At 41.2% G+C, this 66,758-nt stretch overlaps 3 protein-coding genes across 3 annotated transcripts in view; all 3 read right to left on the bottom strand.

Moving 5' to 3' along the window:
- Nucleotides 1-3,551, bottom strand: part of cyyr1 (cysteine/tyrosine-rich 1) — a 32,088-nt gene extending 28,537 nt beyond the window's left edge. The window contains exon 1 of the mRNA XM_055166253.1: nt 3,219-3,551. Coding sequence (XP_055022228.1) covers nt 3,219-3,297 — 79 coding nt within the window. The 5' untranslated portion in view covers nt 3,298-3,551. The remainder of the gene's footprint in view (nt 1-3,218) is intronic.
- Nucleotides 3,552-8,472: 4,921 nt separating this feature from the next.
- adamts1 (ADAM metallopeptidase with thrombospondin type 1 motif, 1) lies at nt 8,473-30,527 on the bottom strand. The gene is made up of 9 exons (XM_055164186.1): nt 29,712-30,527; nt 26,372-26,712; nt 24,609-24,741; nt 22,960-23,215; nt 21,391-21,592; nt 17,734-17,920; nt 15,046-15,224; nt 14,058-14,233; nt 8,473-11,638 (listed from the first exon to the last, which is right to left on the bottom strand). The coding sequence occupies exons 1-9, from the start codon at nt 30,250-30,252 to the stop codon at nt 10,912-10,914; spliced, it is 2,742 nt and encodes a 913-aa protein (XP_055020161.1). The 5' UTR covers nt 30,253-30,527; the 3' UTR covers nt 8,473-10,911.
- Nucleotides 30,528-44,090: 13,563 nt separating this feature from the next.
- The window catches only part of LOC110165852 (A disintegrin and metalloproteinase with thrombospondin motifs 5), a gene marked incomplete at its 5' end in the record, with an annotated part of 51,384 nt that continues 28,716 nt past the window's right edge, over nt 44,091-66,758 (bottom strand). Inside the window, 7 exons of the mRNA XM_055163667.1 lie at nt 44,091-44,190; nt 47,119-47,294; nt 49,298-49,473; nt 51,366-51,549; nt 59,058-59,341; nt 62,684-62,851; nt 66,006-66,138. Of these exons, the coding sequence (XP_055019642.1) occupies nt 44,091-44,190; nt 47,119-47,294; nt 49,298-49,473; nt 51,366-51,549; nt 59,058-59,341; nt 62,684-62,851; nt 66,006-66,138 (1,221 nt within the window). The remainder of the gene's footprint in view (nt 44,191-47,118; nt 47,295-49,297; nt 49,474-51,365; nt 51,550-59,057; nt 59,342-62,683; nt 62,852-66,005; nt 66,139-66,758) is intronic.

The following is a 66,758-nucleotide window of genomic DNA, read 5'->3' as shown; positions in this document are numbered from 1 at the left end:
CCAGGAGGCATCAGGAACAGATGTCTGAGTCTCAGCTGCTCCTCTCGACGTGGAGGAGCAGCGGCTCTACTCCGAGCTCCTCCCGTGTGATTGAGCTCCTCACCTTGTCTCTAAGGGAGACGCCCAGACGCCTCTGGGTTATTCAATGATGAATGGACTTTAAAAACACACTGAGGTGTCCTGGATTTGTACTTGATGATGTCACAAGGTGGATGGACCAAATGTGCATTAAAGCGTCACTGTAGTTAAAGACTCTGTGCCTGAAAATACTGTATGTCTTCCCCAGTACAAATATTTTATATAAGAAGCTCTTGGGGTCAAAATAAACCCACTGGTGTCTGCCTGGTCGTCTCTGGGTTCACCGGTCGCTGCACCAGGTCAGGACGCGCCCACTGACCGGTAATTACAAGACAGAATGTTTACAAACCCAGACCTGGTGTTGTCATTAGCTCTGGTTCTCACAGAGTTTAAGTATCGGATCAGTTTTACAAACCAGGTCAGGGAGCAGTCAGGTTTAACCACAGTTTGGTCCAGTTTTGGTACTTTGAGTTTTTGAAGTGAGCCGTGACCTTGTACTTTTACTTTTACTTGAGTAACAGATTGTACAGTGTAACAGTACTCTTACTGTAGCCCTGGATTAGACCTGGTTTAGTCCTTATTTAGACCCTGTTTAGCCGTGTTCAGACATGTTTTAGTCCTGGTTTAGTCCCCGTTATTAGACCTGGTTTAGCCAAGTCTAGACCTGATTTAGTCCTTGTTTAGTTCTTGTTTAGTCTCTGATTTAGTCTTGGTTCAGGCTTTGTTTTTGTCCTAGTTTAGTCCTGGTGTAGACCAAGTTTAGTTCTAGTTTAGTCCTGATTTAGCTCTGTTTAGACCCAGTTTTTAGACCTGGTTTAGACCTGGTTTAGACCTGGTTTAGTCCTGCTTTAGTCCTGTTTTCACCCTATTTTTTTTTCATAATAAATAAATGTCTTAAATCAGATGTTACTGTCAGTTACTTTTACCTGAGTAGTATTTTTTCCCAAATACTTTTTACATAATTTATTGGTCCTTTACCTTGTACTTCTGATACTTTTTCACTTGGACACTTTAATATTTTTGTGTTTTCCAGAACGTTCTAATACAAACTTTATTTTCCCGGTTTTGACTCGAGCTCTGCCAAGTCAAAACGCCAAATTATAGGCTTGTGTCTTTCTACTACTTTTGGTTTTCTGTGTGACGTCGCCTTGGCAAATTAAAGTCTCTAATCCACATTTTTAACCATTTACTAATTTTGATTTTAAGCCAGATGCCCTTCCCTTCGACCCAACCACTTAACTTTGTCTATTCTTGAACCTGACGCAAATAATGTTTAATAACTCGTTTAATCGACATCGTGATTGGAATGACAAAAAAACAGCCAAAGTCATCACTAATTAGCCTATGTATTTAACATTTTTTAAGCCAGATGCCCTTCCTTTTGAGCCAACAAACTGTATTTATCCACGCCTGGAACTGACACAAATAATTAATTGATTTGTTGTCTTTTGTACGACAAAAAATACAAAAAAAAAAAAAAGAAAGAGATTATGTACCATCAGGTTGAGATCTGGATCAACCAAAGACACCACTGCAGACCGGGTTTAGACCGGGTTTAGACTGGGTTTATACTTTAGACCGGGTTTAGACCGGGTTTAGACCGGGTTTAGACCGGGTTTAGACCGGGTTTAGACCAAGTTTAGACCAAGTTTAGACCAAGTTTAGACCAAGTTTAGACCAAGTTAGACCAAGTTTAGACCAAGTTTAGACCGGGTCTAGACAAGGTTTAGACCGGGTTAAGACCTGGACCAACCAAAAGCAACACTACATACTGGGTTTAGACCAATGGGTTTAGACTGGGTTTAGACCGGGTTTAGACCGGGTTTACACCAGGTTTAGACCAGGTTTACACCAGGTTTAGACCGGGTTTACACCAGGTTTACACCAGGTTTAGACCAGGTTTAGACCAGGTTTAGACCGGGTTTAACCAAAAACACTACGACCAGGTTTAGACTGGGTTTAGACCGGGTTTAGACCGGGTTTAGACCGGGTTTACACCAGGTTTACACCAGGTTTAGACCGGGTTTAGACCAGGTTTACACCAGGTTTAGACCAGGTTTACACCAGGTTTACACCAGGTTTAGACCGGGTTTAGACCGGGTTTAGACCAGATTTAGACCAGGTTTAGACCAGGTTTAGACCAGGTTTAGACCAGGTTTAGACCAGGTTTAGACTGGTTAAAGATCTGGATCAACCAAAAGCACCACTGCATACTGGGTTTAGACCAGGTTTAGACCAGGTTTAGACCAGGTTTAGATTTAGACCAGGTTTAGACCAGGTTTAGACCAGGTTTAGATGAGGTTTAGCTTTTGTTTAGACCTGGTTTAGTCCCTGGATGAGATCTGGTTTAGTCCTGGTGTAGTCCCAGTTTAAACTGGGTTTAAAACTGGATTAGTCCCAGTTCAGTGCCTGTTTTAGCCCAGGGTTAATCCTGGTTTAGACCTGGTTTAGTCCCTGGTTCAGTTCCTGGTGTAGTCCTGGTTTAGATCTGGTTTAGTCCCTAGTTTGGTGTCTGTTCAGTCTCTAATCCACATTTTTAAGCCAGATGCCCTTCCTTTTGAACCAACAAACTGTATTTCTCCAAGCTTGAAATTGACACAAACAATTCATTGCTATTTCTTGCGATTTGAATGACTAAACGACAAACTCTGTCATCACTTTTCAGCCAAAGAAATCGCTATTAGTGTATATATTTAGCATTTTTAAGCCGGATGCCCTTCCTTTTGACTCAGCCACTTAAATTTATCCACGCTTGGAACTGACACAAATAATTAATTGACTTGTTATGTCTTGTACGACAAAAAAACAGACTATATTATGTACTGTCACTGCCAGAAAAACAAAAAAGACTTTTTATCGTCATGATTCGCCAAATTTTTTTTTTTTTTTAAAGCCAGATGCCCTTCCTTTTGAGCCAACCAACTGTATTTATCCACGTTTGGAACTGACACAAATAATAAACTGACTTGTTGTTATCATTGTGAGTTGAATGACTAAAGGACAGTCAGTCAACTTAGTCACTGTTGCGTATTTATTTGATGTTATAGACACTTTATTCGTCTTTTTCTTCTTGTTTATAACTTAATTGACGTCATATTTCACGTATTTATAAGTTTAAGTTCCATAAAATCGTTTCTTACGTGTGAAAACGCAGAGGAGCAGCGAGTTCCGGAGCAGCTTCCATCGGTCCATGGCTCCGTGGCTCCAGCGGCTCCTCATGACTCTTCCCCCCGCGCTGCCTTCCCCTCCCGCGGGCTGCTGATTCACCGCTCTCCCGCTGACACGAAACAATTCACGGATCTCGTCTCGGTCACCTCATCGCGCCGCGCCAACGCGTCAAAACCGTGTCCAAACGTGCGCTTTTACGCATTTGGCACCGTTACGCACTGGCTCGCCTTTCTGCCTTAGTCCACTTCTTAAAAGTCCATGTGTGGTCCCACGTGCGTGAGTCTGCGTCGGGGCGCGAGCTCTGATCCCACACCTCCACGCGCACTCAGGTTTTGTCTCGCTCGCGCTCCCCTCCCCCGGCCCGTCCTCGTGCGTCCTCCTCCCACTGTCGCTCCTCGGATTACTCCTTTGACTTTTACGCAGCGCAAAAGAGAATCAAGACTGTCAAAATAAAACACAATGAGGGCCTTTCAAAATAAAATCAATCATTCTTCACCGATTTAAACGTATTGTATTTATTTATATTAGGTTCAGATGCCCAAACAGGAGCAGGAAATAAATTTTTTCCCCTGTATTTCACCTCATATTTAACGCTCAAACTTAAATAAAAATTTCTTCTGACACAATCCAAAACAGATTTAAAGTTTTTAATGGAGACTACTACAAAATAAATGTGATTGTTACATCACGGACTAAAGTATGACTAGAGTTTTGGGTATTTTTTTAACAAAAGAGGATCCCAGGTATGGATTTCCCTCTGAAATATGGACCAGAGGTGGGACCAAGTTGTCGTTTTGCAAGTCTCAAGTAAGTCTCAAGTCTTTGACCTCAAGTCCGAGTCAAGTCCCAAGTCAAATACAGGCAAGTCTAAGTCTTAAGGCTGAAGGCTGAAGTATAGTTCTGCGTCGACTCAATGTGCACTGCCGCCGTTCAGGTGAAGATCTACTTAGTACAGTTTTAGTCCTGATTTAGTCCTGGGTGCGTTCATATTTGCACAACCGAATCAATACTGGGACTAAACCTGGACTAGACTAATTCAAGACTAGAACTTAGACTTAGAACAGAACTTAGATTTAGAACAGAACCAAACCAAGTCTACATCAGGCCTAAACTGGGCTCAAACCTAACCTGACTAAGACAGTCCAGTTAGAGTCCAGGTTTAGTGCTGTTTATGTTCTGGTTAAGTCCAGGCTAAGACCTACTTAGTCGTGTCTAGAGTCACTGGCCCATAAGTCCAAGTCAAGTCCAAGTCGTCCGCTTTGAGCTTCAAGTCATTTCTAGTCTTTAAACCAAAAAAAGTACCAAATATAGCTTAGATTTTGGCAATTTATGTGAATTTTAAACTAAATTGAACATAAAAAGTCATAGTATATTTATAGTATTTATAGAGTATGTAAGAGTTGTAGAAAATAATTTTGTTAATTTTTCCTTTTTAAATGTTTTGACAAGATCTTAGAGTGAATCATTACGCTCAGAATAGAAATAATTCAGATTTAAAAGTGCTTCTTGAGTCTTCTCAAGTCACAGGCCTCGAGTCCGAGTCAAGTAACCTCAAGACGAGAGGTGACAGAGTCTTTTCTGCCTCTCGGTCTGTAACACAATTTAAGACTAGACCGAAAACTCACCTCTTCTCCCTGGCATTTAGTACGAGTGAGTCTGGTCATCTTGGTGTTTTTTATTGTAGTTTTCATGTTACCTGTATATATGTATTTATTTATTTATTCATTTGAAAAGGGACAGTGCACATTAATCAACATCATAACAATGTAAATGTGCCCGAGTTAGTTGATAAGAGCTCATTTGCATCGGTAGTCCCCTGTTAAAAAGGCATCCTAAAAGAAAATACACTTAAAAGTTACACATCAAAAATTACACAAATGTACAATAAGATGACAAAAATACAATAAATGTATTTGTAACATTTTCTTCTATTTTGTTGACTTTTATGTGAAGCACTTTGGTCAGCTGTAGTTGTTTTAAATGTGCTAGAAATAAAAAAAAAGAATTGAAATAAACTTGAATTGAAAAAGTCCTAAGTCACTGACCTTCAAGTCCAAGTCGAGTCCCAAGTCTCAAGTCCTAAAAATAGTGACTCAAGTCTGACTCGAGTCCCACGTCTGGTATTGATGCTGCTGCTGATATTATTACAACCAGAACTACGATTATTTAGATTATTAGTCCTGCTGTTTAATAACACTATCAACAGATACTACTACTACTACTACTACTACTACTACTACTACTACTACTACTACTACTACTACTACCACTACTACAAGTCTCCAACCTGTAGCTCTCCACCTTCTTCAAGTAGCTCGCCAAGGGATTTCTGAATTACACGTATTGTCCCGAATAACTCAAATCTGATGAATTAAATGTCTATTATTATTGCAAATCCATCGTTCATAAATAAATAAAGGTTTATGTTTTATGTTTTATCTAACTTTACTAACTGTAAGTCTTGCCATGGCTCGTATGTTTACTTTATTTCCCGTGATCGCTAAATTTCGTAGCTCTCTGGCATTTTCATTTTGTAAAAAAAGGTTGGAGACCCCTGACCTAGAAGTTATCGTGGCCCTCTGGTGGACAAAAGAGGAAACTGCAGCGTACCCGGATGGTAGTAGTAGTTGGAGTAGCCAGTATTTGTAATATTGATACAGTACAGCATAGTGGTGTCATGGTAGAAGATGGTAGTATTTGCAGTAGTACCTGGCATTCACTCAAGTAGTAGTAGTAGTAGTAGTAGTAGTAGTAGTAGTAGTAGTAGGGTAGTAGTAGTAGTAGTAGTAGTACCAGTAGCAATAGTAGTAGTAGCAGTAGCAGTAACAATAGTAGTAGTAGTAGTAGTAGTAGTAGCAGTACAATAGCAGTAGTAGAAATATTTGTAGTAGTAGCAGCACCATCAGAAGTATTTGTAGTTGTAGCACTCGTAGTAGTCACAGCATCAGCAGTATTCGTAATAGTATTTGTAGCAGTAGTAGTATTCGTAGTAGTAGCAGTATTCATTGTAGTAGTACTATTTGTAGTAGTAGCGGTAGTAGTAGTAGCAGTATTCATTGTAGTAGTACTATTTGTAGTAGTAGCGGTAGTAGTAGTAGTAGCATTAGCATTAGTAGTATTTGTAGTAGTTGTAGCTGTAGTATTTGTAGCAGTAGCAGCATCAGTAATATTCATAGTATTCATAGTAGTAGCAGCATCAGTTGTATTCGTAGTAGTAGTAGTAGTAGTAGTATAAGTAATATTCATAGTATTCGTAGTAGTAGTAGTAATTGTAGTAGCAGCATGAGTAGTATTTGTAGTAGTAGCAGCATCAGTAATATTCATAGTATTCGTAGTAGTAGTAGTAATAGTATTCATAGTAGTAGCAGCATCAGTTGTAGTAGTAGTAGTAGTAGTACTAGTAGTATAAGTAATATTCATAGTATTCGTAGTAGTAGTAGTAATTGTAGTAGCAGCATCAGTAGTATTTGTAGTATTCATAGTAGTATTTGTAGTATTCGTAGTAGTATTTGTAGTATTCATAGTATTTGTAGTATTAATAGTATTTGTAGTATTCATAGTATTTGTAGTATCATAGTATATATTCATAAGTAGTATTCATAGTATTCATAGTATATTTGTAGTATTCAGTAGTATATTGTAGTATATTAGTAGTATTCGTAGTATTCATAGTATTTATTTGTAGTATTCATAGTATTTGTAGTATTCATAGTAGTATTTGTAGTATTTGTAGTATTCATAGTAGTATTTGTAGTATTCATAGTAGTATTTGCATAGTAGTTTTCATAGTAGTATTTGTAGTATTCATAGTAGTATTCATAGTATTCATAGTAGTATTTGTAGTATTCATAGTAGTATTTGTAGTATTCATAGTATTCATAGTAGTATTTGTAGTATTCATAGTAGTATTTGTAGTATTCATAGTAGTATTTGTAGTATTCATAGTAGTATTTGTAGTATTATATCATAGTATTCATAGTAGTATTTGTAGTATTCATAGTATTCATTAATAGTATTTGTAGTATTCATAGTATTTGTAGTATTTAGTAGTATTCATAGTAGTATTCATAGTATTCATAGTAGTATTTGTAGTATTCATAGTAGTATATTCATAGTATTCATAGTATTCATAGTAGTATTTGTAGTATTCATAGTAGTATTTGTAGTATTTAGTAGTATTCGTAGTATTCATAGTAGTATTTGTAGTATTCATAGTAGTATTTGTAGTATTCATAGTAGTATATTCATAGTAGTATTTGTAGTATTCATAGTAGTATTCGTAGTATTCATAGTAGTATTTGTAGTATTCATAGTAGTATTCATAGTAGTATAGTAGTATTTGTAGTATTCATAGTAGTATTGTAGTAGTATTTGTAGTATTAGTATTCATAGTAGTATTTGTAGTATTCATAGTAGTATTTGTAGTATTTGTAGTATAAATGAAGAGATTGAGACGTACTTTGCAGACAACATGTTTTATTCATGACTCTAGATCCTTATACTTAACACTGTATAAATACTTTTCTATAATAACAATAACTCTACTTCCTTCTGAACAAATAGAACCATGTTTAAAGCCACATGAGTATAGAGAATCTGTACAAAAATAAATAACGTCTGATATTCTGTACAAAACACAAACCTTCGCGGAAGGCACCACACACTTCCTCATGAAGTAGTAGCAAAAACAGTCCATTCAAAAACACGCACTCATCTTTGGTCCAACGCGCCCAAATAAGGACGAGGAAATGATATGGCGAAAGGAAAGTCACGTTTTTAACTAATTATAAGCAAAATCTTAATACATTTTGACCTTTTTTTTGAATAATACCTGGCAACTTGACCATTTGATAAGTTACTACCCAAGTTTAGTCCTGATTTACTTCTGGTTTAGTTCTTTTAGTTTAGTCCTTCTGGTTTAGTCCTGCTTTTAGTTTCTGGTTAGTTCTGGTTTAGTTCTTTTAGTCCTGGTTTAGTTCGGATTTAGTCCTTCTTTAGTCCCAGTTTAGTCCTGCTTTAGTCCTGGTTTAGTTCTGGTTTAGTTCTGGTTTAGTCCTGCTTTTAGTTCTGGTTTAATCCTGATTTGGTTCTAGTTTAGCCCTGGTTTAGTTCTGTTTAGTCCTGATTTAGTTCTAGTTTAGTCCTGGTTTAGTCCTGATTTAGTTCTAGTTTAGTCCTGGTTTAGTTTAGTTCTAGGGTTTAGTCCCTGTTTAGTCCCTGAGTTCTAGTTTAGTTCTAGTTTAGTCCTGATTTAGTTCTAGTTTAGTCCTGATTTAGTTCTAGTTTAGTCCTGGTTTAGTTCTGGTTTAGTTCCTGCTTTAGTCCCGGTTTACTCCTGATTTAGTCCTAGTTTAGTTCTGGTTTAGTCCTGATTTAGTTCTAGTTTAGTCCTGATTTAGTTCTAGTTTAGTCCTGGTTTAGTCTTCTGGTTTAGTCCTGATTTAGTTCTAGTTTAGTCCTGGTTTAGTTCTGGTTTAGTCCTGCTTTAGTCCCGGTTTACTCCTGCTTTAGTCCCAGTTTAGTTCTGGTTTAGCCCTTTAATAATTTTTTGGCTTCAAATTGTTAATCGCTATGACAACAGATGGAAATTTGTCGCTTTTTGTATTGTGAAAGTGTTTGAGTTGGTAGAAAAGAAGCCGTTTTAGTTTTCTAATGTCGTATTTTAGGTGTTTCTGTTAAAAAAAGTGTATTTCTGTATTATTTTATCACCAAAAATGTATCTAAACTGTCCAATGTCGCCTTATTTTTTAGTTAAGTAACCCTGGTTTAAATAATCCGTCTAATTTTTGTTAAAAACGTGACTTTCGAAACAACTGAAGTGCTACAAATACTGATAAATGACTGCATCTCTGACTATATAGGGTCCATACCTGATGGGGTAAATTCTTATTATTATAATTCACTTTCTCTCGATATAATCTACATAAACACGCCCCTTTAAGCAACGTCCAGCCCAGCTTGGACTCAAAAAAAAAAACTCAAAAAAATATTTAAAAACATCTCACTCATTTTGATTCACTCACACAAGCACGACATTGGCACGGTAAAGCAGCAAGCTGGTAGGAAAATATATATATCTAAAAAGGGCCGACATTACGCCGTTTTCCGATTATAATCTCGTTTTCTCGTCGCGAACAGAGCTGGAGTTGTGTTTTGTTTCGTTTAACGCACGAACTCTGCAGATTTACGCCGAGTTTTTCCCTCAAAACACAACTCCAGCTCTGTTTTCGAGGAATAAACGACATCATAACCTCAGTTTTTTCCGCGTAATATCGAACCTTTAAATTCCAAAAATGTGCCGATGCGATGCTACTGGCAGTCACTAACGCTGCAATGCCACTTTAGACCAAATAAAATAAAAATGGAAAAATGTTTGTTTAAAAAAAAATAATAAAAAAATCTCAGATGTAAACAAATTCCACTTTTACGTTTTGAGAAAGAGGCAGCGGACTCGAGGTGGTAGAAAGTCCATTTGGGGATCGGAGGAGGTGACTACGATGGCCTAAAAAGCTCAAAAAAGTGGGAAGTATCTTTGAAATTTATGAAAAAAGGCGATAATTCTTACAAAAATATTTCTTACCAACGTCTAAATTGTGTGTAGAAGATGCCGTTTGTGTTTTCTAGCACCAAAAAAAGTAGCTGTTGGTTGTTTTAGGCGACGTTCAGACTGCAGAATGAAGTGACCCAAATCTGATTTTTTCGACCTGTATCCGATCTTTTAATGAACTTTTCAAATGCGACCCAGGCCTCCGCTCGATTTAATTTCTCTCCAGCGACTAGGTCAGGAATCGGAATACACAAAAACCCCGGAATGTGCGAGTCCAATCAGCGAAGAGACATTCAAACTGTGTTGGAAACGATTCCCGAGATCGACGATTTAAAGCCGAAACAAAGAGAATGTTTGGTGAATTTTATCAAGGAGAAAGACGTTATTGTCCGTCTTCCGATGGGGTTTGGCGCCTTACATACATCACGACCAAATAGCAGCGATTGGTTAAATAAAAAATGTACCCGCCTACAGTCGAGCGAACGAATCCTAATGCTGCGAAGTCAGACGGTTTCTACGAAGTGAAACCGATCTTTTGACATGCAACTTCAGTCTGAACGGTCAGGTCGCATTCATCCCACCTACACGTCAGGATCGGAGTCTAGACGAGAGTTTACAGAGTTTATTAATATTTTCGGGGATCGCTTTATTCAGGTCAAATTGGAGGGATCTTATCGGAACTGAGCGTTTTTTTTAAAAACGATTGCCAAAGAAATCGCAAAACAGACGGTCCTGGCTCCAATGTCGACGAAAAATAAAGACCCTGTGAGCCAAGACTCAAACAAACGAAGCGGCCTCGGACGTGTAACCTGTCCTTTTTACCAAGAACTGGAAGAACTGTATTTTGGGAAGACGAGCCCAGCGTTTAGGCGACTTCCATAAACGTCCGGACTCTTTTGGGGCGTTTAAGGTTCACACTGGAGATCACAGACAAGTCGCATTTACTTCGGATTAAATCAGGATTTCACAAAAAAATCCAAATTGAGCACTTAAACCCTGCAGTCTGAACGTAACCTTAGACGTTGGTAAAAGCCCTATTTGATTCCGTTGTCAAGATATTTCCCACTTTGCGGTTTAGTTTGTCTCTCTTAGGCCACCGTAGCGGATTCGTTTCGCCTTTAGCACGGCCCCTGGTTGCAGAGTTCGAGCAAAGGCCTCGGTCTGTCCTTCGAATCGCAGCTGTCGTTGCTCATGGACCGACCGTCGTACCCGATACACTTTAGCTGTCGCTTCCTGAACCCTCGTCCGCACGTTTTGGAGCAGGAAGACCACTCGCCGAGCAGCCACGTCGGGCAGGGCGTCGCCGCGCACGACCTCACCCCCAGCGGACGCAGTTCTTGAGGACAGTCCTTCGAAGTCTTGCCTTGCGCGTCCAAGCAGACGACTTCTCTCTGCTGGCTCCCTCCGCCGCACGTTTTCGAGCAAGGCCCCCACTCCCGCAAAGTCCACTCGGCTCCTCCCACCTCCCTGATCGCGTTGATGGACTGTTTACGGTTGCTGGCGTTGCCGTTCGCCGCGTGGCTCGGCCTCGGCGCGAAGTAGCTGTACTTCACCCGTGGCCGCGGCGATTCTCCGACGGACAGAACCTGAATCGTCAGAGGTTCGGGAAGCGGGGCGAAGCTGCGGAGTCTTTCCAGGACGGCCGAGGAGCCGCTGTATCGTAGCAGCGCGCCTTTGAGAGCGATGTCGGACTCCACGGTCATGAGCTTGTAGTCGCCGTTCAGGAGGTAGGTGCCGTCTTGTTTTTTGACGGCGAGGTAACTGCTGTCCGTGCCCGGGGAGCGCTGTTTGACGTCAACGTGAGTCGCTCCGGCGGGAATCGTCACTACATCCTGGTACCCCGGTCTGGAAAATAAAAACGAAAAGTATTAAAGCTAAAGTACCGAATTTTTAAGAACAATTTTTAGGTCCATATTGTCTTCATCTAATAATTCAACATCTGCGAAAGAGTTTTTGGAAGCTTAAAAACTAGTTAGACTGATTTAAAGACCAATTATAGACCAAAAGTGATTTATGTGTGGCACTCTTCACTTTTAAAATCAATTTAAAAATCGTTGTTGAATTTAATCCACGTTTCTAGTTTACTACATTGAGCACTGGGGATGCAACGATATCCAGATCTCTCGGTACGATATTATCACGATACGCATCTCACCGTACGATATTTGTTGCGATATTTTGTCGAGGTTGATATAATTGTAGATGGGACACTTTTTTGCTTTTGAAACACCTTGACATGATTTTGGTGTGAATTATTTCCGTCATAATCCCAAGAATTTAAGTAAAAAACATATTTCTTCATGTTGTCGCGCTGAAATGAATCATGGGAGATGTAGTTCCCGATGTTTATAAGCTGTTACAACTATAAAACCATGTATTTAAGCAAAGAAACTTCTAATTCGATATATTGTGGGACTTTTGACGATACGATATCACGATATTTTGGTTATTGTTACATCCCTTTCATATTTATTTCATTTCCCCCCCTTTTTTTGCATAATAAAATTCACCAGCGACTGTTTTTAAAAATACATTTTGATTTGAAATTTTGTCCCAGAAGTAATGGTCTAAATATTTATATAAAAAAATGTAAATTATAATATGAATTTGGATTTTTTAAAATATGTTTCGGGGATGCAACGGTTTTTGATTCGTGTCTCGATATCAATGTCTCGATTTCGGTTTTAAGAAAAAAAAAAAAAATCTCAAGTAATTTTTTTTTTTTGAGTAAAATATAATAACACTATAATATAAAGAAACATTACCCTACAGTTATAGTTTATATGTGAAGTGTTTTAGGTCATTTGGATCAATGATTTACAGCTCAGAAATTTTATTCAGTGAAAATAAGTTTCTCAGTCTGTTTTATAGTTTATAATAAACCGTTCGACTCTTAATATAAACTGTGGGGGAGCTGCACTATCAGAATTTTCCTCCTTTATGATGATTGCTTTTCCTCCTGAGTCTAGGTTAATATCTTTATCATTCCCGGGTCTATCAACGTAAAATAAAAAGTGACTGAAAGACGAAACCCTCCTCTGTTAGAATATTTAAGATGTAAGTCTCCATGGAGCTGATTTTTTGTTGCATTTGAGGAGGACGGCGCGGTTAGGGTTTTCCTTTCGGACCAAAATAAATGACAACACAGAGCACACGGACGGACAAACACGTGTACGGTGTCGGGAAGGTGACTTTTAAAATGTAATCCCCTACAGATTACAGATTACATACCCCAAAATGTAGTTTGTAACGGAATCCATTAAATTACTTAAAGTGAGTAATGTAATCTGAATACTTTGGATTACTTGATTTGCTGTAGAGAAGCAAAGACCAGGATATCGTTACATAAGATGTTTTGTCTGATAAAAGAAAATTAAAAACCCAGACTTTACTGAACCAAATTAAAAATATTATTGATAGAAGAAGAGGAGACACGTCCACACAGCAGGATTAAGTCCTGTTAAATCCTGTTTGAGACATAGTTTAGACCTGGTTTTAGTCCTGGTTTTAGTCCTGGTTTAGTCCTGGTTTAGACCTGGTTTAGACCTGGTTTAGACCTGGTTTAGACCTGGTTTATTCCTGGTTTAGACCTGGTTTAGACCTGGTTTATTCCTGGTTTAGACCTGGTTTAGACCTGGTTTATTCCTGGTTTAGACCTGGTTTAGACCTGGTTTAGACCTGGTTTAGTCTTGGTTTAATCTTGGTTTAGTCCTGGTTTTAGTCCTGGTTTAGTCCTGGTTTAGTCCTGGTTTAGTCCTGGTTTAGACCTGGTTTAGACCTGGTTTAGACCTGGTTTAGACCTGGTTTAGTCTTGGTTTAATCTTGGTTTAGTCCTGGTTTAGACCTGCTTTAGTGTCCAGCAATGAGTGGAATTACCGAGAAAAAAAATGAAACAGGAAAATACCTCTCTGTAATCCATTTATTTCAACAAAGTAACTGTAATCCAATTACAATTACTCATAATTTGTACTCTGATTACGTAACTCTGGTACATGTGATCTGTTACTCCCCAAAACTGCACGAGTATGGAATCGTAAGACCAGTATCAAACAATTTGATATTATATTAAATATCATTTTCCCTAATATATTTGGATTTTTGTTCATTGAAGTTTATAGTTTAGGAGATTATTTGTAGTAGTTGTAGTTTGATATAGTAGTATTCCAAAAAATAAACCTAAAAAATTACAAAACCCTCTCATTTTAAACCTAGTACTGTATATTTGAAGTACTTTTTGTTGCAGTAAAAGTATTATATCTCGTACCTGGCTCGTTCCATGGCTCCGGAAACCTTCTTGCAGGTCGAACCGTCTCCTCCACACACTCCACATTTATCGAATCGTTTGGAGGAGCCGATGACTCTGTCGCAGCCCGCCTTTACGCACTGTCCCTGAACGCACACGGAGGTGGAGTCAGGGCTGCAGGGAGTACCGTCCGCCACCTGCAGGGGGCGACACACAGAGACAGAGAGGGTTAACTTAATGTTTTTTATGCAATATAAACATTTTAATATCAGGTGAGAGGTTGAGTATTGGTCCAACACGCCCAAATAAGGACGAGGAAATGATACGGTGAAAGAAAAGTCACGTTTTTACCAAATTATAAACTAATCCGTACTAATTTTTCACCTTTTCTTTGCGTAACAATATTTGGCAACCACTGTTTTTCGAAATGTTATTTGATAAAATAAAAAGTATAGTAGTAGTAATAAAATAAATACTACTACTAATACTGATAAGTTAAAAAGTACAATTGGGACATTTACAAGTTATTTCGAATTCTTTTGAAAACTACTACTACTACTACTACTTATTTGTGTAGTACTAATTGTTTGATACAGTCAGTGATACAAAAATGTGGTAAAAAAAAAAAAACATGTATTCCATCCACTGTCCTGTCACTGGGCGCCATTTTGAGGACTTTTCACCATTCAAAACACATCATATTTTGTGCCGAGCTTTAAAATTTAGTTTCAGTAGTAGTTTGTAGTAGCAATTGAAGTACTAATTGGCAGCAAAAGTACAAGTAGGAGCAGTAAAAATTCAGATACTAAGTACAGTTTAGTAGGAGCAGCAGTAAAATATATGAATATTTTTTAACGAAGTAGTAGTAGTTTGGAGTAGTAGCAGCAAATTAAATGATGTAGTAGTACTAGTACTTGCTATAAATAGTATTAGGTGATAGTATTTTAGAAACATAGCGACATATGACGAAGTTGCAAAAGAAAAATCTGTTCCAATCTGTAATTCTCACCTTGGACTTGAGGACGAAGAAGTATCCGGTCCCTTTGGCGCGACAGACCAGTTTGCATCGGTCTTTGGGCGAGACTCCGGCGTATTTCGGGACCCACTCGACGCCCTCCCCCGAGCCCAGAGACACCTGAGCCGACATGTCGTTATGAACCAAGCACTGCTCCTCGCGGAAAGACAGACCTGCAGAGAAAAGAGACACACGGACTTTAAAGGTTGTATAGAGGATTTTTTAAGGGAAGAGAAATACAGTGACCGTCCTTGTGCATGCATGACTCCACCCCCTCCACAGCTGCCTCAGTAGAAACACCTCCTCCCACCTCTTTACTCTAGAAATCACGTTTGTTTACAGTCAGTGTGTGTTCAGAATTACTGTTGAAGTTTCCTGTCTAGAAGTAATTTAGCGACCGACGAGTCAGTTTTTAGACCCTTCGTCTGCTTCAGTCGAGCACTCGCTGGAAGGAATCTCCAAGAATCACCTCAGTTTGTCTTCGCTCCTTTTCCACTTCTCTTCTTCTTTCAGAGACCTCAAAAACAGGACTTTCTTTTGCGGCGAACTGGTCGTGGATTCTCGACCGACATCGCGACAAACTTTGTGCGAAATGCGAGGAAGCGACAGTTAGAAAAAGCCTCTAAGAACCGCTGCATAAACCACGTGATCCCCGCACGCCGGAGAGTCAGTTACACTAGAAACGTAGGGAGTTTGAGTGACAACCTGACAGCCAATAGATAAAGAGAGAGCCTCGGCTTTCTATTGGCTGATGTTTATCTGGCCTCAACACGTCCACAGTTGATAGATTTTCATTCTTTTTTTTTTGGTCATCGCTTCTGCGTCTTTGCAATGGTATTTTAGACTTTCATTGAGAATTTGAAACAAAAAAAAAAATCCTCCATACAACCTTTAAGTTTAACGTGAACATGACAGATTTGACACACTTAATCATTATTATATTTAAATTGCGATTTTTTTAGGGTTAAAATTTTACTTCTTGGTTCTAAATCATGACGTCACTCTACGGATGAAATTATGTTCTGAAAAGAGTGGGATTCTTGGATTTGTTTAGACCCTGGTTTAGTCCTGGTTTAGCTCTAGTTTAGTCCTGATTTAGTCCCTGGTTTAGTCTTGATTTTGTCTTGGTTTAATCCTGCTTTAGTCCTGGTTTAATCCTGGTTTGGTCCTGGTTTAGTCCCTGGTTTAGTTCCTGGTGTTTAGTCCTTTAGTCCTTTAGTCCTGGTTTAGTCCTGAGTCCTGGTTTAGTCCCTGGTTTAGCCTGAGTCCTGGTTTAGTCCTTTTAGTCCTGGTTTAGTCCTGGTTTAGTCCTGGTTTAGTCCTTTTAGTCCTGGTTAGTCCCTGGTTTAGTCCTGGTTCAGTCCTGGTTTAGTCCTGGTTTAGTCCTTTTAGTTTTAGTCCTGGTTTAGTCCTGGTTTAGTCCTGGTTTAGTCCTTGTTTTAGTCCTGAGTTTAGTCCTGGTTTCCAGTCCTCCTGGTTTTAGTCCTGGTTCAGTCCTTGTTTTAGTCCTGGTTCAGTCCTGGTTTAGTCCTGGTTCAGTCCTTGTTTTAGTCCCAGTTCAGTCCTGGTTCAGTCCTTGTTTTAGTCCTGGTTTAGTCCTGGTTTAGTCCTTGGTTTAGTCCTGGTTTAGTCCTGGTTTAGTCCTGGTTTAGTCCTTGTTTTAGTCCTGGTTCAGTCCTTGTTTTAGTCCTGGTTCAGTCCTGGTTTAGTCCTGGTTCAGTCCTGGTTTAGTCCTGTTTTAGTCCTGGTTTTAGTCCTGGTTTAGTCCTGGTTCAGTCCTTGTTTTAGTCCTGGTTCAGTCCTTGTTTTAGTCCTGGTTTAGTCCCAGTTCAGTCCTTGTTTTAGTCCTTTAGTCCTGGTTTAGTCCTTGTTTTAGTCCTGGTTCAGTCCTGGTTTAGTCCTGGTTCAGTCCTTGTTTTAGTCCTGGTTCAGTCCTTGTTTTAGTCCTGGTTTAGTCCCAGTTCAGTCCTTGTTTTAGTCCTGGTTCAGTCCTGGTTTAGTCCTGGTTCAGTCCTTGTTTTAGTCCTGGTTTAGTCCTAGTTCAGTCCTTGTTTTAGTCCTGGTTCAGTCCTTGTTTTAGTCCCGGTTCAGTCCTGGTTTAGTCCTGGTTCAGTCCTTGTTTTAGTCCTGGTTTAGTCCCTGGTTTAGTCCTTGTTTTAGTCCTGGTTCAGTCCTGGTTTTAGTCCTGGTTCAGTCCTTGTTTTAGTCCTGGTTTAGTCCTTGTTTTAGTCCCAGTTCAGTCCTGGTTCAGTCCTTGTTTTAGTCCTGGTTCAGTCCTGGTTTAGTCCTGGTTCAGTCCTTGTTTTAGTCCTTGGTTTAGTCCCTGGTTCAGTCCTTGTTTTAGTCCTGGTTCAGTCCTTGTTTTAGTCCCGGTTCAGTCCTGGTTTTGTCCTGGTTCTGTCACATGTTCCTGCCTGTGGACGTGTTTCAGACGTGACCCGTGTGACCTGCGGCTGAAGTACAGTTTGTTTCTGCGGTCGGTGAATAGTTCTGAGGAGAGTCGGGATCAGAGGAAAATGTCGACGTGTGAAATGTCTCAGTGCAGCGACAGACTTCAAACACAGAACAGCCCAGCGCCATAGAAACAAAACTCAACCCTACAGAGTCCGTCTGTCCACAATTTTATATCTTACGTGTTAGTAGTAGTAGTAGTATTTGCAGTAGTAGTAGTAGTACTCTTACCGTTGGTCTCGGGGCAGGTCTCGGTGTTGCAGGATCGGTACTGGACTCGTTTTCCTTCGCAGAATCTTCCTCCGTTTTTGGGCAGAGGAGAGTCACAGCTCCTGAACGAGTACTGCACCCCCCCTCCACACGTCCGAGAGCAGTCGCCCCACGGCCCCCACACGCCCCAGCCGCCGTTTACGGGAACCTGCGGAGACACACGGGGACAAAAGGTTAGACTGCAGGACAGAAATACGCTGGTGGTGTCTGGAGAGGCAGGTTTTTCCTTTACTTAAAGGTTGTATGGAGGATTTTTTTTTTGTTTCAAATTGTCAATGAAAGTTTAAAATACCATTACAGAGACGCAGCAGCCTTGTAATTACGATGACCAAAAAAAAAAGAATGAAAATTTATCAACTGTGGACGTGTTGAGGCCAGATAAACATCAGCCAATAGAAAACGAGGCTCCCTCATTTTCTATTGGCCGTTAGATTGTCAATCAAACTCCCTACGTTTCTAGTGTAATTGACTCGTCGGGATGCAGGGATCACGTGGTTTATGCGGCGGTTCTTAGAGGCTTTTTCAAACTGTCACTTCCTCACAAAGTTTGTTGCGACGGCGGACGAGAATCCACGACCGGTTCGCCGCAAAAGAAAGTCGGTTCTTGAGGTCGCTGAAAGAAGAAGAGAAGGGGAAAAGGAGCGAAGACAAACTGAGGTGATTCTTGGAGATTCCTTCCAGCGATTGCGCGAGTGAAGCGGACGAAGGGTCTAAAAACTCGCATGGACAACATTTGTAAAAGAACTGTCGCTGTATTTCTCTTCCCTTAAAAAAATCCTCTATACAACCTTTAAAGGGATACTTCGGATTTTTTGACATAAATCTCTATGTCATCCCCGTCATCAGTGTTGTGCATCCACACTGACTTAGCGTCCGGTGAGCCGAGATACTCGCTGGTTTTGGTGCTGAGGAAAGTAGTTCGGCAAGTTGTGTGGGGACTGTTTACTAAAGCGTTTTTCTTCTCAAAGCAACATGTGTTCAAAAGAGTGACACATTTGCATCACAAAACCATCGTCGCCAAAAAAGTCAGACCTCATAATCGCTTGGCGCTATTTTCTCTCCGTACGTATCACTGCGCGCGGCCGCCAGGTGACAGGATCCATCACTTTCTTCAGTCGTTCGGCAGTGTTTACATGCGCTGATATTAAGGTGACCCCCCCTCTAAGACTTAAAAGTGTTAGAACTGTTATTTCTTCATGGAGTTTGCACCAAAACGAAGCAAAGGATCATGGTCGATGCAGTTTCCTCTGTTTTTTTTTTTAGTTATTGCTGCTCCAGAACTCTCAATTTAAGCAAAGAAACTTGTGATTTAATTTACTGTGATGGTCCACGATATTATTGAGAGACTTTTGACGATACGATATCACGATATTTTGGTTATTGTTACACCACAGTTCTTTGTGTTTTGGTCGTTTTTAAGCAGCTTTTCTGTATTTTCCCGAAACAAGTGACAATGTAAGCCTCGATTTACTGTTTTCAGGGAACAAATTGGTCAGAAATAGGGACATTTCTTGTAAAAAACTGGGACAAATCAGTGGTTTTGGATAAATCTGCTGGGAAACAGAGATGTCTGGTCACTCTGTCTAATATACAATTGTATCCTGTCTGGTGTGATTGACAGGCAGATTAACCAATCAGAGAAAAGCCAAAGTATGATTTTATGATTAGCTTCAGTCAGAGATTGAGAGAGATTCTCCTGATGTCCTCTAGGTGGCGCTGTCTGTCTGTCCTCCCCCAAGAGGAAAACAAATAGATTTTCTAATTCCATGATTCCCTCTGGACTTTATTCAGACTCTAAACACTCGAGTGTGATAAGCACAGCCGCCTGTTTACTCTGGGTTTGATCTGGGTTTGATTTGGATCAGGCTTTTGCACTTGTCGCCTCATTTACACTTCTCACCTCTGATGTCTAAACTATTCAAGTTCCTGCCCGTGTGAACTGTATGTGTGTGCGTGGCCTTTTGTGCTGCGATCTGTGACTGCAAACAGAAAACAGAACGGCCTTTGGGGATAAACACAAGATTTCTAAACTAAAGCAGGACTGGCACTAGTACTACAGTTTACTACTGCAGTTGTTTGGCGGCCTGGCTCTTGCTCACACACTGTAGTACTAGTTATAGTAGTAGTATTTGCAGTAGTAGTAGTATAAGTACCTGTTGTTTGGCGGCCTGGCTCTTGCTCACACACTGTAGTAGTAGTAGTAGTAGTATTTGTAGTAGTAGTAGTAGTATAAGTACCTGTTGTTTGGCGGCCTGGCTCTTGCTCACACACTGTAGTAGTAGTAGTAGTAGTATTTAGTAGTAGTAGTAGTATAAGTACCTGTTGTTTGGCGGCCTGGCTCTTGCTCACACACTGTAGTAGTAGTAGTAGTAGTATTTGTAGTAGTAGTAGTAGTATAAGTACCTGTTGTTTGGCGGCCTGGCTCTTGCTCACACACTGTAGTAGTAGTAGTAGTAGTATTTGTAGTAGTAGTAGTAGTATAAGTACCTGTTGTTTGGCGGCCTGGCTCTTGCTCACACACTGTAGTAGTAGTAGTAGTAGTATTTGTAGTAGTAGTAGTAGTATAAGTACCTGTTGTTTGGCGGCCTGGCTCTTGCTCACACACTGTAGTAGTAGTAGTAGTATTGTAGTAGTAGTAGTATAGTAGTACCTGTTGTTTGGCGGCCTGGCTCTTGCTCACACACTGTAGTAGTAGTAGTAGTAGTAGTATTTGTAGTAGTAGTAGTAGTATAAGTACCTGTTGTTTGGCGGCCTGGCTCTTGCTCACACACTGTAGTAGTAGTAGTATTTGTAGTAGTAGTAGTAGTATAAGTACCTGTTGTTTGGCGGCCTGGCTCTTGCTCACACACTGTAGTAGTAGTAGTAGTAGTATTTGCAGTAGTAGTAGTAGTATAAGTACCTGTTGTTTGGCGGCCTGGCTCTTGCTCACACACTGTAGTAGTAGTAGTAGTAGTATTTGTAGTAGTAGTAGTAGTATAAGTACCTGTTGTTTGGCGGCCTGGCTCTTGCTCACACACTGTAGTAGTAGTAGTAGTAGTAGTATTTGCAGTAGTAGTAGTATAAGTACCTGTTGTTTGGCGGCCTGCTCTTGCTCACACACTGTAGTAGTAGTAGTAGTACAGTAGTAGTAGTATAAGTACCTGTTGTTTGGCGGCCTGGCTCTTGCTCACACACTGTAGTAGTAGTAGTAGTAGTATTTGCAGTAGTAGTAGTATAAGTACCTGTTGTTTGGCGGCCTGGCTCTTGCTCACACACTGTAGTAGTAGTAGTAGTAGTATTTGTAGTAGTAGTAGTAGTATAAGTACCTGTTGTTTGGCGGCCTGGCTCTTGCTCACACACTGTAGTAGTAGTAGTAGTAGTATTTGCAGTAGTAGTAGTAGTATAAGTACCTGTTGTTTGGCGGCCTGGCTCTTGCTCACACACTGTATAGTAGTAGTAGTAGTAGTAGTAGTAGTAGTAGTATAAGTACCTGTGTTTGGCGGCCTGGCTCTGCTCACACACTGTAGTAGTAGTTAGTAGTATAGTAGTAGTATAAGTACCTGTTGTTTGGCGGCCTGGCTCTTGCACACACTGTAGTAGTAGTAGTAGTATTTGTAGTAGTAGTAGTAGTATAAGTACCTGTTGTTTGGCGGCCTGGCTCTTGCTCACACACTGGCCGGACACACAGAGGCTGTCCTGTCCACACGAGGTCCCGTCGGCCCAGGGGAAGTTCTTGGTCTGACAGACGAGGAGCCCGTTGGACGTGGTCACCGTGCACCACAGAGCAGAACACGTGCTGCTCAGGTCCGGACAGTGTTGGGACTCGTCTCCAAACGTCAACCTGAGGAAGACGAGAGGGTCGAAGGTTAACTCTTTCCCCCCTGGACTTTTACTAGGAACAACCCATACATATGTTACTAGGGCTAAACATAGAGCAGAACTGCATAAAAGAAAACAGACTTCCACGAATGATTAGAAATTAATTTTACACTCATGAACTTAATTGTAACACAGACATATTTGTATCTCTGGAAACCTTAGACTCTGAACTCTTCATTTATTGATGTTTAAATGTGATTCAACTCATTTATAGGTGTATAACAACTCACTGAAAATGAGAGTTTACCTGGTCAGGTGCAAAATCGAAAACAAAAAACTACATTCAGCATCTGATATCTGCATGTTCTGAGTACTATATTCATAAAAAAATAAAAAATATACTTTGTCAAAGTATTTAAACAGATTTCATATCACCAGATACAGTATATCCAAGTGTGCACCTGTTTTTACCTGTTGTACACCTGTGTGCACCCAATTAAATTTTTTCCATTTAATTTATTCAACTCATTTAACTTATTCAACTTATTTAATTTATTCAACTAATTCAGCTTATTATAATATAATAATATAATAAAACTCTTCCCCGTCAGTGTGTGTCCAGTATTTGTCGTCTTGGTTATTTTCTCGTGTGCAGAGCTCCGCATAAGCGTTTGTTCAGTAGCGATTCTGTTACATCGCATCTTGGAAAAAAAGACTGAAATATTTTAAAGGACTGGCCTGGGCAACATCCAGATTTCAGGGCAATTTTGGTTCATAATCGAGTATAAAGCACAGATAGTTTGTTCGGACATCGCAGGACTCCACACAGACGCATCAGCGGCATTCTCATCTTCGTAAGTTTCACTCTCTGAAAGTCCGTCGCTATCGCTGTTTTCCACTTTATAATCAACTTCATCATCACTTTGAAATCAATAAAAGTCACTTTCTCTAAACTTATCCATAAAATACGTCCGCTCCTCATTATTTCTAAAACTGTGCGCCGCAATCTTTCCATTGCTCGTGTCTCGTGTTGTGTTTTTTCCGGAAGCTACCATCGTCACTACTTCGATTAACTTCGGAAAAAATCGGCGAAAACATATCCTTGAATCCTATTGGTCAGTCTAGTGTGGGTTGTAGTGGCCCTGACCTATCGCAGTCTCTGTTTAAATGTGAAAAACCGAGCCATTTCTAAAGGTCGTCAAATCACGTCTTTAGTGATACAACGGAGGAGTCAAAAGTCGTCATTAAGGAAACAGGGGGGTCGTCAAATGTCGTCTTCATGGCGGAAAGAGTTAAAGGACTTATCCAGGACTAAACCAGGACTAAACCAGAACTAAACCAGGACTAAACCAGATCTAAACCAGCTGTTAAACCCTCCTGTATCGTTACCTGCACTGGTGGTCTGCGTCGTAGACCGTCCCGGGCAGGTACTGGGGCAGGACCTGGGGTTTCTGGGGTTTGTCCAGGAGGCACTGCCCGTGTCCGTTGTCGAGGAAGGAGGTGACCATGAGGGCGGAGCAGGGGGACCAGGGCTCGGTCTGGTCCAGGTTGGACAGGGTGGAGGCCATCATGTGAGATCCCCAGTGAGGCCCGTTCACCCCGGAGCAGAGCTGAGCGTCGTCGTGGGGCATGTTGAACACATGACCTGAACACACAGACACAGGGCACACAGGGTTATACAGGTACTGCAGGAGGAGTTTTTACAATAGTTGTACTTGTAGTAGTAATAGTAGTGGTTGTAGTAGCTATAGTAGTAGTAGGAATAGTTTTAGTTGTAGTAGTAGTAGTAGTAGTAGGAGTAGTAGGAGTTGTTGTTGTAGTAGTTGTTCAGTAGTAGTAGTAGTAGTAGTAGTAGTAGTAAAAGAAGGAGTAGGAGTAGTAGATGTAGTAGTAGTAGTAGAAACAGTAGTAAAAGTAGGAGGAGTAGTAGTTGCAATAATTGTAATTGTAGTAGTAATAGTAGTGGTTGTAGTAGCTATAGTAGTAGTAGGAATAGTTTTAGTTGTAGTAGTAGTAGTAGTAGTAGGAGTAGTAGGAGTTGTTGTTGTAGTAGTTGTTCAGTAGTAGTAGTAGTAGTAGTAGTAGTAAAGAAGGAGTAGGAGTAGTAGATGTAGTAGTAGTAGTAGTAGAAACAGTAGTAAAAGTAGGAGTAGGAGGAGTAGTAGTTGCAATAGTTGTAATTGTAGTAGTAATAGTAGTGGTTGTAGTAGCTATAGTAGTAGTAGGAATAGTTTTAGTTGTAGTAGTAGTAGTAGTAGTAGTAGTAGTAGTAGTAGTAGTAGTAAAGTAGGAGTAAGAGTAGTAGGAGTTGTTGTTGTAGTAGTTGTTCAGTAGTAGTAGTAGTAGTAGTAAAAGTAGGAGTAGAAGTAGTAGTAGTAGTAGTAGTAGTAGTAGTAGTAGTAAAAGTAGCAGTAGTAGTAGTAGTACAAGTAGGAGTAGTAGATGTAGTAGTAGTAGTAGAAATAGTAGTAAAAGTAGGAGTAGTAGGAGTAGAAGTAGTAGAAGTAGCAATAGTACTAATAGTAGTAGTAGTAGGAGTAGTAGCAGTAGCAGTAGGAGTAGTAGTAGTACAAGTAGTAGTAGTAGTAGTAGTAGTAGTAGTAGTAGTAGTAGTAGTAGTAGTAGTAGTAGCAGTAGTAGTAGTAGTAGTAGTAGTAGTAGTAGTAGTAGTAGTAGTAGTAGTAGTAGTAGTAGTAGTAGTAGTAGTAGTAGTAGTAGTAGTAGTAGTAGTAGTAGTAGTAAGTAGTAGTAGTAGTAGTAGTAGTAGTAGTAGTAGTAAGTAGTAGTAAGTAGTAGTAGTAGTAGTAGTAGTAGTAGTAGTAGTAGTAGTAGTAGTAGTAGTAGTAAAAGTAGAGGAGGAGTAGAAGCATTTCTTTTTTTTTTTTTCAGTAAAAGTTGTAGTTAACAGAAGTTTCTTGTCTAAACCAGATTCAAGTATCTGTTTTTTCAAGCACACAAAGTAGTAATAAATATATTATTGTACTCGTAATAGTAGCAGTACCCTTTGCAGTAGTAGTAGTAGTAGTAGTACTTCTTACCAAGCTCGTGGGCGACAGTGAAGGCCGCCTGGAGCCCGTCGTCTTCTATGATGGAGCAGCTCCGGTCCGGGTCACACACCGTGCCCACGTCCGCCATGCCCAGAGTGTCACAGGAGTGAGCCCCGCACAGGTCCTACACACACACACGGAGGGGGGGTTTATACATGAAATACACTGGAAGAAATGTCCCTCTGACGCCACTGGAGCGAAAATACTTCATGTGTCTAACTACTTTTAATGTTTTTCTGCTCTAAATACTGTATTTGTCGAGTTATAATATCGTTTCCTCGTCAAAAACAGACCTGGAGTTGTGTTTTGTTCCTTTATTATGAGTCTGTTTACATTTCCGAACCTCAAAACGCTCTGTTCCACCTCGTGATGTCACGTCGTAGTCATAGTTTAGTAGAGATTTGCAATTCCAGGTCATCCACAGTGAAGGTTTGTGGAGTTTAGAAACGCATTAGAAACATGAAACTGAACACGACTTCTCCAGGTCTGTTTGTCTCGGCGTACGGAGTCAAGATGTGGGACTTAAATTAAATTAAATCGTGATTTTAAAAGCTGCTCGAGTGTTTCTGAATTTTAAAAAATGTGCAAAGATAAAGTAATGACGGACGATGTGACGAAGGCGAAAAGACGAAAATGTTTAAAGTTCATGAAAGCGCAAGAGACTCATTGGTGACTTGGTTTGTTTTTTGGCGTGGCGATTGATTATTAAAGAAATATTAAATAAACACACAGACAGGACTGCAGGAGGAGAAGAACGAATAGGAAAATATTATACGAATACTGGAAAAAACTGATAACAGCTGTTTCCCGTTTCATCCAATTTTGACCCTTGGAGCCTGAACCAGGACTAAAACAGGACTGAACCCGGACTGAACCAGGACTGAGTGTCGGGACGGGCTCAGAGGAGCGCTTGTCCTTGTCCTGGTTTAGTCTTGGTTTAGTTTTGGTTCAGTCTTGGTTCAGTCCTGTTTTAGTCCTGGTTCAGCATTGGTTTAGACCTGTTTAAGTCTTGGTTTAGTCCTGTTTTAGTCTTGGTTTTTGTCCTGGTTTAGTTCTGGTTTAGTCCTGGTTTAGTCTTGGTTCAGTCCTGGTTTAGTCTCGGTTTAGTCCTGTTTTAGTCCTAGTTTAGTCTTGGTTTAGTCCTGTTTTAGTCTTGGTTTTTGTCCTGGTTTAGTCTAGTCTTGGTTTAGTCCTGTTTTAGTTCTGGTTTAGTCCTGGTTTTGTCTTGGTTCAGTCCTGGTTTAGTCTTGGTTTAGTCCTGTTTTAGTTCTGGTTTAGTCCTGGTTTTGTCTTGGTTCAGTCCTGGTTTAGTCTTGGTTTAGTCCTGTTTTAGTTCTGGTTTAATCCTGGTTTTGTCTTGGTTCAGTCCTGGTTTAGTCTTGGTTTAGTCCTGTTTTAGTTCTGGTTTAGTCCTGGTTTTGTCTTGGTTCAGTCCTGGTTTAGTCTTGGTTTAGTCCTGGTTTAGTCTCGGTTTAGTCCTGTTTTAGTCCTAGTTTAGTCTTGGTTTAGTCCTGTTTTAGTTCTGGTTTAATCCTGGTTTAGTCTTGATTTAGTCCTGGTTTAGCCTCCGTTTTTTCCATTATTCATTTAAACACAAAACTGAAAACTGAAAAACCGAACCGTCCGTTTTTCATTTTAGTTTTGGAGACAAATAATGAAGAAAACCGTCGTCTTTTCATTTTCTTATTTTCAGTTTTAGTTTAAAAACCATAAATGAACGAATGATACACGGGTTCATCTCGCGCGTTTCTTACCGTCCTCGTAAACAGCACGGCGGTGTCGTAGTGCTCGGGGTGGCTGTCGCGCGGCGGGTTGTGCTGACGCTGCCACTGACAGAAGTTCCTGAGGGTGAGCGCGGCGTTGGACGAGACCTGCGGGCCCTTCTCCTCCTCGTACACCACCATGAGCTTCACCACGGCCAGCGAGATGGAGTTGTGGATGCTGTGGTGCCTGTAGAGACGCGACGCCACCGCCATGATGGTCAGGAGGTACGGCTTGAGCCCGGCGCCGTGGAACTGGGCCATGGACTGATCCGCCACCAGCATGATCTCGAGGTAACGCGGCGTGGAGACGAAACGCTTGGAACGGTGGTTAGCTGTGAAGAAAAACCAGGAAATATTTGTAAAAAAAACTGCTCAAAATAACATTCGGTGACGTTTTAAACATCACCTAGAGCGTTCAGATCCAGTCAAATGAAGCTCATCGATGTTGAAAGAGAGAATTTGGAGCAAGTTCTAGATTACGACTTGGAATTTTATGATCAAAAAAGCAAAATAAAAACACTAGAACGGGTTAAAACGAATCATTTCAGCTCTGGAAATGCCGATCTTAGACTTAGACGTTTGGGCAGCAGGGGGCGCTACTGCATTCCGTTTGTTTAGAGATCAGGAGTTTGAGGTTTTAGAAGACGGGACTTTGGCGTAATGACGAATAAGGCAAAGTAGAATTAGTAGTATTAGTAAAAAAACTGTTCAAAAGAAAAAAAATATGTTCAAAATAACATTCGGTAATGTTTTAAACATCACCTAGAGTGTTCAGATCCAGTCAAATGAAGCTCATCGATTTTGAAAGAGCGAATTTGGAGCAAGTTCTAGATTACCAATTGGAATTTTATGATCAAAAAAGCAAAATAAAAACACTAGAACGGGTTAAAACGAATCACTAGGTTCATTTCAAATCTGGAATTGCTGATCTTAGACTTTTGGGCAGCAGGGGGCGCTACCGCACTCCGTTTGTTTGTTTAGAGATCAGGAGTTTGAGGTTTTAGAAGACGGGACTTTGGCGTAATGACGAAGGGTAAATATGGCAAAGCAGAAGTAGTAGTATTAGTAAAAAACTGTTCAAAAGAAAAAAAAACTGTTCAAAATAACATTCGGTAACGTTTTAAACATCACCTAGACTGTTCAGATCCAGTCAAATGAAGCTCATCGAGGCTGAAAGAGCAAATTTGGAGCCAGTTCTATATTAGGAATTGGAATTTTATTTTCAAAAAAGCAAAATAAGAACACTAGAACAGGTTAAAACGAAAACTTTAAAACCAAAACGACGCGTTTGAAAGCAGCGAAAACACACCTGGACGATTTTCGTCCAGACACGTCGTTTCTGTGTCCGTTTCTGATCCACAAAGTAACACAAAACCGCTTGAAACACTGGTGACAAGGAAGTGGAGCAGCCAATTTTGTAGTTTTCGTACTTCTACCTACAGCGTTTCCCGTTTGTCTGTGGTTTCGTGGTTTAGTCCTGGTTTAGTCCTGGTTTACTCCTGGTTTAGTCTTGGTTTAGTCTTGGTTTAGTCCTGGTTTGGTCTTGGTTTAGTCCTGGTGTACTTCTGATTTAGTTCTGGTTTGGACTTGGTTTAGTCCTGGTTTAGTCTTGGTTGAGTCCTGTTTTAGTCTTGGTTTAGTCCTGATTTAGTCCTGGTTTACTCCTGGTTTAGTCCTGTTTTAGTCTTGGTTGAGTCCTGGTTTAGTCCTGGTTTCGTCCTGGTTTAGTCCTGGTTTAGTTCTGATTTAGTCCCATTTTAGTCCTGGTTTAGTCCTGCATTGGACTTGGTTTAGTCCTGTTTTAGTCCTAGTTTAGTCCTGTTTTAGTCCCATTTTAGTCCTGGTTTAGTCCTGGTTTAGTCCCTGGTTTAGTCCTGTTTTAGCCCTGTTTTAGTTCTGGTTTAGACCTGGTTTAGTCCTGGTTTAGTCCTGGCGTACGAGTCAAAATAAAATGAAAAAATAAGCAATAAAATCTCAGGAAGACTAAACAAAACGCTGTTAACTTTTAAAAAAACTCGTGAGGTGAACCAGAGGATTTTGAGCCTTGGAGACGGTGACAGTCTGACAATAAACAACTCCAGGTCTGTTTTTGAGGAGGAAACAACTTTATAAGGAGACTAAAAGCTCCTAAAAGTCAATTTTGCATAACGTAGAACCTTTCAAACAAACATCGCGAATTCTTAAACCAAAAAAACAAAACCAGCTTTTTGAAAATCCTCCCTCCGCGCCGGTGCAGCTCGTACCAGGACTTAAGCTTTCCTCCCAGCTCTACCGGTCTGTGTCTAGCCCCAATCTCTCCTCCCTCTCCTCCTCCTCCTCCCTCCCTTCTTTCCTCCTTTCTCTCTCCTTTCTTTTTTTTGCACGGACTCACTGAAAACCGCTCCTCCTCTTAGTGTATAAACTGTCAAATTCTTCAGCTTGTGCACAGTCAGCGGATTGGCAAAAGCTGTGTTAGTGAGTTGTAGTTTTTCCTATCGCCTTTTGCTTCAACGTTTGCAGAGTTTATTGGAATTACCGCACAGATTTAAGTTTTGAGGGTAGATTTTGGTCAATTTTTAAGAGTTTTAAGATTTTAACGTAGAAATGCTGCACTCAAACTTGCAAATAAATAAGTTATATTACAGTAACGTTGGACAAAATGGTTTTAAGGATAGTTTTGATGCACATTTTGGCATTTTAAGAGTCAGTTTTGAGTCATAATGTAACTTTTTTCAACTTTATTTCAACTTTTCAATTAGTAGTAGAGACCATAATGAAGTTTGATTGATTTGAAGTAACTTTTTAGACAGAAACGTGACAGTTCTCGTGTTGTTTGGATGAAAAACAGTCATACGAAACCATTTTCTACTGTAGTTTTTTGGCCAAATATTAAATTCTGTTGCATGCGTCTTGTAAAATAAGTTACAGTTTGAGTTTTTTCCCTCTTTGGCACCTGTAGTTCTGTAGTAATTCGTCAAATATGCAACAAAAAAGTGTAAATTGTGATTAAAAACTGATTTCTTGTCATAAAACCATGCTAAATTATTGGGTTTTCTTCGTTTTTAGTAGGAATTTAAAGCTGCAATGTGTAGCTTTTCTAGTGGAGAGTAACGCCAGATGGGGAATTGGGTTATGAGTCAGATCTGTGGAGAGGCGAGCCCACTCACAATAAGCACAGTGCATGTTTTGGAAGCAATAAAAAGCAGATTAATTGAGTTTAAATCTGTACTGTGGAACTTTCAGGACAAGGTTGTAACGTTTCCATGGAGACGAGCAGGTGATGGATCAGAAAAGTTACACAGTGCAGCTTTAACTCAAGAAAAAAAAAAGTAGTCAAGTCAGAGTCCCGTACCTGTCTGTTTCACATTAGCCGCCGCCTGCTGCTTGGCTCCGGGCTCCAGGTTTTTTGGCACCCGGTCCTCGTCCTCGTTGACCCCGCACTTGGAGCCTCCCTCCTCGGCTGCACCGGCTGCCTCCCTCCCGCTGCTCGCGCGCCGCCTCACCACGTGCACGTCCTCGTCCCGCGCGCGCTCGTAGTCGGTCTCGTTGAGCGGCTGGATGAAGTACTCGAGTCCGTCGTAGTAGAATCCACCTCGGAGCCCGTGGCACAGGTTGAGGGCCGCGGCGGAGCGAGCCTCCCCGTTCACTTTGCCCGAGTAGAAGCACACCTGGCTCGGCTCTGGCGGCGTGGGCTGGACCTCCGGAGCCCCGACGATGTGGAAGACAAAACCCGGGGCGAGGAACGTGTGATCCGGCTCCAGTTTCAAGATCAACCGCTGCCCAAAAACATCCAACTTGTACACCCTCATCTCCGCTTCCTTCTCCTTCTCCTCCCCGGTCAAACCCTCCGTTTTGGGTCGAGCCGAACCGGTCTCGCCGCGCCGTGCTCCCATTCGCCGCCTCTCTGCGCAGCCGTGATTAAAGTCGCTGATAAAACGAACGAAACGTGAAAAAGCAACATTTTTCTATCACTAAATCAATTCCAAAAAAACGTGAAATATCCTTTGTAAGGTTTGTTAAAAGGATCTAATCCAGTGCAGGTAAAATAACATGTGCGTAAAACGTGCGTAAAACGTGCGTAAAATAAGTCTTCAAAAAGTAGAATCCAAGTTTCTCTTTCTAAATTCAGATGAAATTTCCTCTTGAATCTTTAACTTGTCTTGGTTTCTTGTCTTTTGCCTTAAACTCAGACCGGAGCGAGGCTTTATATCCCCCAACCCCGGGACCTCCCCCTTTTTTTCCCCCCCGAGCGCTTTGATCCAAGACTCGGACGCAAGCAGCGAGTTGGACCGGCGCCACGAAAATCTATCATCGTGGAGGAGTGGTTTTTCCTCTCCTTTACGAATACAACATTTCTGGCTACTGTCTCATCACCGAAGCACCGGGACAATCCGTTCAGAAGATGACTCATTTATTGATATTAACGTAAAATATTAGTTACGCAGGTATTTTGAAACATCCACACTTTTTTAATTAAGTTATCACGCACGTTTGGAATCAAAAATGACTAAAACTCGTTAAATTATCTGGGCAAAGTTGCACAAAAAACATGAAAAATGCAAAATATGTCACTAAAATGAGAACTCAACAACTAAAAATGCGTAAAAACGTGTCCAAAGTCAATTTTTGCTCAATCTAAATCGTGTCATCTGTTCCGTTCCACCTTAAGAAAACTTTAACCAGTAAGTTCGTTTGTTGTAATGCAGCGTCGGGCCGCTAGAGGGAGCACTAACGTAAGAAATTAATATCGTCGATTTTCAGAAATAAAAGCGGTAGTTTCACGTTTGGACAGCAGGGGGCGGTATTGCATCGCGTTTGAAATGAGGGATCGAGAGTTTAAGGTTTTAAAAGAGGGAGTCTGAGGTAATGACAAAGGGTAAATAAGGCGAAGTAAACACGGAAATACGGTGAAATAAAATGCGCTTTTTTTTTCTTTTTTTGGATGGAAATTTTAATAACATTTCCGCGCTATTTTGCGAACGTAGACTAGATTTATTTTCCTTTCGTTAAAGCTGCAGTGTGTAAGCCAATGTACGCCAAGATTTGTGTCGAGTTACAGATCGGATCGGCGGAGAGGCGATCCCGATCACATTAACAACATTTTTGACATTTTCGCAGTAAAAATACTTGTGGTTAAAAATAAATGCAAGACAATTTAGAAAGTTTAAGACCATACTGCTTTTTAATATTACATGTAATACGATAACATCTCCACGGAGACCACCAGAAAAGTTACGCAGTGCAGCTTTAACGTATTTTGACACATCGTACAACATTTTTTTCATTTGAGCATAATAACTCTTTCCTATTCATGGTTTTCAGTTCCTTTATAGACGTTTATTAAATGATGATTTGACGATTCATAAGACAGAATATCGTGTTTTGAATTGTTAATTACCATGGCAACGGCGCGCATTTTCTTATCGCCTTCAAACCCGCTGATTCTTACCGACGTGAATATTTCCTGTAGTTTTTACCATTTTTTTTTTATAGAATCATTGTAAAATTATACCACACAACTTCAAATTTTTGCTTTTTATTAAGTTTAAGGTTCTGGTGCACTTTATAGTCCCCCTCTGCATTTGACCCATACTTCAGTGTCTAAGGGTTAAAACGACATTTGACCCGTTCTTCAGTGTGTCTGGGTTAAACCTGCATGTGATCCATCCTTCACAGTCTCTGGGTTAAACCTGCATTTGAACCTGCTCTGGGTATTTTGACCCACCCTTCACTACCTATGGGTTAAATCTGCATTTGACCCATTTTTCAGTGTCTATTGGGTTAAACCAGCATTTGACCCATCCTTCTCTGTCTCTAGGTTAAAACTACATTTGACCTATCCTTTTGTGTGTCTGGGTTAAACATGTATTTGATCCATCCTTGACTGTCTCTGGGCTAAACCTGCATTTGACCCATCTTTCACAGCCTCTGAGTTAAACCTGCATTTGACCCATTCTTCAGTGTCTTTGGATTAAACCTGCATTTAACCCATTCTTGAGTGTCTAAGGGTTAAACCTGCATTTGACCCATTCTTCAGTGTCTCAGGGTTAAAACTGCATTTGTCTTATTCTTCTCTGTCTCTAGGTTAAACCTCCATTTGACCCAATATTCTGTGTCCTTGGGTTAATTCTGCATTTGACCTATTCTTCACTGTCTCTGGGTTAAACCTGCATCTGACCTATCCTTCTGGTTGTCTGGGTTAAAAGTGTATTTGACCCATTCTTCTGTTTCTTTGGGTTAATCCTGTATTTGACCCATCCTTCAGTGTCTGGATTAAACCTACATTTGACCCGTCTTTTAGTGTGTCTTTTGACCCACCCTTCACGGTCTCTGGGTTAACCCTGCACTTCACCCGATCTTCAGTGTCTCTGGGTTAAAATTACATTTGACCTATCCTTCTGTGTATCTGGGTTAAACGTGTATTTGACCCGTCTTTCAGTGTCTCTGGGTTAAATCAGCATTTGATCCATTCTTCAGTGTGTCTGGGTTTAACCTGCATTTGACCCATCTGTTCACAGTCTCTGAGGTAAAAATGCATTTGACCCATCCTTCACAACCACTGAGTTAAACCTGCATTTGAACCCGTCCTTCACGGTCTCTGGGTTAAAATTACATTTGACCTATCCTTTTGTGTGTCTGGATTAAATGTGTATTTGACCCCGTTCTTCAGTGTCTAAGGGTTAAACCTGCATTTAACCCATCCTTATGTTTGTACAAGTTAAACCTGCATTTGACCCGTTCTTCACCGTCTCTGGGTTAAACCTGAAGAAACACTCGGTCACATCTCCAGATCTTGAGCTCGTCTTGTGCACGATTTTGACCCAGTCGAAGTCGAACCAGGAACCTTCTTGATGTGTGGCTGAGTGCTTAGCCGTTCAACCCCCATGTCACTTTTAATCAATCTTATTTTCCTTGTAAATATTCTGTTTATTGGTGTAAAAATGAAATGGGAGACACATAAAAAGTTAAATATATTTATTTCTGTACATATCTTCCATGTGGATGCTAGAAAAGACACGCGTTTACAGATCACTCCACAGTCCTATAGAGCTCATATACTCTGTCTGATACAAAACTCAAATAAATAAAGTCATTTTTGTTTAATTATTATTCACACACAATAAATTACATGCTCAGTGCTGTCCCTCTGCCGCTCGGCGCCGGCCACACCGACACCGACGCCGGCGACACCGACGCCGAGAACGTGACGAATACAAGGTCCAAACTCTTGCACTTTTAGACGGAAGAAGATTAGAGGAAGAGGTACGGATGTGGACACGGGTGAGGTCTGCCGCCTAATAATGCCAAAAAATGAACTTTATGTTATGGAAGACTTTTAAAGGTCGAGACCGGGACAAGACCGAAACTTTTAAAGGCCAAGATCAAGACTTTTAAAGGCCGAAACCGAGACAAGACCAAGATTTTTAAAGATCGAGACAAGACCGAAACTTTTAAAGGTCGAGACTGAGACAAAACCGAGACTTTTAAAGGTCAAAACCGAGACTTTTAAAGGCCGAAACCGAGAAAAGACCAAGATTTTTAAAGATCGAGACAAAACTGAGACTTTTAAAGGTCGAGACTGAGACAAGACCGAGACTTTTAAAGGTCAAAACCGAGACTTTTAAAGGCCGAAACCGAGACAAGATCGAGATTTTTAAAGATCGAGACAAGACCGAGACTTTTAAAGGTCGAGACCGAGACAAGACTGAGACTTTTAAGGCCAAGACCGAGACTTTTAAAGGCCGAAACCGAGACAAGACCAAGATTTTTAAAGATCGAGACAAGACCGAGACTTTTAAAGGTCAAAACCGAGAAAAGACCAAGATTTTTAAAGATCGAGACAAGACCGAAACTTTTAAAGGTCGAGACTGAGACAAGACCGAGACTTTTAAAGGCCAAGATCAAAACTTTTAAAGGCCGAAATCGAGAAAAGACCAAGATTTTTAAAGATCGAGACAAGACCGAGACTTTTAAAGGTCGAGACCGAGACAAGACCGAGACTTTTAAAGGTCAAAACTGAGACAAGACTGAGACTTTTAAGAAGACCGAGACTTTTAAAGGTCAAAACCGAGACTTTTAAAGGCCGAAACCGAGAAAAGACCAAGATTTTTAAAGATCGAGACAAAACTGAGACTTTTAAAGGTCGAGACTGAGACAAGACCGAGACTTTTAAAGGTCAAAACCGAGACAAGATCGAGATTTTTAAAGATCGAGACAAGACCGAGACTTTTAAAGGTCGAGACCGAGACAAGACTGAGACTTTTAAGGCCAAGACCGAGACTTTTAAAGGCCGAAACCGAGAAAAGACCAAGATTTTTAAAGATCGAGACAAGACCGAGACTTTTAAAGGTCGAGACTGAGACAAGACCGAGACTTTTAAAGGTCAAAACCGAGACTTTTAAAGGCCGAAACCGAAAAAAGACCAAGATTTTTAAAGATCGAGACAAGACCGAGACTTTTAAAGGCCAAGATCAAAACTTTTAAAGGCCGAAATCGAGAAAAGACCAAGATTTTTAAAGATCGAGACAAGACCGAGACTTTTAAAGGTCGAGACCGAGACAAGACCGAGACTTTTAAAGGTCAAGACTGAGACAAGACTGAGACTTTTAAGGCCAAGACCGAGACTTTTAAAGGTCAAGACCGAGACTTTTAAAGGCCGAAACCGAGACAAGACCAAGATTTTTAAAGATCGAGACAAGACCGAGACTTTTAAAGGTCAAAACCGAGACTTTTAAAGGTCGAGACTGAGACAAGACCGAGACTTTTAAAGGTCAAAACCGAGACTTTTAAAGGCCGAAACCGAGACAAGATCAAGATTTTTAAAGATCGAGACAAGACCGAGACTTTTAAAGGTCGAGACCGAGACTTTTAAAAGCCGAAACAGAGAAAAGACCAAGATTTTTAAAGATCGAGACAAGACCCAGACTTTTAAAGGTCGAGACTGAGACAAGACCAAGTTTTTTAGGTTGAGACCGAAGCAGGTTTTTAGGTCGAGACCAAGACAGGTCGAGACCGAGAAAAAAACAAGACTTTTAATGGCCAAGACAGAGACAAGATGGAGATTTTTAAAGTTTGAGACAGAGATCAAGATTTTTAAAGTTTGAGACCAAGACAAGACTGAGATTTTAAGGCCAAGACCGAGACTTTTAAAGGTTGAGACCTAGACTTTTAAGACTGAGACAAGACTATGATTTTTAAAAAGTCAAGACCAAGACAAGATCAAGACCTGAGGGTCGAGACCGAGACAAGACTGAGACTTTTAAGGCCAAGACCGAGACTTTTAAAGGTCGAGACTGAGACAAGACCGAGACTTTTAAGGCCAAGACCGAGACTTTTAAAGGTCGAGACTGAGACAAGACCGAGACTTTTAAGGCCAAGACCGAGACTTTTAAGGCCAAGACCGAGACTTTTAAAGGTCAAGACCGAGACAAGACCAAGACTACGGTCCATCAAGATCAAATTGAGACCATCTTTGTCATTTTCGACATTTATTTGTATTTTACAGTTATTTTGGCTCATTTATGTCAATGTTTTTATAAATCTATCTCAGTTTTATCACTCAGACCTTGAAACTGAGACAAGACCGAGTCCAAACGCGGTTGAGCCCGAGACGAGGCCAAGACGCTCTCTCGTCGCGCTTTACGATCGTCCGGATTGCGTGAGAAAGGCGACTCCACGAGCACTGAACGACCCAAATTATTTTTAAGAAGAATAAACGTTTACATGATTGAGGAATAAATTAATTCAGCTTTAAAATCGGAATAAACCAACCACTTCCTTCAGAATTTAGTTTAATTTTAAATAATTGTTTACATGGTATTTTTAAAGCAGAATTCATTTTTATTCAGAATTTAATTATTTTTATTCGGAATTAAATGTGGCAAATGATGAAAAAGGTAGACTGCGAAACTTTTCACAACTGTCTTTTTTTTTTTTTTTTTGCCGGTTTACACACTTTATTTTTTAAATTTGTACCATGGAAGTTCATTTTAAATATGGAAATTTGAACTTTTTGGCGTAAGTTGAAAACGTAGCAGACCTCACCCGTTCTTACTGCATATTAACCTGTTTAAAAATGGAAGAATTACATTTTTGAACATTTCTGAATTGTAAAAAGGACATTTTTTGATTGTTTTTGCGAGTTTCCAGGGCACACATTGTCATTTTGTCTCAACACAATCGCACAAAAATCAACAAATATAGACACATTTAAATCAAACAACATTTAAAATCAAGCTTTGCCCAAAAACAGTTTCCAGAGGGACTGAACTGACCTAAGTTTGTCCGCGTAAGGCCACCGTAATCCAACTTGAGGAGCGTTTGAGATGAGTTGTACAGATCCAGTCTAGTTTCTGATTGCGAGATAGAGCCAAGGACACGGAATCCAACCACAAGAGGGCAGTGTAACAGCAAATAATCAGTTTTACGAAGTATTGTTACGTAATCGTCATGGTCCAGTTTGGGCGGTAGATGTGTATTGTTAAAATAAATCTCTAGGTCTGAACCAGGACTAAACCAGGTCTAATTTAGGTCTAAACCAGGTCTAACTCAGATCTGAACCAGATCTAAACCAGGACTGGACCAGGTCTAACTCGGGTGTAACTCAGGTCTAAACCAGGTCTAACTCAGATCTGAACTAGGTCTGAACCAGGTCCAAACCAGGACTAAACCAGGTCTAACTCGGGTCTAAACCAGATCTCAACTAGGTCTAAACCAGGACTAATCGTGGACTAAACCAGGACTAAACCAAGAGTAAACCAGGTCTAACTCAGGTCTAAACCAGTTCAAACCAGGACTAAACCAGTAATCTCTGGTCTAACTCGGGTCTAACTCTGGTCTAACTCTGGTCTAACTCTGGTCTAACTCTGGTTAAATCAAGCCTAAACCTGGTCTAAACCATATCTAAACCCAGTCCAAACCAGGACTTAAACTAGGATTTAAACCAGGACTAAAACAGTAATCTCAGGTCTAACTCAGGTCTAACTCAGGTCTAACTCAGGTCTAACTCAGGTCTAACTCAGGTCTAACTCAGGGTCTAACTCAGGTCTAACTCAGGTCTAACTCTGGTCTTAACCAGGCCTAAACCTGGTCTAAACCATTTCTAAACCAGGTCCAAACCAAGTGTTAGACCAGGACTTAAACAAGGACTTAAATTAGGACTAAACCAGTAAACTCAGGTCTAACTCAGGTTTAACTCAGGCCTTAACCAGGTCTAAACCAGGTCCAAACCAGGTCTAAACCAGATCTAAACCAGGTCTTAACCAGGTCCAAATCAGGTCCAAACCAGGACTTAAACCAGAACTAAACCAGTAAACTCAAGTCTAACTCAGGTTTAACTCAGGCCTTAACCAGGTCTAACCAGGTCCAAATTAGGTCCAAACCAGGACTTAAACCAGGAGTTAAACCAGGTCTAAACCAGGTCCAAACCAAGAATTAAACCAGGACTTAAACCAGGTCTAAACCAGGTCCAAACTGGGTCTGCTCGACCTGAGAGAGGGTCACACATCGTTCTGTCGTCTGAAGTATCTGTTCTGTTATTGAAAACTACAGGTGCCTATTTGGGCCAAAAGAAAATGCAAAAACAGGAGTGCTTCCCACAGTTGGGGTCGTCATTTCGAAGACACAAAACAACAGACGTTTGACAAATGTGACGTTTGAATCTCACATTGAAAACACAGAGAAGACGCAGTTGGAGACACGGGCCAACAGGGGGCGCACCGAGTCTCTCCACACAACAGGTTTTTTTTACGTCCATTCAATAGAAATGTCGTTGCATTGTTCAGTATTGGTCCAGTCCACTTGCATAGCGTTCCACGACTTTCATGATTTCAGGTGCGTTCAGCAATCTTAATGTTATTCGAGAACACTTTCGGTTAGAGATACAGGTGCTCAATGCCCGGACATATGTCTGCATAAGCGATTTTTTTCTCGTGTTCCCACTGGTGATACCGGACGTACGTTGGAGATAATTGTGCAAGAGATGTGGGAACATGGGTTCACATAATAGTTACTCACTTAAAGTAACTACAAAAACTAAAAACTAAAAACTAAGCCAGCATTACTGAGAAAAAATAAACTAAACATAAGTACATGGATACAAATTACATTTGCAAATAACACATCAGCTAGACAATTTGCGTGTTACAGATTGATAACAATTCTAGCACTTTGAGCACAACTATTTAGCATATAAGTATGTTTACACATTGGACTAGAATGATTACAATAGAAAAAACAACAACTAAGTCTCCATTAAAAAAGTTCTTACTTAAACTCTCGCTCAATTAAACTTATATCCCTAGGCAAATACTCATTCTGTATGACTAAAAATAGATTATAACAGTTGTACGTAGTTACTTTGATCTAACAACCATACGGTTGTCATTGACTACATACTACATACACTACATAATGTAATACTTTGTTTATAACTTATCAAAATTCCATGTACGTAATCTCGTTAGGCTACCATTATATTCTTCTCTGTACTCCACTCATCCTACACATATCTTCTTAACGCTCCTTGCGTTGTGACTTTGGGTACTTTGCCTTATAACTTTACATACTATCTCAGCCATTAACTAACTACTCCTATTCTACATAACATCCCTAAACAATCATACTACATTATACACGAACAAATCAAACTAAAAATAGTCATGGAAAATCTCAATTATATTATAAGCTGGAATCTGAACCTCAAACTCGCCTCATAAAAATGCAACTTCTACATTTCATTAAATAATTCCTGTAGAATTTTGTCAGTGAAAACCCCCCTTTTTTTTTTTTTTCTACTTATTCACATAACAACTATACAATATACTAGACAACACATCAATAATCTCTGCGCCATAACTAGCCCAATATAATTTCCGGGCTACGCTAGTAACTTATATGTTTGATCATATTACGTTAATAAACTAATACATAAATTTAGACTAGCTGCTTATTCTTCGTTACTACATAAATATTCCTTCATCCAAGTTTATGTACTTCCTCAACAACTTCTCCCTAAACATTATGTTTACATATACTCTATAAACTTATACCTCCATATGCCTGCCTAAATTCATATAACTACTACTTTGGACTACTCTAATCACATTCCACTTTCTAATTTTCTGATACATGCCAAATACACTACTACTATGTTCTTCTTCAAAAATTTCCAGTCGTCCTCCATATCTTTAGTCATTAATACACTGACTGTCCTTTTGCTACATATCCACTCTAATTGCTACTACCTCTGCATGCTGTAGATACCTATAATCATAACTCTTGCTAAATACTTTGAAGTCGTACTGCTCCTTACTCCTCCTACTTCACTACTTACTCACTCACTGCTCCTATTCTTCAAACTACCTCATTTTCCTCAGATTCTGTGACTACTCTCAACCTATACGTGCCTGCACTACTACTGCTACCTCTACTTAAAAAACATTATGACTATTTCCTTTCGCTCCTATCTGGAATCTACTTCCTACTCCTTACATTCTATTCTCTAACTCCTACTTAATCTAACTACATTACTACTTTACTTCCTACATCACTCTATTTATACTAAACTACCTACTACTTCTCCTAACTTTATTTCTTACTTCACGTGAACCCTCCTACTTCTTGACTCTTGCTCCTACTTCAAATAGCCCTCACTAACTAGTTTTTCTTTACTTAATAGTTCTGACTTCCTGATGACTACATGCGTACTTGCTACCTTTCTTAACTTTACTCACTACCTTACAATCCAACTTCTACTTCATTACTACTCACATCTCACATATTCTTTTACCTTTACAAATACTCCTTTCCTCTCTGTCCCTACCTTTCATACTTTTTTCTCACTTCGCCTACGTCCTCTATCTTCTAATACATTTACTCTGAATTTTTTGCACTTCTTCGGTACTCCTCTCCTACGTCGCTACTATCTCAACCTTCGCGTTGCAGCACATCCTCACTACTCATATCTGATCTTTACACATAGCGTTACCATGTCCACAGTCCCACTACTCACTACGGCTACCTCAGCAACCTATCATCAACTTCTTTACTTTTCACGCCTGCAAACAATCTTCGACTATTTCTCATTCTCTCTCACGCCCTTACTCTCCACTCATGAACCCAACTTCCTGCACATGCACAGTGCCGCAATCACTTGTATACACATATCCACTTTCAAACACTGATGCTTAACAATAAAAAAAAACCAATCAACCTAACAACTACCTTTCCCACACTACATACCATCCAACTCCATAAACACAACCTAAGTCACCGATATACCTACACATAGCTACATCCTCCTATTAATTAACAAACCACTTAACACTACAATGTACAACTAACGAATACAACCTGTTATCATACATATACTAACCGCCAACTCTATTAACTAAAACCACATCTTAACGTCTCTTAACTAACTTAACTAACCTGACACAATAAAAATGAAAACTACACTGACAGAATTCAAAACAATATACCATCATATAAGGATGTAATTAAGCTTCCTGGTTCTCCATGTGATAATAGATGTTGCTTTATTGATCGTAATGAAAAAAGAATTAAGGTTAAAATATTGCCATAAGAATGAGTTAGAAGTCCTATTGAACCCACAGGTCTATTTACATTTTTGGAATTCCTCCTCTGGATGATTTTTCCAGTGAAGGAGTTTCGCGTAAAGAGCTCACGCGAGGGTGAATGGATAAAGCGGGCTCTCAGGAACCGACCCTAAGAGACGAGGAGTTGTAAAGACGCTTTGTGGAGTGAGGTCGCGCCCAAAACTTAATTCACGAGCCTCCGAAGTTCGCTACAGTGCTGCCCAAGAGACATTGTGCCAAATCTTCATCCTGCGGGGCCAGAAAGGGGGGCGGGATGAGCGGAAGCGTGTGTGGTCTTTCACGAGCGGCTACAGGCTTCGTTATTCTAACGGAGACCGATGTTTGGCAGGGACTTTTTGTGGGGTGCAGCTTATCCTCACAAGCGAGAAGGGTCCCAGGTTTAGATACCTTTTATTAATGGTAAAATATAGGATCTTGCAGATAGGTCTTTGTTACTCTGTCTTTGATTCTTGCAGTCCTCTTAGCATTAAGCGCCGCGACCAGTGAGAGTTCGTGCAGCCACGGGTTGTGCACAGTAAAAACGGAACTTTGTTATTGATATATTTACACTTCTCGAAAACATCCTCGGTCGTGCCCGCTAGTTTGACATCACAAGGATAGGATACCTGGTTTAGTAGTTTTTATCAGTCTGATAGAGAGAGTTCTTACAGCCTTAGGTTGATCGAAATTATGTTGTGATATATCGTGAGTCTGGGCTGCCATCCTAGTCCCTCCATGAAGCAGTTCCCCGCTACGCGACTTTAATCTCTTACGCAAGACGGCAACTTATCGAGTTCAGAATCTAGAAAAACATCTTAATGACAGGGTTTGGGCAAGACAAACCTAGAGTTCTGATGGTACGTGCACAACCATTAGCGACACTCCAACAAAAATAGAGCCTTGATACCCAATCCCAGTGTGAGATATGTCTAGCAGGACTAACAAACATATGTGCTCAGACAACACCTATACCTCCTAGAATTCTTTCCAATTTGTCAAGAATATACGAATTTCTTCAACTTCGCAATTTTTTAATAAAATTGTTTCCACGCTATTCCAATTCAGCAAAGTATCACACTTCAATCGGATCAGCACACTTCACATCATGCTTATATTATTTGCTGTGTGTGTAGACAATGAGCTCAGTAACTTATGCAATTATAATCATTCAAGACAAAAAAAAACTGAAGCGATATTCCTCAAAATTGTCTTGCTAGAAGTTTTGCTTGGGTGAGCCAGAACATAGGTTAACACAAAAATTGGAAGTTAACCAAGACGTTCACGACCAAACACAGTGATTGGTTAAATTTGTAAAAAAAATAACTGGGCCCTAGACGAGTGTTCAAGCGAGAAACGAATACCACTATATTGCTGAGAGTGCGACCATAAGTATGGTCGTAGCGCATATGAATATGTGTACCAAATCGATAAAAGAAGTAAAACAGACAGCTTATATACAAAAAACAGATCGCCTGTATAGGATAAATCGAAAATTAATTAACAAGGGCTGTGCTTGATTACAAATTTAAGAATATTCCGAGAATATAAATGTATAGAGATTAAAATGTGATTTGATAGAGACAAAGTATTGATATCCGTGGGCTTGCTGTATCATTTTATTTTGGTTTATTTATTACGAACTTTATTTTTTGTTACACCTACGTTTTGTGCTTGTTTAGAGGAAGGAAAACACGACAATTATTCATTCTTGTGTTTTTGGGAAAATGAGTAAATGTCTTGTGGTCTTATGGAACATATTTTAAAACAAGAAAGTAGGGTATTTTTAAGTTAGATGTAAAATTTATTTAGAATTCCACCAAAAACATATTTAGAGATATCTACAGCCAATTATATAGCATATATATGAAGTCGATATCGACTCTCTTACAAATATTAATTCGAATCTCGAATGCGAACAGTGCACGTACCAGGATTATAATAAAATTAGATTGTATTTTCGTTGATTCTGTGTTACGAGAGTAAGTATCGTATCGCAATTCTTAAAAGGTTTCTATGTTAGGAATATTTTTGTGTTGTTTTTAACTATTGTCAATGAGATTAGTAGAATCAGTAGCCTGTAATATTGTGATTTGATTGACCAAATAAAATAAAAGAATTATTTGAAATACATATAGAATCAACTCTGGACGAATGGTAGGCATTTGAAGCATATTAGTCTCAGATATCGGACAACTGCTCTCGTTATTCTGTGAAATTGCTTTCAGGCTGTTTGTCAATCCAAGTCTTACCCTACGTTTCTAGTTTGGTCAGGTGTAACTACTTTGCCTGCGCCGCCGGGATACAAGTGGTACGTAGACTGTCACACAAGTTCTCGCTGAGACACGCAACAAGATTCGCTTCAGTCTCTCTTGCTGTAATACCATTTATACTCTCATTCACAGCGGCAAAACAAATATATAAGCGCTTTTTATTGACCTATATCATGTGCCTCTCTCAGTTACGGCACAAAAGTTTTTGATTTGCAGATGGCCGACAAGAAAATCCAGTGGGAGCAGTTGCCGGCAGAAGATAAGATCCGATGAATGGAATCGCGTCATAAAAGAAAAGAATGTATCCAAGGCATAGTAAGACAGACCTCCGTGAGAGTCCATCAAAAGGATGATACTGTGTGATTGACCGTTTTTGGCGAATAACGCAGTGTCGAGCCCGCTGGATCTTGTAAACGCAGACCCCCCAGCGCCCGCGTGTTTAAAAGACTAACTCACTTCGTCACAAAATACTCATGCGACATAAGAAACTTCCCTGACTTACATCTTATTAATTTATAAACAAATCGTACTTTTGCTTTTGTACCTTTAATCCTTTCCTATTAGACAACTTTACTCACAAGCATTGTATACACATGCCTTATTATTAAGATCACATAGATACATAAATATAGGTGTCGTAATAGGGATATCTTTAAATAAGAAAAAATGTAACTGTATATATTCAGAGTGAGTAGTAGAGTACATCTCTAAGATGTTGCTCAGTGATATCTTATTTTAGGTAGTGTGATCGGGATCAGAGTGTAACCGTACCCTTCTAGTCAGCTCTGTGGTGATGTCAGAAGGGAAGTGTGTGGCAAGGGATCGTGGGCTGCGACTGAACGCGGCAGGTCAGGAACTTGGGATTCATTCGGCCCTCAAAGGCTTGCCGTCAATGCGGCCCGGTGTCGTCGACGGTGTTAGAGCGAGAACCTTACCATTGTTGTCCCGAAGGCTGCGGACAAATCTGTACAAAAAATGGGCCAACAACGTTTCCATACGTCAGGCTGATGGTTGACAGCGCACGGTTTATATTATAACAACTTTATGGGAAATTTCCCTAGAGACAGTTGATTAATTATAGACATCCAATTCGTTAATCGCCATAATTCGCCCCGTAATGAACAAACTCTGCACAGCCGAGCTTTTCGTGTTCTCTGGCCTGTGATGCAACAAGTCCTGCCGACAATTTTTAAACGTCCCCGGTATATGGTCGACCAGTCAAGGGGACTCTACTTGCACAAGGATCAACAATTTACAGTGGCCATTGGATAGTTCTCTTTTAGATTTTTATCACAATATATTGTCTGAGCATTTAAATATTCTCCTTGGTGATCTCTACATGGTGGTAAATAACTATATATCCTGATTAGGTTGTGTCTAGCAAGGAGATAGATCTCGTAATCGTGTGTTATTTAATTACGCGTCGTGGGTGGGGAAGGTGTATGTATTGGACTCGCTAGAGACACGAAAGTACGAATCTATAGCTATGCGATCCGGAAGAAACACACACTTTCAGCTGGCTTACTAGGTTTCTTTCATTCTCCGAGTTTTTGTCGTTTACGACCGGACGTAGTGACGACAAACACTCAAATCCAAAGTCCCTGTGTTCGGGGCTAGGATATTGTTGTATAGTAAGTTTTTGAGAGGCCGCAGGGCCGAGCGAGAGAGGAGGTCTGTGGCAAATAAGTAAAAGCTAGTTAGCGTTAGTCTCTCAGGATGCCGGCTTTTAGGAAAAGGGACAGAGCGCCGGAGAAGGAGGAGGAGACAAACTGGACGTTCTCAACGTGTTGGCCTGCTCGGGCTCCTCAGGTTCGCCGCTCGCGCATTCTCCCGCTCGCCATAAGTCCAAAGTCGAACGCGGAGAGGAAAGGTCGCCGAGCCAGGAGCTGGTGTGATGCCAGGATCGAAGGGCGACACAACGAGCATGAGCTGGAACGACGGAATTTGTGATTGGAAGGATAGAGGATACAGACCCCGGAGGAAGTGAAAGCTCTCCAGTTCCAGTGCTTGTCTAGAATGCGGGAAGCCAAAAATCTGATCCACCTCGACTTGTGCAGAATTAATGGGTTCTCAATCTCGCCCGATATAATCATTTTCATTATGGAAATGTTGGTAGAGTGTTTATGATGGAGCTACTTTAAAAGGGCAGGAATTTAATTATTTTATTTCAGAAATTAAATTATTATCTGAAAAGCCCTCATGTAAATGTGGGCAGCCAATATGAAACAAAAACAGGAACTCTCACGTCCGTTATGAAGTGGAAACTACAGTTAACAGACCATGAAACTTAATAGAGTGCGGAATGATGGTTTCACATCGAATGGTGCGGTTTTAAAGTTCTGATTCTTTAATCAGCTTTTCTTCACCCCTTCTCGTTTTGATGCGAATGTTTCTGGGACTCTTCATCGCTTCCGTCTCCGTCTGGGCCAGTAAGGGCTACACGGACGTCGCGGTGAAGATCCGGCCACGGCCCACTCACATCAAAGTTCCGACCGAGCACAAGCCGATAAAACCAGACCAGGTGTGAACTCTCAGAGCTACCGCCCCGTTGCTGGAGGTACCTGGTCTTGGTTCTATTAGGGCCTAATGCCTCCATGCACTGGCCTCTGGGACGCGCGTTTGTACATGTCTCCTCAACGTGGGTAGAATGAATGATGAAGATTCAGATATCTCCACCCTTCCGAAAACCATCATCCACCGGTCACCGACCGTCGGCTCCAACACAGCGCGGGATCTCACCAACGTCCGGATATATGCAGTTCCTAGCCTTACTGCACGACGACGACGCATACCCCCCACCAGACCCAAACCAGAAAAAGAAAGAGAGAGAAGATCAGAACATGGAGAGGAGAAGGTAGAAACTGAAAGACACTTAAAACGCCAATATTTCGCTATTTTCTGGTCTGTGTTAATGTAGTTTCCTCATCAAAAACAGACCTGGAGTTGAGTTTTGTTTCATTATTGGCTGCCACATTTACATGAGAGCTTAATTCAGAATAAAAATAATTTAATTCTGAATAAAAATAATTTAATTCTGCTTTAAAAAGTCCATGTAAACATTCAATTTCTAATGAAAATGATTATTCGGAATTAAACTTAATTCTGAAGTAAGTGGGTAGTTTATTCCGATTTTAAAGCCGAACTAATTTATTTCTCGTTTATTCTTCTTCAATATAATTCCGGTCGTTCAGCGCATGCTCGTTGTGTCGCCCTTCGATCCGGCTCCACCAGTCCTGGCTTCGGACTTTCCTCCACGTCTCTTTGGATTTGCGAGCGGGATGCGGGTTGGGCTGAGGTAGAGCTGCCGTTGACTCAGTTTGTCTTCTTCCTCCCTTCTCCGACGCTCTTCCCTTTTCCTAAAGCGTGATGAGAGAATTCTCCAGCTGCGGCTTCATTATCATCGGAACGACAACGGAAAAAGTTCGGATCGTGTTTGTGTCCGCGGCGTAACGACAAACCGAGATGACAGAAAATCCAGTAGCAGCTGAAGTGTGCGTTTTCTTCCGGTCGATGTAGATTCGTTCGTGTCTCTGTCCAATCAGAACCCTTCCCCACCCCCAGAGCGGAATTAAATAAACACGATTCAACGAGTTTTCCTTGTAAACCTCGATTCGGAATTATTATTTCCATGTAAACTCGAAGGAGAATATTTTAATTCAGAACAGTTAATTCGGAATTAAAAAAACATCATGGCCACTGTAATGTCTGATCTTTTGAAGTAAGTCCCCTTGACTGGTCACAAACCACTTGAGTTTAAAGTTTTCCAGGATTGTTGCATCACAGGCAGAGACCACAAACCATCTGCAGATTTGTTCTTAGCAATTCTGGCATCAAATTGTGTTCTTATATTAACATGTTAGGGCATTTCCCATAAGTTAAAGTAGTGTCGTACCTCCTCTTGGTGAAGTTGCCCATGACCTTCACACAGGAGGTGCTGTCTCCTCCACACACGCCGCACTTATCGAACTGGAGCTTGGAGCCGATGATCCCGTCGCAGCCCGTCCTCACACACTTCCCTTTGACACACACGGAGCTGCTGAAGGGACGACACTCTGTACCGTCCACTACCTGAAAGATAAACAACAACAACAACAGATTTAACACACACCTGAAATATAAACAAGTACACATATTTAAAGAACCCATATTACACTATTTTATGATCTATGTTATAATTAGGGCTGGGTGTCATTAAAGGTTGTATAGAGGATTTAAAGTACGAAATAAAGTACGTTTTCATAATAAGTTAAGCAGAAGTTTCCTGTCCAGGAGTAGATTTGTGGAATGAACCAGTGCGTTCGTTTTCAGTCGCTTTAGACCCTGCAGTTTCTGCTTCAGTCGCAGTCTTGCCATCGCTGGAATGAATCTTCAAGAATCACCTTAGTTTGGCTTCGCTGCTTTTCCCCTTGTCTTCTTCTTTCAGCGACCTCAAAAACGGACTTTCTTTTGCGGCGAACTGCTCCTGGATTCTTGTCGCCATCGCAACAAACTTTGTGCGAACTGCGAGGAAGATATAGGTCAAAAAAAGCCGCTAAGAACTGTTGCGTTGGTGGAGTAAACAGCGTCTGTGCGTCTTGCGTCTGTGGACTGCGTGACAGTCGTACGTAAACCACGTACCGGCGGCGCAGGCAAGTCAGTTACACTAGAAACGTAGGGAGTTTGATTGACAGCCTGTCAGCTCACAGATAACGAGGCAGTGTCGTTATCTATTGGCAAATGTTTAGCCCCACCACGTCCAGAGTTGATGAATTTTTATTCTTTTTTTTTGGTCATCATAATTACAAGGCGACTGCATCTCTATAATCTATCATTGACAATTTAAAACAAAAAAAAATCCTCCATACAACCTTTAAGAAATTGCCGATACGATACATACCTCGATACACAGATCACGATACAATACATATCTCGGTACAGTGCACTTTCGATTCGATTCGATATAATTTACAACGATTCGATACGCTTCAATAAAAAAAAAAGGCTAAATCATGGCTGTGATACTAAAAGTCTTTGTTAAACCACTTCTTGTGTAAAGTTCATATGAAACACAAACATTTTACTCATCAAAACAGTGAAAATGTCAATGTTTCCTTCCTCTAAACAAGCAACAAAACTGTAGCTGTAACAAAATAAGTTAGTAAAATAAACCAAAAAAATATGATACAGCAGCCCACGATATCAATACTGTATCATCACATTAAACGATACAATATTTCGATATTTTCGCACAGCCCTTGTTATAATGTTGTTTACTCATCATAAACAGACCTGGAGTTGTGTTTTGTTTAGCTGCTGGTTTCATATCGTGGAAACCGTCTGACCTCGCAGCATTAGGATTCGTTCGCTCGACTGTAGGCAGGTACTTTTTAAAAATTTAACCAATCACTGTTGTTTGGTCGTGACGTTTGGTTGTGACGCTGGAACGCTCAGTGATTTCCAAGCAATTGCACAACAGCAAATAAAGCAGAGAGTGAACGTGTCTGTCCGAGGTGAACTTGCGAATTAAAGGTGGAATAAAAAATGCGAAGTTTGTATTTGACAAAGGAAGTCCAAAGGAGGATTAGTGTATGCAGTTTGTAGTCTGCTGTCACAACTCGGGTTGGTTCGGCTCTTTGTTGATTGGCCAGTGCGCGGTCTACAACTTCTGAGGCTCTTGCAAACTGTCTAGTGTTTTCTGATTCCTGACCTAGTCGTTGGAGAGAAATGAAATTGAGCGGAGGCACTAGGTGGCGCCAGACTCACGATTCACACACAAACTCTGCATATTTAGGCTGAGCTCTTCTCTCAGACTGAAAACACACCGTTCCACCTTGTGATGTCATGTGCGGCACGACTCCGAGGATGTTTTCGAGAAGGTAACAACATAACAAGTCGTTTTTCATGCACAACCCGTGGCTCAGACTCTACGTGGTGCGGCTTTAATGCAGAGGCCGCAAGAATTAAAGTCAAAGTAACAAGACCCACTGCAGTCTTTTTCCCTTAATAAAGAGTCAAACCTGGGACCCTCTCGCTGTGAGGATAAGCTGTACCACTAAGTCCCACAAACACGTCCGTTAGAATAAGAGCCTTACCCTCTGAGAGAAGACCACGTAGTATCCCGTCCCTTTGGCCCTGCAGGTGAGTTTGCACATGTCTTTGGGCAGGACTCCGGCGTATTTGGGGACCCACTCCACAAACGTCTTCACTCCTTTAGGGTCGGTCTGAGGCCCGTTACGCACTTCACACTGCTCCTCTCGGAAACTCTTCACTGGAAAACACAGACGGGAATCAATGAAATGACTGTGGTTCAATAGGACTTCTACTCATCTTATCATTTTACCTTATCTTTATCTTATATCTTTAAACAGTGTTTCTCTTCCCTAAATGGTTTATCAGATTTTTGCCAATAGTAGTAGTAATATTTGTTGTAGTTGAAGTTGTAGTAGCAGGAGTTATTGTGTTTAGTCATGTGTTAGTAGTATTAAGTGTAGTTGTTGTAATTGTAGTAGTGGTTGTAATAATAGGAGGAGTAGTAGTAGTAGTAGCAGGAGTAGTTATAGGAGTAGTAGTAGTAGTAGGAGTAAGAGGAGTAGGAGGAGTAGCAGTAGAAGTAGGAGTAGTAGGAGGAGTAGGAGTAGAATTAGAAGTAGGAGTAGAAGTAGAAGTAGGAGTAGGAGTAGAAGTAGGAGAAGGAATAGTAGTAGTAGAAGTAGGAGTAGTAGTAGAAGTAGGAGTAGCAGTAGAAGTAGGAGGGTAGGAGTAGTAGTAGTTAGAAGTAGGAGGAGTAGGAGTAGAAGTAGGAGTAGGAGGAGTAGGAGTAGAAGTAGGAGTAGTAGTAGAAGTAGGAGGAGTAGGAGTAGAAGTAGGAGTAGTAGGAGTAGAGTAGGAGTAGTAGAAGTAGGAAGTAGGAGTAGAAGTAGAAGTAGGAGGAGTAGTAGAGTAGTAGTAGTAGAAGTAGAAGTAGGAAGTAGTAGAAAGTAGAGAAGAAGTAGTAGTAGTAGAAGTAGGAGTAGTAGTAGAAGTAGTAGGAGTAGAGTAGGAGGAGTAGAAGTAGGAGTAGTAGTAGGAGTAGAAGTAGGAGTAGGAAGTAGTAAGTAGAGTAGTAGTAGTAGAAGTAGGAGTAGTAGTAGAAGTAGGAGTAGGAGTAGAAGTAGGAGTAGGAAGTAGTAGTAGTAGAAGTAGGAGTAGTAGTAGGAGGAGTAGGAGGAGTAGGAGTAGAAGGAGTAGGAGGAGTAGGAGTAGGAGTAGGAGTAGTAGTAGGAGTAGAAGTAGGAGGAGTAGGAGTAGTAGGAGGAGTAGGAGTAGAAATAGGAGTAGGAGGAGTAGCAGTAGAAGTAGGAGTAGTAGAGTAGAGTAGGTAGTAGGAGTAGAGAGTAGTAGGAGTAGAGTAGTAGGAGTAGGAGGAGTAGCAGTAGAAGTAGGAGGAGTAGGAGTAGAAGTAGTAGTAGAAGTAGGAGGAGTAGGAGTAGTAGTAGTAGAAGTAGAGTAGGAAGTAGGAGTAGGAGTAGGATAGTAGTAGTAGAAGTAGGAGAGTAGTAGTAGAAGAAGTAGGAGTAGCAGTAGGAGTAGTAGGAGTAGGAGTAGAAGTAGTAGTAGAGTAGGAGGAGTAGGAGTAGTAGTAGTAGAAGTAGGAGAAGGAAAGTAGTAGTAGTAGAAGTAGGAGTAGTAGTAGAAGTAGGAGTAGCAGTAGAAGTAGGAGGAGTAGGAGTAGTAGTAGTAGAAGTAGGAGTAGGAGTAGAAGTAGGAGAAGGAATAGTAGTAGTAGAAGTAGGAGTAGTAGTAGAAGTAGGAGTAGTAGTAGGTGTAGTAGAAGTAGGAGTAGCAGTAGAAGCAGGAGGAGTAGAAGTAGGAGGAGTAGGAGTAGAAATAGGAGTAGGAGTAGTAATAGAAGTAGGAAAGTAGTAGAAGTAGGAGTAGTAGTAGACGTAGGTGTAGTAGTACTAGGAGTAGCAGTAGTAGTAGCAGTAAGAGTAGGAGTAGTAATAGCAGTAGGAGTAGAACTTATAGTGTGTTTTTCATGTTTTATATTTATGTTAGTAGTAGTTGCTGTTGTAACTGTACCCGTGGTGTGGTTGTAACAGTACTTATGTTAGTACTTGCAGTAGCGGTAGGAGTAGTAGTAGTAGTAGTAACAGTCACATGAGTACTCCAGTGCCTCACCAGTGGGCGGACATGGCGTGCCGTTGCAGGACCTGTACACGGCCCTCTTGCCCGTGCAGTACCGCCCGTTGTTCCTAGGGGGCGGGTTGTTGCAGAGTCGTTGGGCGAACTGCACTCCTCCCCCACACGAGCGAGAGCACGAGCCCCACGGCCCCCACGAGCTCCAGCCGCCGTGGTTCGACGTCTGGGGAGGAGAACGCACGGAAACCCCATAATATTAGTTATACTTTCTACACGTAAGTCTATGGGTGGAATGTCCAGCAGTTACCATGGTGACACAACGCACACAATCAGCAGTTTTAAGTGTTAAGATGTTGTAGTTCCAGCCCGGTCAACTCTTTCTGCTCAGATTGTGTTAAAATAAAGATCAGATTAAAGTCTAAACCAGGTCTAAACCAGAGCTGAACCAGGACTGAACCAGGACTAGACCAGGACTAAACCAATGCTGAACCAGGACTGAACTAGGACTAAACCAGGACTAAAACAGGACTAAACCAGGACTGAACCAAGGACTGAACAAGGACTAAACCAGGACTGAACCAGGACTAAACCAATGCTGAACCAGGACTGAACTAGGACTAAACCAGGACTAAAACAGGACTGTACCAAGGACTGAACAAGGACTAAAACAGGACTGAACCAAGGACTGAACAAGGACTAAACCAGGACTGAACCAAGGACTAAACAGGACTAAACCAGGACTAAACCAGGACTAAAACAGGACTGAACCAAGGACTGAACAAGGACTAAACCAGGACTGAACCGAGGACTGAACAGGACTAAAACAGGACTGAACCAAGGACTGAATAAGGACTAAACCAGGACTAAACCAGGACTGAACCGAGGACTGAACCGAGGACTGAACCGAGGACTGAACTGAGGACTGAACTGAGGACTGAACCAAGGACTGAACCAAGAACTGATCCAGGACTAAAACAGGACTGAACCAGGTCTAAACCAGGACTGAACCAAGGACTAAACCAGCACTAAAAGTAGGACTAAACCAGAGCTGAACCAAGGACTGAACAAGGACTAAACCAGGACTGAACCAAGGACTGAACCGAGGACTGAACAGGACTAAAACAGGACTGAACCAAGGACTGAACAAGGACTAAACCAGGACTGAACCAAGGACTAAACAGGACTAAACCAGGACTAAACCAGGACTGAACCGAGCACTGAACTGAGGACTGTACTGAGGACTGAACCAAGAACTGATCCAGGACTAAAACAGGACTGAATCAGGTCTAAACCAGGACTGAACCAAGGACTAAACCAGCACTAAAAGTAGGACTAAACCAGAGCTGAACCAGGTCTAAACCAGGGCTGAACTGAGGTCTGAACCAGGTCTAAACCAGAGCTGAACCAGGACTAATCTTGGACTAAGACTTGGAATCTAGGACCACCCCTGAGAGAACCCCGAGCCCGTGGAGCCCATGCCCGTCCCAACATTCAGAACAGTAACAATGGCATTTGATTTTAGTGAATTTGTATGACAAAAAAACAAACAAAAAAAAAGAACGAAAAACCCACCACTTCAATCCAGGTTAAAAATGCATTGTGACGCTCATTATTGATATTTGTACCAAGTAAAATATTACATTTTTTTATGCCACATTACTTCATTACAGCAAAAAGCAACACATTACAGTAACTCAATACTTTTATAACGCGTTGCTCCCAACACTTGTAGGGATTTAACAATAACCGATATATCGTGATATCGTATCGTCAAAAGTCTCACAATAATATCGTGGACCGTCACAATATATTGAATCACAAGTTCCTTTGCTTAAATGCAGGTTTTATAGCAGCAACAGCTTATAAACACCGAGAACTACATTTCCCATGATTCATTTCAGCGCAAGCAACATGAAGAAATATGTTTTTGACTCGAATTCTTCGGATTATGATGGAAATAATTCACACCAAAATCTTATCAAGGTATTTTAAAAGCAAAACAGCATCATATCTACAATTATATCAGACAAAATATCGTAATAAATATCGTGATAATTTCGTACTGAGAGGTTTGGATATCGTTACATCTCTGCTAACTTGAGTAACAGATCTTCAGACAGGGCAGTGCTTTCGGTTAGCATCACACCCTCAGGAAATGTCGGTCATAAGTTTCATCTGTGAGTGGGAGTATTTATTTATTTTCAGAAGGATCTAATCTGTTGTTGAGTAAATAAGAAGCGTAAAACATGTGATAAAAATGTGACGTTTCATTTATTAAAAACAGAGCGACTCCTCTCTCTCTCTCTCTCTCTGTCTCTCACATGATCTCCACATGAGCCTCAGACGCTCGACGAAGATTTACACCGACGAACACGGACTAGACCAGGACTAGACCAGGACTAGACCAGGACTGGACCCATGATACTGGGACTAAACTAGACTACAACCAGATGTGAACACACCCAAGTACTGACTGAACCAGGACCAGACTGGAGGCGTGTGAACGGAATAAGTAATACTAAAGCTGCAACATGTAACTTTTTTGGTGGAAGGTGACCATGCCAAGTTACAAGTCAGATCTGTGGAGATGCTGTTTTTCAAAGTTTGCAGCAACAACATCTCAATAAAGGCGAGCAGCTGGCACACGCACCCAAGCTGTGCCAAAGCTGCACAGTTCACCTTTTTGTGCAGTTTTTTCTGGTTTAAAAAGTTTAAAAAGCGGCGTCGCGTCTGCACTTTTTATTCGGCGTTTAGACCAGTGTTTAGAAGTAGAAGTAGGAGTAGTAGTAGAAGTAGGAGGAGTAGGAGTAGGAGTAGTAGTAGAAGTAGGAGTAGGAGTAGTAGAAGTAGGAGGAGTAGGAGTAGAAGTAGTAGGAGTAGAGTAGGAGTAGAAGTAGGAGAAGGAATAGTAGTAGTAGGAGGAGTAGGAGTAGTAGTAGAGTAGTAGGAGGAGTAGGAGTAGAAGTAGGAGTAGTAGTAGGAGTAGAAGTAGGAGAAGGAATAGTAGTAGTAGAAGTAGTAGGAGTAGAAGTAGGAGAAGGAATAGTAGTAGTAGGAAGTAGGAGTAGTAGTAGAAGTAGGAGGAGTAGGAGTAGAAGTAGGAGTAGTAGTAGAAGTAGGAGGAGTAGGAGTAGAAGTAGGAGAAGGAATAGTAGGAGTAGAAGTAGAGGAGTAGTAGGACCTTTTTGTGCAGTTTTTTCTGGTTTAAAAAGTTTAAAAAGCGGCGTCGCGTCTTCACTTTTTATTCGGCGTTTAGACCAGTGTTTTCTGGAGCAAATCTGCGTCCATACGGTGACGCAAAAGTGTGTGGAATTCGATTGTTTATGTTTGTACTTAAAGCAACAAGGGAAACTTTGGACATACGAAAGTTTTCACGCCGCGCGTTTTCGTCAACTACTCCTTCCACAAAGTCGTCCCACCATCGACTGGCTCTCCAGGTCTCGTCCAGATCCCTCTGACTCGACTGCGATGACCTGGTGCATCCAGAATTTGACAGAGGTGATTGTAGATCCTTCTCTGTTCACTAATAGCACCGTATTTTCCGGGCTATTAGGCGCAATCTTAAGCCTCCAACCCCACTCAGGTGTCCCAGCGCGACTTCAGTGAACTACAAAGCCGCACCACCCCCAGAACACGCAAACACACACGGAGCAGACAGCGACCGCACAGCGACAAACACCCACAGACACACTCATCACTCCCACGCCGACGAGGAACGGAACGGAGGAACGAACCGAAAAAGCGAGCGCAATGTGCCGCTTCTAGACACGACTGAACAACTGAGTCACTGCGAACACGCCGACAATCCGTTGGTCCCAGACACACCCTCCCTACACGCCACAACTGAACAAAGCCCAGAGTCACCGTGAACGAACAAACAAACAAAACCACTCACCCATCACACTGTTGGGTTTCGTTTAAAGTCCGGTGCGGTTTATTTGTGAAAAAAGCTCGAAAATAGACCATTTAATGATAATCCAGAGCGCCTATGAGCCCGGAAAATACGGTATCTCTGCAGATTCTGTACATTTGTTGGGATGCAGCTCGAAGGTCCGACGCATGGAAATGATCCGACATGTTTGTTTCTTTGTTCTGTATGTATGTGACGTAAACATGTACATGACCTGAGCAGATCTGACCAGAGTTTTGCGTCTTGGGCAGTGCAACAGTGAAACACTACGGCGAAGTATATTAAACTTTTCCACTCTGGAGGGTGGTTTCAGATTTTTGCCCCAACAACGCCATCACCGTCGAAACGAAAGGCACTTCCGATAAATCCGTTTATCATTCATTCATTCATTTTTCAAAATAAAACTAAAAATAAGAAAACAAAAAAACAACTATTTTCTATTAATGAAAAAACAGATAAAAGCCGTTTCCCATTTTCGTGACTTAAACTGCAATGCCGGACTTTTGCGCCGCATATGGACTAAACCAGGACTAAAACAGGACTGAACAGGTCTAAACCAGCTCTAAAACAGAACTGAATCAGGACTAAACCAGGTCCCAGTCCTGGTCTCAGTCCCGGTCTGGATCTAGTCTGGTCCCGGTTTCCTGATCACCCAACAGTCTACACGGGTGCACGTCCGGGCCAGTCCCGACAAGAAGGAGACCAGGAGACCAGGACCAGAACGGAGACCGGGACTGAGACTAGGACCAGTTTAGACCTGCTTTAGTCACGGTTTAGTCCTGTTTTCAGTCCTGGTTCAGTTCGGCGTCGCAGTTTAATCACGGAAACGAGAAACGGCCGTTATCAGTTTTTTTCCGTTATTCACTTAAACACAAAATCGAAAAATGAAAAAACTAATCGTTATCCATTTTTTCATTTTGGTTTTGGAGGCAAATAAAGAAGAAAATAGTTGTTTTAAAAATTTTCTTATTTTTGATTTTATTTTGAAAAACGAATGAAAGAATGATACACGGATTCCGATAAAATATTTTGTCATTTTTACCTGCAAGCGTTTTCGTGTAAACAGACCCTCAGACTGTTGGAATTTAAAGCCACAGTATGTAACTTTTTAGCCAAGAAAGCTCCAGAAAGTTACACAGTTTAGCTTTAAACGTGTGTGTTTTCTGGTGGAAGATCGACCACCTGCTTGTCTCCATGGAGATGTAACTGCTTTGCCTTGAACGTACACGCAAGGCAGATAAGTTTAATGCCCTACTTTGGAATATTCCATGCAAAGAAATAACATCACCATGGAGACAAGTACGTAGCAGACCCTCCGTACTGCAGCTTTAAACTATACACTGAATTAAACTTCCTGCGCTGCAAAAAGAAGCCGTGCGTTCCATATTTACCCTGTTGTTTTCCATCAGTTAGTCCTGGTACAGATGTAACACTTAAACCCGAGTAACTCCTCGCTTGGCAGACCGGACCAGGGCGTGTAACAGGGAGGAGATCCACAAGGAATGTCAAAATTGGGAACAAATATTCCCAGAACATTTTTCCGACATGACGTTTAATTATTCACATTTTGGAGCCGAATTTTAGAACTGGAGCGAGACCAAAGGGTGACCTATTTAATGTGGAACTGTGCAGCCCTTAGTCTTTCTCAGCTTGTGTTCATAAACAGAGGGTTTGAACACTTAGTAATGAGGTTTTATTACATGGAAAATTAAACCTCAAAGGGGACGCTGTGGGATTTTGAAGTGGGCAACTTTACAGGACTTACGGTTTTAAGTTTATGGCTTTAGCTGAATGTGGTGGACTATAGATTTATAATGGAAAAGTAGTAGTAGTCGCAGTTTGGCCATCGCAGTGTATTGAATGACTTTGTTCTTTGCTTAAATTAATTGTTTTGGTGCAGAGGGAACTGCAGAGACCACAGAGTTCAGCTCCGCTCAAATAAAATGCTGCTTTGCCAGAGCTGACAGTCTCTTCTATATTCCGATCGAGTCCAGAAGTGTCTGGAACCGGACAACAGAGCGAGAAAAACCTCCGTCCAAAAACTTTGATTTGTATCACATGTCCCTCAAATGCAGAAAAAATCTCCTCTTTAAAATTTAGTAATAGTTTGGTTGGTTATAAATGAAGGTTATCAGGATTATTAATCATGTGAATTACTATGCACCAACAAATCCTCTTTTTGTTCAGCTAAAAGTCCTTACAGAGCTCAGGATAAATGAAAAAAGTCACATTTTATACAATATGTCAATGAAAAGAAAAACATATTTGCTAAATGTGCACAGACAGAAGTTTAATAGAGCATCTGTTGAACTTAGCTCTAAAAACTAAGGTTAATAATACAACTTACATTACATAATTTTCAGTTTTCGTCAAATTAGGGTGGTGCAAAAATGAGTTCACCCCACTGAGAGTCACAGAGCAAAGCTACGTTTTAGGCTCCAAATGTGTAATTGCGCAAGAATTCAGCCACAGGTCAGTGTAATGACTCAATCCACACACGTCCATCACACAGTTGGCTACAAGAGGCTGTTACTTAAAGCAAAACCTCTTCCCATTTCCTGCTGTCAGCAACAGTTCCTGTGTTAAACTTACACCCCGTCCACACTAATACGTATTTGATTAGTTTTCGTTGTGGATGCAGTGTTCGTTCACACTAATCCGATGGAAAACGGCTCCAGAGACGGAACGATCTGGTGCCTCCAGCTCCCACGAATTCAGCTCAGCACAGATCTGATCCGGCACCGTGTGGACGCCTGAAAACACTGATACTCTGACGTAGGAGATCTAGTCGTGTCCTTATTGGACCACGTCACTGTGACTCGCTCCTTCCCGATTCTCTGGGTTCGTGACATCGGTCATGTGACGATATTGCGGAAAACTGTTTAAACAAACCACAGACAAACGGGAAACAGCGGAGCTAGAAATACTTACACAGAACAGACTCACCATCAGCAGAACATCCCTCTGTCACAGAAAAAAACACTCATATTCCTCCTTTAGTCTGACAGAAACTGAACCACATCAATGCACAAGGAGCGAGCTGTTTTATGAGCGCTCAGTTTATGCAAATTAGCCACATGGTTTTAAGTTTCATTTCTGTAAAATGTAAACAAATATGCGCAAAGCTGTGTGGATAGGGAAGACTTGAGGACACAGAAACGACGTGTCTGGACGCAAATTGTTTCCGATACAGTGACTTTGAGTTTCAGTGTAAACGTAAACTTAGTCTATGCACATTTTGCTAATATTTTTCGTGTTCATTGACATATTGTATAAAATGTGACGTTTTTTGATCGTGTTGACCTGAGTCCAGTTGTAGTGATGTACAAGATTTATTCGAGCAGAGAGAAAGTCAGAATAACCATAGAAGAACACACATCTTTAAAAAAAAAAAAAAAAAAAAAAAAAAGAACTAAGAACTAAGAAAAAAAGTGATTGTATTTCTGTTCGAGGGGTTAAGTCTGTGGAACAACCTGAGTGATGATTTTAAAAACACTGTAGAAGAAAAAGAGTATACAGCATTATGTTTTGAGCCCTGGAATAAATGAATTATGCATGAAATTTGGTTGTTTTAAGTTATATTTTGTCTCTTATATATGCAGTAAGTCGTAAGTGAAATTGTAAAAGCAAACTTGCTGTTCAGATGCTGCTTTTCTTTCTTGGAATTCTATCATTGTTTAATAGAGTTTGGCATTTTAAGTACTTCAGCATAAACCCTTTTGGTCATGATTCATGGGGTTGTAGTCTTTGTTTTGTTTTGTTTTGTAGTGCTGCAAAATGACAGAATGATCTACTCCTCCTCCTCCTCCTCCTGTTCTTACCGAGTAGTGCTTCTTGCGCGTCTTGTCCACACACTTTCCCTGGAGGCAGATCCGTCCTTTGCCGCAGGGGGTGCCCTCCACCGCCGGCAGCTTCTTGGTCAGACACACCATCTGCCCCTGGCGGATGACGGCGCACCACAGACGGGCACACACGTCCATGCCCGGGCACACCGTGTACTCGGGACCGAACGCCAAACGGCACTGACGCACCGCATCGTACGACTGACCGGGGAGCTCCTCTGGGCCCAAGAGAGGGACGCGAGGAGAGTCCAGCAGACACTCGGCTGAGAGACGAGAGGAAAGAGGAGAAGAAGAGGAGGGAAGGGAGAGAGAATTAGATAGAGATTCAACAAATAATAATCTGTACCAGGCATGTCCAAACTATGGCCCGTGAGCCAAATCTGGCCCTCAGACAAATTTTTCTAGGTGTATTGGCCCAAATTACCTTGCCTCAATAAAAAATTTACTTTTTACTGCAAGTTTTTTGAAAATCTACTTTGATGAAGTTAATATTTAATATTTAGTGTTTGGTTTTGAGGATCTTCTCCTCTGGATCATGAATAAAAGGTCATTCTAACGTGTTAAACATGCACATATTTCAGTTATTCACAGTTTTGTGCACCCGTCTACGGCCCTTGATCAGTCCTCTGCCTCATCTGTGTTTAGATATGTGGCCCTTGATGAAAAAAGTTTGAACACCCCTGAGCTATACTAAGCATAATTCATACTTTTAACTGTAGCCATTGTATTTAAGTTGAGGTACATTTACTGTCCCTGTAGTGAAATGTGTCCTCTGCATTTGACCCGTCCTTCAGTGTCTCTGGGTTAAACCTGTCAGGAGCAGTGGGACCATCTCCAGAACTTGAGCTAATCTCGGTCAGGACCACCACCTACTGCCTCCGCTCAATTTCATTTCTCTCCAGCGACGAGGTCAGGAATCGGAATACACTAGATGATTTGCAAGAAACCCGAACTTGTAGACCGCGAAGAGCTGTGAAGTCGTGACGTCAAACTCGTCGCGTCTGTCTGGGTTCCTTTTGTGGAACAGCACAACAGTAAACAAAGCGCTGAGATGGATGTAAACGAAGACAGACATTCTGTGTTGGCAACGATTCCCCTGATCGAGGATTTTTACTCTCTGCTTTGTTTGCTGTCGTGCCGGCAATGACTTGGACACCATTGAGCGTTTCGGAGCATTACATACGTCACGACCAAATAGCAGCGACTGGTTAAATAAAAAAAGTACCCGCCTACTGTTGAGCTGCTTGACGACCGATGTTGAATTTTGCACCATGTGAGCTCTGCTGCAACATCTGCTGTGGAGAATGTGGCGGCAGTCCAAAGATGTAACCTTACCGGGCGAACACGGATTCAGCAAATATTTGGTCTCCTCCGCTGACCACTGCACAAACTTCTTGTCGCTTGATTTCTCCACCATTTTCCACACACGTTTTCTTTGTTTACTTTCCCGCATGTGACCCGGACAAACCTACTGACATCTATTGTGTCGTCATGATTCTCTTAGAAAACCAAGTACTGTATTTTCCGGGCTATTAGTCGCTCTGGATTATAAGACGCACTGTCATTAAATGGTCTATTTTCAAACTTTTTTCATCAATAAACAGCACCGGACTTTAAACGAAACACAACAGTTCGATGGGTCAGTCGGACTCCGTTTGGCGCGTTCACGGCGACTCTGGGCCTCGTTCAACTGCGGCGCATGGGGGGGGGGGGGGGGGACTCACTCGCTTTTTCGGTTCGTTCCTCCTCGTCGGCGTGGAGTGATGAGTGTGTCTGTGGGTGTGTTTCGCTGTGCGGTCGCTGTCTGCTCCGTGTGTGTTTGTGGCTTTGTAGTTTACCGAAGTCGTGCTGGGACACCCGAGTGGATTCATGTATGGGGCGCTCTGGATTGTGGCGCGCAGTCGTTTTTTGATGCGGTTAGAGGCTTAAGAGTGCGTCTAATAGCCCGGAAAATACGGTTTTACTTGGTTCCCATCATGAACCAACTTTTCGCTTCCCAAATGCTCTGAATACGTCAGTCGGTTCGAGATTACGTGTGAGAACCGGCACCGGCACGGTTCTTTGTCGGCCTGAAAGTACCAAGAGAGAACATGCAAACTCCACACAGAACCACTATTTTAAAGGTCCACTGTGTAACTTTTCTGGAGGAGGATCAGTCACCGGCTTGTTTTTCTGTTGAACAAAACTCACTATAATTCTTTTTACTCTTTAGTTTTTTTATATGATACTTTTACTTGAGTATTTCTTAACTCCTGTATCTGTACTTTTAACTAAACTGAGTACTTCTTCCATTACTGTTGTGTCCTTAAGCAAGACACATCACCCACATTGTCTAGTAAATAGTGTTTTTGATAAGAAAAACATAAAAACCGGGACAAAAACGAGTCACATTTTGCATTTTGTACGACTCTTACGTATGGCTGAGTAAATGCGGGATCAGCGTAAACGTCCTGACTGCACCGAGCGGCGTCATGTATTTCTAAAACGATTTCCATCTCCTCTAATTAAACCCGTGTGACCACAAGCTAATTAAAAACTCTAGAAGCAGCAGTCACTGTTTGTGTCTCCACGGCGACACGTAAATAAAGAAGCGTTAAGACATTTTTAGTTCCCTTTGTTTTGGTTTGGGTCTGTGGACGGAGCTGTGAGGTCAACATCAGGACTGAACCAGGACTAAACCAGGACTGAACCAGGACTAAACCAGGATTAAACTAAGACTGAACCAGGACTGAACCAGGATTGAACTAAGACTGAACCAGGACTAAACCAGGATTAAACTAAGACTGAACCAGGACTAAACCAGGACTAAACTAAGACTGAACCGGACTGAACCGACTAACCAGGACTGAACCACTGAACCAGGACTGAACTAAGACTGAAGAGGACTGAACTAAGACTGAACCAGGACTAAACCAGGATTAAACTAAGACTGAACCAGGACTGAACTAAGACTGAACCAGGACTGAACTAAGACTGAACCAGGACTAAACCAGGACTGAACCAGGATTAAACTAAGACTGACCGAGGACTGAACCAGGACTGAACCAAGACTGAACCAGGACTAAACCAGGACTAAACCAAGACTGAACCAGGACTAAACCAGGATTAAACTAAGACTGAACGAGGACTGAACCAACTGAACGGACTGAAGGACTGAACAGGACTAAACCAGGACTGAACCAAGACTGAACCAGGACTAAACCAGGACTGAACCAGGACTGAACTAAACCAGAGACTGGTAAATCAGGACTGAACCAGATCTGAGCCAGGACTCAACCAGGACTCAACCAGGACTGAACCAGGACTGAACCAGGGACCAAACCAGGACTAAGCCAGAACTAAGATAAAACTAAACCAGATTTTAACAAGGACTGAACCAGGACTAAACCAGGACTGAACTAAACCAGGAGTAAACCAGATCTGACCCAGGACTAAACCAAGATTAAACCAGGACTAAGCCAGGCCTAAACCAGGTCTGGGCCAAGAATGGACCAGGACTGAACCAGGACTGAACCAGGGACTAAACCAGGACTAAACCAGAACTGAGCTAGGACATGTTTTATTTATTACATTTGCGTACTGAATCTGTTTGTAAATATTTTTACCGTTTCCGTCGTCGAAAAAGTCCGTGATGGTGGCGGACGTGCACTTGCTCCAGGGTTTGGACGCGTCGATGGACGTCAGGACGGACGACATGAGCCTCTTGTCACTGTTCACCCCGAAACGCTCCTCACAGAACTTCGAGTCGTCATGAGACAGGCCCAAAAGGTGACCTGTGGGATAGGACAGGAACTGTTAGACCGGGACTGGACCAGGACTGGACCAAGACTAGACCAGGACTGGACCAGAGAACAGGGTTTAGACCAGGACTTGACCAGGAATGGACCAGAGAACAGGGTATAGAACAGAAACGGACTAGAGTACAGGGGTTAGACCAGGACTGGACCAGAACTAGACCAGGACTGGACTGCTGGACATGGGTTAGGCCAGGACTGGACCAGGACTGGACCAAGACTAGACCAGGACTGGACCAGAAAACAGGGTTTAGACCAGGACTGGACAGGACTGGACCAAGACTAGACCAGGACTGGACCAGAGAACAGGGTTTAGACCAGGACTGTACCAAAGGACAAGGGTTAGACAAAAACTGGACCAAGACTAAACCAGAGAAAGGGGGTTAGACCAGGACTAAACTAGGACTAGACTAGGGGTTAGACCGGGACTGGACCAGAGGGAAAGAGGCTAGACCAGAACTGGACCAGGACTGGACCAAGAGAACAGGGGTTAGACCAGAACTGGACCAAAGGACAAGGGTTAGACAAAAACTGGACCAAGACTAGACCAGAGAACAGGGTTTAGACCAGGACTTAAACTAGAACTAGACTAGGACTAGACAAAGACTAGATCATGGAACAGGGGTTAAACCAGAACTGGACCAGGACTGGACCAGAGAACAGGGGTTATCCCAGGACTAAACTAGGACTAGACTAGGCCTGGACCAGGACTAGACCAGGACCTGAACTAGGAATAGCCAAGGACTGGACCAGGGCTACAGCAGGACTAGACCAAGAACTAGACCAAGAACTAGACCAGGTCATGTGAGGCTCATTCTGCTTTCTGATTGGCTAATCGTCTGCAACCAAAACACCAAAATTCCAGCTCATCCTTAAAGTTGTTGCCAGTAAAAGTTGCGTTTGTTTATATAATTAGGTCATGTTTATGTCATTCAAAATCAGAATCGGTGGATTAGTGATAATTTGACGGGGCTTAAGTGACTGGTCCGTGCACGGTTCTTCGACACACTTTGACTAATAATAGATTGGCCTCGTTCCTGTAGGTAAACATCTGCTCTGTGACGAGGCTCGGTGGAATTCAAACAGGACTAAACCGGTCTTAACTTTAATCCCGTCTTGTATTACTCTGATTATATTACACACATTTCTAGAGAGTTATTTGTAGAGACACATTTGTAGTGAAAGCAGACGAGTCGGTTTAAACGTGTCCCGTCGTGTCGTCTCTCCTCCGTCTCCGTCTCAGGTTTGTCTCCGCTCACATTTCTGCACACGCCGACACCTGTTCCATATTTTGGATTTTTGATTGTTGATTGTTTTGCTGCTTAGATACGACTCGAGGAAAAATACATCTTGAAATATGTCGAAATGACAAATGGGACGACGGCGTTTTCATAAATGTCCTTAAAAGTTTATTTACGTTTTTTTTTTTACATTGTTTAGTTTGTTTTTGAAGCCGTCAGTGATTGGACAGTAGGTTTGAATAAATCTAAAGTTACAAATAAAACTACGAGGGATGCAACGATATTCGATATTAGGGGTGTAACGATATCCAAGTCTTACGATACGATATTTATTGCGATATCATGGAAAAGCTCACAATATCGTGGGGAGGCAACAATATTCAAATGTCTCTGTACGATATTTTCACGATATACATCTCACGATATGATATTTATTGATATTTATTTATTTTGTAGAGGCAAACAAAACTGTGAATAGTTTACTTTTAAGTCTTAATCCAAAGAACTAAGACTTAAAAGTGTTAGAACTGTTATTTCTTCTTGTAATCTACACTGAAATGGAGCAAAGGATCATGGTCTATGTAGTTCCCTCTGTCTTTTTTTGTTATTGCTGCACCATAACTCTTCATTTAAGCAAAGAGTCTTGTGATTCGATATATTGTGATGGATATTATTGAGAGAACTTTGACAATAAGGATACGATATCACGATATTCGATACGCACGTGTCAGTCCAAGCGCTCTGTGTTGACATTTATTTTGGTCTGAAAGGAAAACAGTTATCATGACGTCCTCCTCAGATGCAACAAGAGAACAGCTCCATAGAGACTTACAGCTGAAATATTCTAACAGAGGAGGGTTTTATCTTTCAGTCACTTTATTTTACGTCAGTAGACCCAGGAATGACAAAGATATTAACTTTTAAATACTTCAGAATAGCTTTTGGCTTTAAATCAGCTTTAATCGAATGTGCTCGTATTCGCGCCCGTGACGAGACTTGTGATTTATGACTCTATCTCATAATTTTTACTCATAAAACTCTGAGACATTTCTATGTAGTTTGAGTCTCCAGAAAGAGGATGGGAGCGCAGTGTGTCTGTAAGAGCACAGACTGTAGAAGGCAGTTGTTGTGTAACTCTCCTACAGTCTATATGAAGAGTCGACTGGTGTATTATAAAATATAAAACAACCTGAGAAACTCTGTTCTTGTTTTCACTGAATAAAAATTCTGAGCTGTAAATCAATGAACCAAATGAACTAAACACTTCACATAAAAACTACAACTTTGCAGTAGTTCTACCGTATTGCATTGTATACGAGAAAACACAATGACATGATTTTGGTAAGCAAAAAGTGTCAGTATCAACAAGTCAACATCAGCATCGTCAACAATTTTCGGCGAGTTTTAACCTTTCAAAGTAACGTTTTTGATCCTCAACATTCAGTGAGTGAGTAAGATGATGAAGTCATGTCAAAACAATTAACCTACTTCAAAATAAGACGAGTTATCTCATGTCAGACAAACGCAACTGTCGACACAAACGAGCAGCCCCACTGACTTTTTGCCTACCAGACACTGTGCACGTGCGGGAAAACCAGATGTAAACAAAAACATTTTCTTGTATGAAATGTCTTGAGATTTCTTGCGTGTCATAAAGCGTATCGAAATCGAATCAATATTGCGACTCGTGCATCGAGATACGTATCGAATCGTGGGAAAACGATATACCGTTGCATCCCGAGTAACTACAGTTCTGTGACTCCGGAATGATCATTATGTCGTCGTTATGTCAGGAGAGTTGAAATAGAGCTTTATTGTTTTAAACTTCTAGGAATCTTGCAGTAAACTGAATTTGACAAGTAGCTTATTAATTAAAATAATAATAGTTTTACCGATTTCGTGGGCGACGGTGAAGGCAGCGTGGAGTCCGTCGTCTTCGATCACAGCACAGCTCCTCTCGGGGGAACAGATCGTGCCCACGTCCGCCATGCCCAGAGTGTCACAGGAGTGGTGACCGCACAGATCCTGAAGACAGAACAGAAACGGGAAAGAGTGTCAGTCGTTAAGTTTGACGTTAATGTCGAGAAATTTGTCCTTCGCATTTGACCCATCCTTAATGTTGCTGGATTAAAGGAACAGAGTTTCACAAAATCTAGGAAAAATTAGAAAATGTCCCAGTTTTCTTCATCTCCATGTCACTGTAGCGTTCTGTTATGTTCATCTAATCAACAATTACAACCATACCTCAGTTTTCATAATTTCCCCACTGGACTGCGTACATGTGATTGGAAGATATGAGGAGCTCGATTCAAGAACAGCACATACACATACCGATGATCACATTTACCGACTATAAGTGGCACTTTTTTTCACGGTTTGGGTGTTTCCTGCGACTTATATATTAAAATGTTCACACTGACAGACAGGGGGCGCTCTAGTCTTGTGTGTGGTAGAGATGCGCGGATTGCGGTTACAACCGCGGTATCCGTGGTTAATCTGCGGGTCGGGCGGATGACGTGACGAAAAATTATATTTTAATTAAATTCAGGCGGGTGGCGGTTTAACTACTAAAAAAAGTTATTGTTAGTATTGTTACCTACATCTGAAAAGACGAGTGTCATTGTTTATACTTGTAGTATGAAGTG

Source organism: Boleophthalmus pectinirostris, unplaced genomic scaffold (genome assembly GCF_026225935.1).
Source record: "Boleophthalmus pectinirostris isolate CB_2022bp ecotype Guang Dong unplaced genomic scaffold, ASM2622593v1 HiC_scaffold_11, whole genome shotgun sequence".
Lineage (NCBI taxonomy): Eukaryota > Metazoa > Chordata > Actinopteri > Gobiiformes > Gobiidae > Boleophthalmus > Boleophthalmus pectinirostris.
Note: the sequence above shows the minus strand (reverse complement) of the source record. Positions and strands in the feature narration are given on the sequence as shown.

Coding starts and splice junctions, on each gene's coding strand:
- adamts1 (XM_055164186.1), bottom strand. CDS start 30,252: ATGGGAGCACGGCGCGGCGAGACCGGTTCGGCTCGACCCAAAACGGAG. Junction 17,921..21,390: donor GCCAGGCCGCCAAACAACAG/GTACTTATACTA, acceptor GTGTCTCCGCAG/GTTCCCGTAAACGGCGGCTG. Junction 11,639..14,057: donor GGAGCCATGGAACGAGCCAG/GTACGAGATATA, acceptor TTTATTTTCCAG/ACCGGGGTACCAGGATGTAG.